The sequence below is a fragment of the Bidens hawaiensis genome, unplaced genomic scaffold (genome assembly GCF_021521415.1).
Source record: "Bidens hawaiensis isolate Kalapana, Puna unplaced genomic scaffold, B.hawaiensis_p1.1 tig00065327_1, whole genome shotgun sequence".
Classification (NCBI taxonomy): domain Eukaryota; kingdom Viridiplantae; phylum Streptophyta; class Magnoliopsida; order Asterales; family Asteraceae; genus Bidens; species Bidens hawaiensis.
This window is the reverse complement of record NW_027506576.1, coordinates 4994-71762: the sequence shown is the minus strand read 5'-3', so window position 1 is coordinate 71762 and position 66769 is coordinate 4994. Positions and strand designations below refer to the sequence as shown.

At 36.0% G+C, this 66769-nt stretch overlaps 2 protein-coding genes, 1 long non-coding RNA gene and 1 pseudogene across 3 annotated transcripts; 3 read left to right on the top strand and 1 right to left on the bottom strand.

Moving 5' to 3' along the window:
* The first annotated feature begins 6161 nt into the window (after positions 1-6161).
* LOC143618208 (uncharacterized) lies at positions 6162-7363 on the top strand. Its single transcript, XR_013150970.1, has 4 exons — positions 6162-6275; positions 6364-6741; positions 6808-7059; positions 7150-7363. It is a non-coding gene; the product is annotated as an uncharacterized LOC143618208 (long non-coding RNA).
* Positions 7364-22796: 15433 nt separating this feature from the next.
* On the top strand, positions 22797-24336 carry LOC143618206 (patellin-4-like). Its single transcript, XM_077090505.1, has 4 exons — positions 22797-23543; positions 23629-23747; positions 23853-23991; positions 24067-24336. The coding sequence occupies exons 1-4, from the start codon at positions 22797-22799 to the stop codon at positions 24334-24336; spliced, it is 1275 nt and encodes a 424-aa protein (XP_076946620.1).
* A 6176-nt stretch (positions 24337-30512) lies between these two features.
* Positions 30513-31501, top strand: LOC143618207 (F-box/kelch-repeat protein SKIP25-like). Its single transcript, XM_077090506.1, has one exon. The coding sequence runs from the start codon at positions 30647-30649 to the stop codon at positions 31406-31408; it is 762 nt and encodes a 253-aa protein (XP_076946621.1). The 5' UTR covers positions 30513-30646; the 3' UTR covers positions 31409-31501.
* A 23949-nt stretch (positions 31502-55450) lies between these two features.
* LOC143618209 (11S globulin seed storage protein 2-like) lies at positions 55451-59887 on the bottom strand (annotated as a pseudogene).
* Positions 59888-66769: the final 6882 nt, after the last annotated feature.

The window sequence follows — 66769 nt, the reverse complement described above, 5'->3', positions numbered from 1 at the left end:
GCTTGGCAACGATTTAATGGCACACTAGTACGTTTATGGTTGATACATGCTTTGTTATGATTTGATTGATTACTATCACATGTGTTGTTTGCGTATTTAATATTTATCATTTATTATTTATTTATTATATAATTATTTGTGGTGTTAAAATTGGTGATCATCTCACTTAACTTTATGTTGACAAACTCCATTTTCTACACATATGCAGGATGCTTTGTATTGAAGGTTGAAGTCGGACACTTATACAAGACCTTAGGATATAAACAAGATAATCATTATTTGAGCTTACATTCACATGTATTTAAATTGTTTGTTATATTTGGATATTGTGTGTATTCGTTCAATAAAATAATTAATTAGATATTGTCACTTATATTCATGATAGTATCTTCGAGTTGTGAGCAATCGAATCACGCCCCGGCATTTCCACCTTAGGTTGGAGTTTGACAAGGTATGGGTGTGTAAACTTGATATTATCTCAATTACACCTCTTGTAAAAGACACTGATCCATCACAACACTATTCCATCAAAACTTATCTCTTTAGAATTTACTACTACTCTTTCAAAAGTTTCATTGTTGCTTAAATGTGGGCATATTCAGATTTCTTACTAAACTAATCCTCACCGAGAGAAACTACAACAACTTATATTATTAACTTGTTTCTCTATTAGAATCTATTAGTCTTTAAATATTGGCCATAAGCATGTAAATTTTCTAAAAGCTTCTAAGGTCATTGGGAGCAATAAAAGTCTTTATAATGATTTGTTGTAAATACAAGAGGCTGGGGGGGAAGAGACTCATTAAATTTTACTCTGAATTTAACTCCGGTTACACTCTTGTACACTATACTGCACCAACTGCTACATATTTAGAATCCTGAAAATTGATAGCAACCTTACCAAGAGCTAATCCATAAAACTGAAACTTCTAATAAACCCAATAATCAACTCAGGAGGTCATCTAGGTTTTAAAACCTACTGACCTTGATGATTTGTAACCTTCCTAACTAAAGTTGAACTGGATGTTAGAAAGTTTGTTGATACTATCTCTTCTAATTAAACCATTAGCACCAATCAATTTGTGTGGGAATAAAGCTATTATTAGCAAATAACTTCAGTCAAAATAACGTTTGAGATTTTGTTGAAACACCTAAGGGTGTTCATAACTAAACTAAATTTTAATACAAGCGTTAAGACACTAAGAAGCATGATTGATTGTTAAAGGTTATGTGCAAAAGGGAATAAATCATCAAAGAATCTTATAACCTATATTACAAAAGTTTTCTTTGAGGATCATCATTGTTCAAGTAACTTATAATAGTTAAAGAGCTACGTTAGATGGATATTAAAACAACTTTTCCTAGCAACTAACTTACATATTTACATGTTCATAAAACATCTGAAGTTCTAAATTGAAGGTCAAAGAACGTTTAGTCTGCAAGGCACTAAAATCCATGTATGGGTTAATGCAAAACATCAAAGTGTGATGAAATCATAATACAATTATTTTCATCAAGAACCAAGTGGATTATTGTACCTACCTCAAGATGAGTGGGAGCAACTAAAACAAACTTGTCCTTATATAGATGGCATTATCTTGACAAGCATATGTTACATAAGTCAAAGCATTGTTCGTACATACTTTGATATGATAGATTACAGATATATCCCTTACGTAATAGATATCCTAACATTCTGAGATACACCCTAAGGGGCGTTAGTCTTGTTCCATAAGTTTTACTTTAAATTGGTCCTTACACATGTAACAAACAATATTGCTCTCTTTTAGAGGATAATAGGATTAATAAGATCATTTCCTTGAGTTTCATTAAGAAGAAATATTATGTAGGTTTAAGTCTATACTCGTTTAGATATTACTCAAATTGAAACACATTAGATATGTCAAGATTAATGTGAAGCATATAAAAGAGTATTAAAATATCTTTAACAGAAACGAAAGACTATAATTTAAAAGAAGTGCGAATTTAAACCTGTTAATTACTCTAAATTTTGTTTATATTCAAAGATAACATAATGTAATTTTTGGGATATATTCTTATATCAGCTGATAAATCTATCTTTTGGAGGAGTTATAATAAACTGATAACAACAACCTAAGTTATAATCGCATAATATGTTGATTAATCACAATACAATTAGCAATAAATGTTGAAAATTTATCAGTAGACTCATAAGTTTATTAACTCCATATAAATTATATATTGAAGACTTACTGTGATAAAGTCAGGTACCATATTTTCTCAAACTGTAACAGTTCGAGAGGGTGCTGCATTAAATTTCGATATGAAATCAATTATTTGTTTATGAATGAAATGAGGAAACTAAATTTTCGTATAGAATACATTCATGATATTCTTAAGGATCCTATAACTAAAGGTCTATTACCCATAAGTATTATGAAAGTGCTTATAATCATGACGGGTTTATTGATGACCATGTACAATGCATATCGTACTATGAATGATTAACTATTAATTTTTCCTCACTGGTTTTGATTTTGTATATCTCTTATATGTTCTGCCTGCATAATGACATATAAACAAATTATTATACAAATCAAACATTCTGAAGGGTTTACTTGAAAATTTTGATCATAACTACTTAGGGTATAAATAAGGACTACTTAAGTTTAAAGCTAAAATGAGCGTTAATTCCTGATCACGCTTATCTAATACTCATAATAAATGATTACTCGACCAAGTGGGAGAGAATGTAAGAATAAACACACACACACACATATACTAGATTTTATCCCCCGTATTACGGGGTTGTTTTACATTATTCGTTTTTAATATTTATATATGTATATTTGGATTTTAATTTTATTTATTGTAAGAAAGTTAATAATTAATATACTTGAGTTTTGATGATGAAATAGTTTCACAAATAAATGATATGTTATAATCCGGTTTAAAAAGTTATCTGGGTTTGGTGATACCCATTACCCATTTATTTTCTTTATTATAATTTTTTTCTTAATTATAAATAATATCTTTTTTTAAAATAAAATAGGATATTAATTTTTAGTATATCCCTATTTTATAGGATTTTCATATCAAATATTTTATGAGATTAATTTTTAATATAATAACATGTATAACCCGTTTAAGAGCTATCTGGGTTTGGTGAGACCTTTACCCGTGAATTCGAGTCAAATGCGTGAGAAACCTTCATATACAAATAAAGCAATCTGATGGCCTGAGAGAATGCTTGTTTTACATTTTTCATTTTTTAACATTTATTTTTTGGATTTTAATTTTCTTTATTGTGAAAAAGCTAATAATATACTTAGGGTTTGATGATGAAAGGGTTTCATAAATAAATGATATGTCATAACCCATTTAAAAGCTATCTGGATTTGGTGATCCATGACCAGCTTATGTTTTTTACTATAAAATTGTTTATTAATTATAAATAATGTCATTTTCTTTTTAAATTGGATATTAAATTTTAGTATATCCCTATTTTATAGGATTTTCATATCAAATAATTTGTAAGATTAATTTTTAATTTTATGGGATATAATAACCCGTTTAAGAGCTATCTGGTTTTGGTAAAAGCCATACACATGAATTTCGGTTAAATTAATGACAGGCCTCCATTTAAAAATTAAACAATCTGGTGGCTTCCATAAAAGGGAGGAGCGACCACATCGCGACACATAAGATTTTAGGGATTTCGTTTATATAGATTATAGATATATATGATCAGGATCATGTGAGAACTTTTTGGGAATTGAGAACTATAAGAACCATTTTGATCAACAAAAAAACCCAATAATAAAAAAAAATCATAAAACAAAAAAAAACACAAAAATAAAAAAAGTAAAAAAACCAAAATTCTTATTTATCATCCCAGTTTCATAAAAAACAAAAAAAATTCTCGATTTAGCTAAATGATATATATATATATATATATATATGTATATATATATATATATATAATGGGTACATACATGTACACATATGTTTTTTTTACATATATGTATAATTAAAGTAACTGGTAATGTGCATATGTGTATATAACGAAATTAGAGATTAAATTAAATTATACACATGTGTATAGGTATAAAACGAACTAATTAATTTTTTTGTGCTTTTTTTTATGAAATCAGAATGAAATATAAGAATTTACACATCCCCTTTTTTTAATTATGTGTATTTTATTGTTCAAGTCCTTATAAGAGCTTTTGTGAAGACATCTGAAATTAGCAATGCAGACGAAGTTACCTAGTTTGGTTCCTACAAGCACAATCGGGTGCATAATATAGTATCTTAGCTCTAAGACCCACTAAACCAACCACAAATCAACTTGAAAGCTACATTAACTATTTAGTCCAAGTCTAAACTAAAATGACAAAGTACCGTCTTGGAGATGTTTTCATAGTTGGATCTACTAACCAGAGAACATGCCGATAACAACACATATGCACCTCTTTAACTTAGTAGCCTTAGTCTATTATAATGCTCATGACCGTGGATTACACGGTTTGAATAGTTAAAAAAAATATAATTCATAAATTCGTCTAACAACAACAACAACAATAATAATAATAATAAAGTAACAGAACTCGAACCAAATAGATCGCTTCTAAACTAACCCGTTATACCGGGCCAAATTTTACCAAAACCCATTATTACTCGAGCAAAATTCATAAAAGAAGAATAAAATAAATAAAATAAAAATAAACTAATTTCTCTAGCATATTAGACCACTTATTATTTATTATGTTGCTAATAACATTATTTGATATTTGGGTTGAAATGGGTATCTTTTGGAACATGTTAGGCTAGTATGTTGGCCCAAGAAACTTTCTAGTGATTGTCAGTTTGTTTAAATTAATATACTTGGCAATTTGGCATCATTTAAAATTAACAGAAAAGTCAACACCATAACCAAATAGGCCACTTTTAGTACGACCTGTTAACTAAAATTATTACTTTGAAACATTTACAATAACTTTTACTCGTTCACATAAAATGGTATTTTTGAATCATTTACTAAAAAGTGATAAGTTTGACCCATTTATGGAAAATGATAAGCTACACTTGTTTATTAAGCAACTTATATTCGGACTTGTTTACCTAAACTGACCACCTTGACCCGCTTATTAAAATTGATAATGTCGACCTTTGACCATTTTACCAAAGATGGTAATCGTGACTAAGTTGACCAGAGTACCACGAACACCATTCGTAAGCGTAAATGCACATCAAATTACAAATCCCTGGTGCACATCTACATCTACTGAACAACAAAATTCAAGAAACTCACAATTTAACAACTTGAAAAAAAAGGTTCCGTTTTGTTGAATACACATCATCATCTCTAACATATTATGTAATAACCAAAATTTTATAAACATAAAGTTGATTAAAGTAAATAACGCATTAGGTGTTATTGATACGGTTTTAAGACCAAATTTTACAGAGGTTTTGACAATTAAAGTTAATGTTCAAATTTCAAGATATAAATGCGACCAAAAGCAAAACGCATGGATAAAATAATAATAATAATAATAATAATAATAATAATAGAAAGTAACTTGCATAAGTGTGCCGTGAAATTAAAAGGGATAATAATAATAATAATAATAATAATAATAATAATAATAAACTGCAAATGAATATGGGAACTCATTATATGAATAAAATTCCTAATAATTGGTCAACAAATTATTATAATGCAGTCTTTTTCTTGTAAGCAAAATGGTGCAGAAACCACCATACCTTCTGCCATCATATCTACTCTTTGTCTTCATCTCCTTGAACCACTTATAAAACGCAGCCATGCTTCAAAGTTCAACCCCACACCTCATCAAACCTTCTCAACACTTCTCTTCCTTTGCGTTCTCAAATTCTCCGGCAGCCTAGTTAGCCATTCTGACCAACCCCGTTTCGTATACAAAACGCAACACCGTAGCTGGCCACCTCCGCATCACCTCTGGACTTTCATAGCGAAACGACACGACACGCGGAAAGCTCGGTTTAAAACGCAAACTTGCTTACGTCTTAGGTACACCGTTAAACCCGTACTACTTATTTGTTACGTCATATGTAGCATCTGTAAATTCATGACTATTTTTTCTTCTTTTCTTCCCCCCCCCCCCCCCCCCCCCCCCCCCCCCCCCCCCCCCACCCAAGAGTGGAAGTCACAACTAGAAGCAGGCGAGAAGGAGATGAAAGAATGGAAACTAAAGATCTCTGCTGCTACAACAAACATAACAAAACATAAAAACAGGATTGATGCTAAGGTTACTTCTTTGTGCAAACTTGTTAATCATGCCGCTTTTGTTTACCTACATACTTAATGAACTATTGTTTTTCCATTCTGGTTTGCAGAAGAATCTAATCACACAATTGAACTCAAAGAAACAAGATATTCTAGAAAAGTGTGAATTAGAACAAATTAACCTTCCAACTGTGGCTGATGCAATGGATGTTGATTCATCATCAGGGCCCGTGTTTGATTTTGATCAACTGAGTAGATCACTTAGGCATAACATGCGACCTGCTGAAAGGGAAAAAATCGAGGCAGAGTTTTAAACAGAAGATCGGAAACTTAATATCAGAAATTGATAGAACTGCCCCTAACTTAAAGGCCCTAGATCAGTATGCTGTTTTGCAGGAGAAAGAGAGAGAAGCAAGCAAAGAGTTTGAAGAGGCCAGAGAAGAAGAGACTCAGATACGTAAACAGTTTGAAACCGTGAGGGCTAAAAGGTAGCATTTGAGATACTGTTTGTTATTTACACTTTGTAGAATATTTATGTTGGAGTTCGTTTACAGGCTAACATGTTTTATGGATGCATTCAATCATATCTCGGGTAATATTGACAAAATCTACAAGGAACTCACGACAAGCACAACGCATCCGCTTGGTGGGACTGCATATTTAAATCTGGAAAACATTGATGAACCATTTTTACATGGAATCAAGTACTCTACTATGCCTCCTACAAAGCGGTTTCGTGACATGGAGCTGTTATCAGGTGGGGAGAAGACTGTTGCAGCGCTCGCTTTACTTTTCTCCATCCATAGGTGCACTTATAAACATCTTGGAATGATATTTTTAGAATTTTCTTGCATTTTTTCAGTATCTTTAATGTTTTTTTATTAAATTTGTTTCAGTTACAAGCCATCGCCGTTTTTTTATACTGGATGAGGTGGACGCAGCGCTGGACAATCTTAATGTTGCTAAGGTAGCTAGGTACATTAGATCAAAATCATGTGGTGGTGCTCAGGATGTTCTAGAACGAAATGGTTTTCAGAGTATTGTGATTTCACTTAAGGATACCTTTTATGACAAGGCTGAAGCTCTGGTTGGGGTTTACAGGGACTCTGAAAAAGGGTAACTTCCTTTCTTTCTCCATCCTCCTAATATTTATATTTTTCTTTCAATTTATAAACTGGTTAAACATGTATAACACGCGACATATCACACTGCAGCTGTTCAAGAACTTTGACGTTTGACCTAAGTCAATATCGGGAGACTTGACTCTGCAGCTTTGAAGGCGGGTTGTGGGTGTATTTGGTCGCTCTTTTACCATATATTTGGAAGTACATAAGCCTGACTTATCTTTCTAGTTAAAGCATGCAACAGTAGTGTAGTCAAAAGGTTTGTGTGTATGATTTACTAGATTTTGTTTGGTTTCTGCTGTTAAGACTTCTTTAAAGTTTAAGATTGATGTGGTTTGACTTTCTATTAATCTATCTGATTTGCGGAATCTGGGTTAAAAGTTGAGAGCACTCAACTTTTTTAACATGTTTAAGTATCATGTTTTAGAATAACTTTTCTCTTTATTACATTGAATGAATAGAGTTAATTTCGTTGTTAGTCAAGTTTGAGTATTTAAGGTTTTCAAGAAACATGTTTAGGTGCCATGCTTTATTTTTTGTAACACATTTAGGTAATACCAATGATAAACGTTAAAACTTAACTGAGAAACCCCTTACATGTCTACATGTGAGCTTTTTTCATCATTTTTAAATAAATTGCTTAAATAGTCATGTTATAAATAAATACCCCTTTTAAAATCCCTGCTCGTATCCATGTCGGCTTGTGTTCGTCACAGCTTCAATTCCTAACCGAATCTGTTTGTCAATTTGTTTTCCATCCGACTAATCATATGTTGAAAGTGATTTAGATTTTTCAATCGTTTACTTGAATTTATAAAGGGAGGTTAATTCCCTTTCTTTATTCAGGCTGTTATAGAAGATATAATTATAATATAAGAAAATTAGTTTTAAATAATCCCAACTATCACCTATTGGCAAATAACAGGCCTAATTTTGCACTTGGCTGGTGGCGGTCCTAACTAAAGGGGTATTTGTTCTTAACGGGCCGCGACTAACGGATGTTAACCCCCGTTAGTGATTTGCTGACGTTGACCTTCTTATCCGGCCGGAAACCTGCCGGAAACCTACAACTCGCCTCCATTCTCCCTAATATCATCACACCGTCTGCCTCCCTTTTCAAAACACATCGGAAATTTGAAAATGAAGTATATTATATCTTCTTCCATGACCAATCCCTAGATACCAAACCCGATCTTATTTTCAAAAATTCGAAATCAATGTTACACGATCAACAAAATAAGCATAGGGTTTTTGTTAAGGGGGTCAGAACGAGTCGAATGAAGTGTCAATTACCTCGAATGACGCATGATTGATGAGGGTGGACTTCGCCGGAGACAACAACGGCGACACGTCGGTTAGGTTTCGTATGAGGGGAAAGATAGAGAGATAGACGGTGTAACGATATTAGGGAGAATGGAGGTGAGTTGCAGGTTTCCGGCAAGTTTCCGGCCGGAGAAGAAGGTCAATGTCAGCAAATCACTAACGGGGTTAACATCCGTTAGTTGCGGCCCGTTAAAAACAAATACTCCTTTAGTTAGGACCGCCACCAGCCAAGTGCAAACTTGGGCCTGTTATTAGTAGGTGATAGTTGGGATTATTTAAAACCAATTTTCCTATAATATATTATGCATTGATGTTAGACGTGTAATTGCAGATGAACTCGATTAGGTCACGTGCCACCGCATGTGAAAGAAATTTTACTAAGTTTTCTTGCATCTATTAACCTGGTTGCAAAATGTTTTATTGATTGTTTTTTTTATAATAGAGTTAACTAGATTATGTCAGTAGGCAATTTACATACATGTATTTTCCCCATAGCTATCGTCTATCATTGAAAATAGATTTATATTGTTGGCACAATTGTTGTTTGACCTAATTGTAAAGCCTATCCTAAAAGTTGTTAGGGTTTTATATATTTTGTAATGTCTTGGCTAGCAAGTTGGGTTAGTCCATATAAGTCGAGTTATGTTAAACATTAGAAAAAAAGAAGTTGATGCAACCAAGTTAGGGCTCATCAAGAGTCAAACCGAGTTAGGGTTTGAAGGTTTGTAATCAGTTTTTTGAGTTATATTTTCTGATTATTATAAACGAGAGTTAGTCGTTTACATCGTGTTTGATTATCGATCTGGGACTTGAATTGGTATCAGAGCCCGTTGCCGTTGTGAGAGTCAGACACAACCGCTACGGGAAGAAGACCGCAGCCGCATACGCCGGATTAGCCGTGACCACCAAGTTCGTAGGGTCGCCGTAGCTGTCTTCGTTGCCGCTAGCATCACCGGGTTCTAGGAGCTAGTTCTGATTCACGATTGAACAAGAATATTGGTTCGATCGTTGCTACTGAAACACAAAAGGAGGAAACGATAACCGTGTAGGAGTTTCGTTTTGTTACCAGTTTGTTTTCTTGGGAGGAAGAACACGAAACAACTTCTTTGGTGTGTACGTGTTTTGGTAATAAATAAATAAAGAAAAGGAATTAAAGTCAAAAGGTATTTTAACTTTTGTGGAAGCCTTGCACAGTGTATTGTTTGCACGGATTACGAAGAAAAGAAAAGTAGTCAATTTTATTTTTGCTACGTAGAGTTCAAGAGAATTAAACAAGTGAGGTTTGACATATTTTTGTTGTACAAGAAGGTTTAACCATTCTTGTTGGGTATTTTATTTGGGTTGAATAAGAATGTTTAATTTAAAGTTTGTTTTTTACATGGGTTGAACAAGTTAGGTTTTAACCAAAGGTTTGATTTATTTGGTGAGCAAGTGGTTCGGTTTTGAAAAGTTGTTCAGAATTTATTGGTTGTACTTGTTCCAACGTAGTGGAGCAAAGGGGTTCGACGTCAGTAGGTGACGAAGAAAGAAGGTAATCCAACCCAAAGCGAGTGGGGGGATATCACTGCAAGTTCCAAAGTTGAATAGAACTAATTACATCACATGGGCGATTGTGGTGGAAGCGATATTAGATGATCAAGACCTATGGGAAGTTGTTCAACCAAAAGACGGTGCGGTTATTGATGAGAAGAAGAATAAAACAGCAAGATCGTTTTTGTTTCAAGTGGTGGATGGTGACATTCTTCTTCAGATTTCTCAATACAAGAATGTCCGAGATATATGGACGGATTTGAAGGCACGGTATGTTGGGGCCGAGCGAGTTCAAAAGGCTCGACTTCAAACGTTGAAAAGTGAAATTGAGAAACTCAAAATGGCGAAAAGCGAGACTGTTGACGAGTTTGCAGGAAAAATAACGTGTATGGTTTCAAAGGCAACGAGTCTAGGTCACGTATTCGAGCAAGACGTCTTGGTGAAGAAGTTACTGGATGCGGTTCCAGATAAGTACTTTCAACTCGAAGCCTCAATCGAGCAAAGCGTTGATCTCGATAGTTTGATGTTTGAAGATGCTATTGGAAGACTTAAGGCATTTGAGGAACGTCTACGAGGGAGAGAGCGCGCTTCAAATTAACAAGGTTAGTTACTTTTCAATTGATCAGAAAGTAGTTATAAAGGCAAGTCGTATGATCAGTCCAATAGCCGAGGTAAGGGTTGGCCGAGTTCACAAGGGTGTGGAAGAGGCCGTGAAACCGGAGGTCAAGACCGAGAGGATGAGGACCAAGATGGTTGCGAAAACTGAGATGGTCAAGATCGTGGGTCAAGACAGACAGGTCAAAGAAGAACGAATGATCGTCAAAGGGGAAGAAAGGATAGATCACAGGTTCAGTGTTACCGTTGTGATGAGTTTGGTCACTTTGCGACTATGTGCCCGGAACGTATGAAGAAAAAGGAAGAATATAATTTGAACAAAGTTGATAATTTTGATCCATCTTTGTTTATGATAAAATGTCACACCCGGCCCTGAGCGGCGGAAACAGCCGGGCGCGCGCGAGTGGGGATTGATAATTAAGCACGGGCCATTGCAAACATTCAAAGTAAAATTTTCATTGCGCATGAAATGTTTAATACAAATACATTACATTGTTTAAAAATTACATAAAAACATCCAAGTATAAAAACTATTGAAGATTTCCACGCCATATCCCCTTGCGCGGCGGGAACAACCACGCGCACCGAAGGGATAGAACTAAAATCTTCCAAAAAGCTAGTTTTAGATGTTCAGCATGAGGTGCTCTAAGTGTGACTCCATGCGCTACCTAGTTATCTCCTGAAAGACACGTAAAAACATTTGAATCAGTATAAACTGAGTGAGTTCACAAGTTTTAGTAACTTGATAAATCGCATTGCATCATAGTCTTGATAAAAATCATATTGAAACACATTTCTGATTTCATGTCTAAACATATACTTGATAATCCGTATGAAAACATAGATCTGACATATATTTCTGATAAAAATCGTTCCGCGGGCTACGCGCGAACATTACTGGGAACCGTGCTCGTCTGTGTAAGTGGCGCTGCCATTACGAGCGAAATAAGTAATACCGTCCCGCGGGTTACGCGCGGACACTTCTGAAAAACCGCGCTCGTCTGTGTAAGTGGCGCTGCCACCACGAGCGAATAATACCGTCCCGCGGGTTATGCGCGGACGTTGTGCCGGAAAACAAGGCGCTCGTCTGCGTAAGAGGAGCGACCTCTACGAGCGGGCTCAATCCCATAGTACTGCCCCGTGACATGCTAGGCACTCGTCTGTGTAAGAGGTGCGACCCCTACGAGTGGGTGGATCAATCCAGCAGTCCCTACCCTTAGAGTTCCAATGGTAAAGTGATCACTTACTCGTATCGCACTCTTAACGAAAACCATAGATAACCGTTTGCATTGCTCGTAAATATACCATAATGAAACATTATTTAAACACATAATTGCTTGCATTGCTTGTAAGATCATCATGATAAGACACACCCTCGCCCCGAAAACAGTTTAAAAATAGTGAAAACAGTGAAAATAGGGGCTGTGAGACTCACCTGTGGTTCTTGTTAAGGGATTAATCGAGATTCGGGTTTTCTTGGTCTTGGCCTCGGAATTGAAGGTCTAGAATACGATTAAATAACAAGAAGTATATATATATATTAAGATCAAGAAATAGGAGAATATAAGGGTTGGAAAGTAGATCTCAAGGTTATATTCTCGGCTTACCTAGTAACAGGAACGGAATTGAAAATCAAACGGATGCTTGGGCGATGATTAGTGCGTGCAACTTTAAGAGAGAAGTTTGAAGTGTGTTTTGGGTGATAATTTAGGTTACATATTTATAGGCAAACTCAAGGGAACACAATCCCTTGCTTTAGGGGATTGAAATCTTTTCATATCTAGGTGCAATGATGGTAAAGTATGGAAATTATTATTATTTATTTAAAAGTGGAGTAGTGGATAAAAGATTTTGATTTGATTTGGACAGGACATGCAGGTCTGTGGTTGGTGGGAGTAGGGTGGCTGACAGTTGACTTTTCATGTTACAGTGTGCTTTTTCAGATACTTTTGTCAGTGTACAGTAAAAAGTGGAAAATCTCTGAAACACGCTACTGTTTCCTTTTGGGCGGGAGTAATCTCCTTACATCTGGAGAATAGACTAAGTTCTGCGCGTATCACTTTGTGCGCATAGCTTTCTGCGTGAAGGACATTTCTTTGCTGCGGGTAGGTGCGTAACCTTCTCGCAGTCAGGGACATTGAGTTTCATTTGTAGATTCTCCAGGTGGTCTTGGTATTTCAACATAGTGATCAGTTATGTTGAAGTCAATTCCATCTTGGAGCTTCAGACAAACTAGCTCTCAATGTTCCCGCCATGCGGGGAGGTTAGTTCCCTTTCCGCACGCGCATAAACGATTTGGGATGCACCCGCCTTAGCATCACGCGGGACGGTCAACCCATCATAAAGTTAAGTTACATGAACACATAAAGCCAAAACACTCGCGCATGGCCCATATAACATATGCCCACGCTGGTTCTTATCATGGCGCGCTCGCGCAGGGTGCACATAACAAATACCCGCGCTGATTCTAACATAGCGCGCTCGCGCAGGGCGCACATAATATGCCCGCGCTGACTAACATAGCGCGCTCGCGCAGGGCGCACATAACGTGCCCGCGCTGACTCTAACATAGCGCGCATAATATTATCAATCACCTAATTATTAGGTTGATTACTTAGTTTATAGGGTTGGGAAATTACCGGGTGTCACATTCTCCCCCTGTTAAGAGAATTTCGTCCCGAAATTTAGAAGACGTCGCTGGCAGAAGCCATGTTCTGAAAGAGGTGTGGGTATTTCTGGCGCATTTGATCTTCTCTTTCCCAAGTAAATTCAGGCCCACGCCTTGAGTTCCATTGAACCTTTACTAACTTGATTCGACTTCTGCGCAACTTTTGTTCTTTCCAATCGGTTACGGCTATAGGCTCTTCTACGAAGTGCAGTTGTTTGTCGATGTGAATCTCGTCCAACGGCAAAATCAACGTTTCGTCAGATAAGCACTTTTTGAGGTTGGATACATGGAACGTATCATGAACTCCACTGAGTTCGGCGGGTAAACGGAGTTTATAAGCAACCGGACCGATCCTTTCCAGGATCTCAAATGGTCCAATGTAGCGCGGATTCAACTTTCCTCGCTTGCCGAAACGGGGGACTCCTTTCCATGGAGAGACTTTCAAAAGTACTCTATCCCCTACTTGAAACTCCAACGGTTTCCTTCGTACATCTGCGTAGCTCTTCTGTCTGTCGCGCGCTGTCTTAAGGCGATCCCGTATCTGAAAAATCTTGTCTGTTGTTTCTTGGATCAATTCTGGACCAGTCATTTGCTTGTCGCCCACCTCAGCCCAGCACAGTGGGGATCTACACTTGCGCCCATACAAAGCTTCAAACGGCGCAGCCTTGAGGCTTGTGTGATAACTGTTGTTGTAAGAAAATTCAACCAATGGGAGATGAGTATCCCAGCTACCTCCGAAATCGATTGCGCACGCGCGCAGCATATCTTCCAATGTCTGGATTGTTCGCTCGCTTTGCCCATCCGTTTGGGGATGATAAGCTGTACTCATGTCAAGACGAGTACCTAAAGCCCCTTGTAACGATCTCCAAAACCTTGAGGTGAACCGACTATCTCTATCAGAAATGATGGATACTGGGACTCCATGCTTTGAAACTACTTCTCGAATATACAATCGGGCTAGCTTTTCCATCTTATCGGTTTCCTTGATCGGCAGGAAGTCGCTGACTTAGTTAGCCGATCTACAATAACCCAGATCGTGTCGTAACCCCCAGGTGTCCTTGGCAGTTTGGTGATGAAGTCCATAGAGATTTGTTCCCACTTCCACATGGGAATTTCTGGCTGCTGAAGTAACCCCGACGGCTTCTGGTATTCAGCCTTCACCTTCGAACACGTCAGGCACTTACTGACATACGTCGCGATGGCGCCTTTAAGATTGGGCCACCAATACAGCGCTTTAACATCTTGGTACATCTTGTCTGCGCCAGGATGTACGGAATACCGCGTCTTGTGAGCCTCGTTTAATACTTGCTCGCGCAATCCTCCCTTGAGAGGGACCCATATGCGGTTAGCGAAATATAGATTGCCGTTTTCTTTAAGTTCCAAACTCTTAATCATACCCCTAAGGGATTCGTTTTTAACAAACTCTGGTTTCAAGGCTTCTTGCTGAGCGTCTCGGATGCGGGTAGAGAGATCTGCGCGAATGGTCAACCTTAGAGCCTTGACTCGTAGCGTTTTTATTCGCTCCTTCCTACTTAGCGCGTCTGCTACCACATTCGCCTTTCTAGGGTGGTACTTAATTTCACAATCATAATCATTCAACAACTCCACCCATCTTCGTTGCCTCATGTTTAAATCCTTTTGATCAAATATGTGTTGAAGGCTCTTGTGATCCGTAAAGATTATACACTTCGTACCATAGAGGTAATGGCGCCAAATCTTTAGCGCGAAGACAACCGCTCCAAGTTCCAGATCATGCGTTGTGTAGTTCTTTTCATTGGTCTTGAGTTGGCGCGAGGCATACGCTATGACTTTGTCTCGCTGCATAAGGACACATCCGAGTCCCTGATGTGAAGCGTCGCAGTAAACGACGATGTCATCCGTTCCTTCGGGCAGAGACAAAATTGGCGCACTACATAACTTCTGTTTCAACATTTGAAACGCCGCTTCCTGATTTTCGCCCCAAACAAACTTCTTGTCTTTCTGAGTTAGCGCGGTCAGAGGTAGAGCTATCTTGGAGAAGTTCTCAATGAAGCGTCGATAGTAGCCAGCTAGTTTTAGGAATTGCCTCACCTCAGTTGGGGTTTTTGGCGCTTCCCAGTTTTCGATGGCCTTGACTTTGGAAGGATCGACGTGTATTCCTTTCTTGTTTACAACGTGACCGAGAAAGTGAACTTCTCTAAGCCAAAACTCACACTTGGAAAACTTCGCATACAACTTTTCTTTCCTCAACAATTCCAAAATCAATCTTAGGTGTTGCTCATGCTCGGCCTTGGTCCGAGAGTAAATCAGAATATCATCTATAAACACAATCACAAACTTGTCCAAGTATGGTTTGCACACGCGGTTCATCAGATCCATGAATACAGCCGGCGCATTAGTTAGCCCGAAAGGCATCACTAAGAACTCATAATGGCCGTATCTAGTTCGGAAGGCTGTTTTCGGCACATCTTCCTCATGGACCCTAAGTTGGTGGTATCCTGACCGTAGATCTATCTTCGAATAATAACTGGATCCCTGCAACTGGTCAAATAAGTCGTCAATCCTCGGTAAGGGGTACCGATTCTTGACTGTCAGCTTATTCAGCTCCCTGTAGTCAATACACATTCTGAACGAACCATCCTTCTTCTTAACAAACAGTACTGGAGCTCCCCAAGGTGAAAAGCTTGGGCGTATGAAACCCTTATCCAATAGTTCCTGTAACTGATTGGATAGCTCTTGCATCTCAGATGGAGCTAGTCGATAAGGCGCTCGAGCTACTGGCGCAGCTCCTGGGACTAAGTCAATACGAAATTCGACTTGTCGCGGCGGTGGTAATCCGGGCAAATCTTCAGGAAAAACTTCTGGAAATTCGCGTACTACTGGTAAGTCTTCAATTCTTCGCTCATCTCCTTTCTTCTCTACTACATGCGCCAGGAAGGCGTAGCACCCTTTCCTTAGGCACTTGCGCGCCTTTAGGCACGAAATCAGTTTCGTCGCAACTCCCCTTCTTTCCCCTTGAATCACCAAGGTTTCTCCGTTCAACAGTGGGATCCGAACCTGCTTCTCATGGCAAATAACCTCCGCGTGGTTCTCGACTAACCAATCCATACCTATCACAATGTCAAAACTTTCCAAGTCTATTGGCAACAAGTTAATATTGAACCCGTGACCTCCCATGACTATTACACATTGTTCAGTTCTTTCGTTCGCGCATAACTGCCTACCATTGGCTAGTTCTATAGTATAAGGTGTGTCTAGCCTACTGGTTGCTAGGCCTAGGGAGTCTTTAAACTCAGCGGATATAAAACTTAGGTCAGCGCCAGTATCAAATAAGACAGATGCAAAATGGCCGTTAAGCAAAAACGTACCGGTTACCACATTCGGCTCTTCTTTAGCTTCGCCCGCGCCGATCACAAAAGCTCTCCCGCGAGCTTGGTTTCCCCTTTGCGGGCAATCCCGACTGAAATACCCTGGCTTTCCGCATGCGTAGCAGTTGTCACTGGCTCCAGCTTCCTTAGCACGGCAATTCACCGTCTTGTGCCCTGGCCTGTTACATTTGGCGCACATTACGCTCGCGCATTCACCCTCGTGGTGAAACTTGCATTTGTTGCACCATGGGTAAGGCCCACTGTATCCTTTCCTTGATGGCTCCACGGCTTGGACCGCGTAAACCCTTGCGCTCTCCTGCTTCTTGAACGGTGGCTGCTTGGAGTCGGACCCTCGGTGGTGAGAGTTCCATTTCCTCTTGGAGTCAGAGGTTCGCTGCTCGTTTCCGCGCGTAGTCAACATACCCGCACGGACCGTATCCCTTGTAAGGGTGATGGCCCGCGCTACCGCCTCATCAAAGGTTGGAGGCGCTGCGGCGTTGAGCGGAATCCTAACAACAGGAGGTAACCCAAAGATATACCTCTCGATCTTCTTTTCCTCCGTGTTTGCCATGTCTGGCACCAACTGGCAAAGCTCGTTGAACCGGTTGTTGTAGGCGTCGATATCCGTTCCTACCATGGTGTGGTTCCAGAATTCCTGTTGTAGACTCTGAATTTCTGCGCGAGAGCAGAACTTTCTCATCAACATTTCCTTCAGCTCCTCCCAGGTCTTGTGAAGAGCAACTTCTCGCCCCAAAGTCTTCACTTGAAGCTTCCACCAAGACGAAGCTGCCTCTTGGAACATGCAGGTCGCGTAAAGGACCTTCTGGTTCTCACTACATCCGCTAATGGAGAGAACTGTCTCCATCTTGTCAATCCAGTTGTAGAGCCCAATGGCCCCTTCGGTACCCTTGAATGGCCAAGGCTTACAGGCCATAAATGTCTTGTAGGAGCATCCTTTGTCCAAAGTTCCTGATTCGGGTTCTGGGGTCTCGTTCTCCTGACGACCCTGACTAGATTCTGCCTTGCTGGCCTCATGTGTTGCGATCGCTTGCGCGATTATTTCCGCGAGTTCCTCGGGTGTCATGGTAATTCCCTTGGCTCTAGTTGGAGGCATTCTCGCTTTAAAAGAGTGAAAACATATCAACTTAGCGCATGTACTCTGAGCACATAATGTTCTTATCTTTATTTACTAGACACTGTGTGACCCGTGTTCCTAAGTGTGTGTATAGTTTCTTTTGAAAATATTTTCTTTGAAAAATATTTCATGCGATTCCCCAACGGTTATAGTCTAGGTTAAAACTACTTTTCCTAGTTCGCTATAACCAGTGCTCTGATACCAATCTGTCACACCCGGCCCTGAGCGGCGGAAACAGCCGGGCGCGCGCGAGTGGGGATTGATAATTAAGCACGGGCCATTGCAAACATTCAACGTAAAATTTTCATTGCGCATGAAATGTTTAATACAAATACATTACATTGTTTAAAAATTACATAAAAACATCCAAGTATTAAAAACTATTGAAGATTTCCACGCCATATCCCCTTGCGCGGCGGGAACAACCACGCGCACCGAAGGGATAGAACTAAAATCTTCCAAAAAGCTAGTTTTAGATGTTCAGCATGAGGTGCTCTAAGTGTGACTCCATGCGCTACCTAGTTATCTCCTGAAAGACACGTAAAAACATTTGAATCAGTATAAACTGAGTGAGTTCACAAGTTTTAGTAACTTGATAAATCGCATTGCATCATAGTCTTGATAAAAATCATATTGAAACACATTTCTGATTTCATGTCTAAACATATACTTGATAATCCGTATGAAAACATAGATCTGACACATATTTCTGATAAAAATCGTTCCGCGGGCTACGCTGCGAACATTACTGGGAACCGTGCTCATCTGTGTAAGTGGCGCTGCCATTACGAGCGAAATAAGTAATACCGTCCCGCGGGTTACGCGCGGACACTTCTGAAAAACCGCGCTCGTCTGTGTAAGTGGCGCTGCCACCACGAGCGAATAATACCGTCCCGCGGGTTACGCGCGGACGTTGTGCCGGAAAACAAGGCGCTCGTCTGCGTAAGAGGAGCGACCTCTACGAGCGGGCTCAATCCCATAGTACTGCCCCGTGACATGCTAGGCACTCGTCTGTGTAAGAGGTGCGACCCCTACGAGTGGGTGGATCAATCCAGCAGTCCCTACCCTTAGAGTTCCAATGGTAAAGTGATCACTTACTCGTATCGCACTCTTAACGAAAACCATAGATAACCGTTTGCATTGCTCGTAAATATACCATAATGAAACATTATTTAAACACATAATTGCTTGCATTGCTTGTAAGATCATCATGATAAGACACAATTTAAGTACGTGTCCCTCGCCCCGAAAACAGTTTAAAAATAGTGAAAACAGTGAAAATAGGGGCTGTGAGACTCACCTGTGGTTCTTGTTAAGGGATTAATCGAGATTCGGGTTTTCTTGGTCTTGGCCTCGGAATTGAAGGTCTAGAATACGATTAAATAACAAGAAGTATATATATATATTAAGATCAAGAAATAGGAGAATATAAGGGTTGGAAAGTAGATCTCAAGGTTATATTCTCGGCTTACCTAGTAACAGGAACGGAATTGAAAATCAAACGGATGCTTGGGCGATGATTAGTGCGTGCAACTTTAAGAGAGAAGTTTGAAGTGTGTTTTGGGTGATAATTTAGGTTACATATTTATAGGCAAACTCAAGGGAACACAATCCCTTGCTTTAGGGGATTGAAATCTTTTCATATCTAGGTGCAATGATGGTAAAGTATGGAAATTATTATTATTTATTTAAAAGTGGAGTAGTGGATAAAAGATTTTGATTTGATTTGGACAGGACATGCAGGTCTGTGGTTGGTGGGAGTAGGGTGGCTGACAGTTGACTTTTCATGTTACAGTGTGCTTTTTCAGATACTTTTGTCAGTGTACAGTAAAAAGTGGAAAATCTCTGAAACACGCTACTGTTTCCTTTTGGGCGGGAGTAATCTCCTTACATCTGGAGAATAGACTAAGTTCTGCGCGTATCACTTTGTGCGCATAGCTTTCTGCGTGAAGGACATTTCTTTGCTGCGGGTAGGTGCGTAACCTTCTCGCAGTCAGGGACATTGAGTTTCATTTGTAGATTCTCCAGGTGGTCTTGGTATTTCAACATAGTGATCAGTTATGTTGAAGTCAATTCCATCTTGGAGCTTCAGACAAACTAGCTCTCAATGTTCCCGCCATGCGGGGAGGTTAGTTCCCTTTCCGCACGCGCATAAACGATTTGGGATGCACCCGCCTTAGCATCACGCGGGACGGTCAACCCATCATAAAGTTAAGTTACATGAACACATAAAGCCAAAACACTCGCGCATGGCGCATATAACATATGCCCACGCTGGTTCTTATCATGGCGCGCTCGCGCAGGGTGCACATAACAAATACCCGCGCTGATTCTAACATAGCGCGCTCGCGCAGGGCGCACATAATATGCCCGCGCTGACTAACATAGCGCGCTCGCGCAGGGCGCACATAACGTGCCCGCGCTGACTCTAACATAGCGCGCATAATATTATCAATCACCTAATTATTAGGTTGATTACTTAGTTTATAGGGTTGGGAAATTACCGGGTGTCACATAAAAGGTGATCAGAAAACGGTTTTTCTAAATGAAGACGGTGTGATTCCAAAGCGTTTCGAAACCGAGCCGATGGAGAAAGATGTTTGGTATCTCGACAATGGAGCATCGAATCATATGACGGGTAATAAAGAGTATTTTTATGAATTGAATGAACAAGAAACGGGAATGGTGAAATTCGGAGATGAATCTTGTATTGATATTCGGGGAAAAGGGTCATTCTTAATTGAAGGGAAAACGGGGGAGCAGCGCCTGTTGACTGATGTTTACTACATCCCTAGCTTACAGTGCAATATCATAAGTCTTGGTCAAGCAACGGAAGGTGGATGCGAGATTCACATGAAACATGATTTGCTAACCATTAAAGATGATACAGGTAAGCTTTTGATGAAGGTGACAAGGACCAAGGACCGATTGTACAAGATTAGTCTCAAGATAACAAGTCCCGGTAAACGAACTATTGTTGGAATGAAGAATTTTGCAGGTCGGGATCTTCAAAGTATTAGACTGAAAGAAAACAAGCCAGGTACGAGTCAGATTCCAATTAAAGATCCAAGTTCTAAAAATTCAAAGTCCAAAGAAGAGTGTTCAAGAAACTAAACATGTTGTTAAGAAAGTGATTCAAGCCCAAAGGAAGGCGTCTAATGATCAAACGAAGCAAGTGTTACTTCAAGCAAAGTGGAGCCCAAAGAACACTGCAAGAGATCAAGAAAAGCCACAGGAGAATCAAGAAAAGGATGACAAGCGTGAAGTTGAAGATCCGCCAATTTTGAGTAGGAAATTAGGGGGTGAGTTGGGTGAGTCGGATACAACAATTGGGGGGGGGGAGGTGATTGTTGGCACAATCGTTGTTTGGCCAAATTGTAAAGCCCAGCCCAAAAGTTGTTAGGGTTTTATATATTTGGTAATGTTTTGGCTAGCAGGTTAGGTTAGTCTTTATAAGCCGAGTTATGGTTAGACATTAGAAAAAAAGAAGGTGCATCCAAGTTAGGGTTCATCAAGAGTCAAACCGAGTTAGGGTTTGAGGGTTTGTAATCAGTTTTTTGAGTTATATTTTCTGATTAGTATAAACGAGAGTTAGTCGTTTACATCGTGTTTGATTATCGATCTGGGACTTGATATATAAAAACAAATTTTATATCATTGGAAAAATTAATGACAAAAAAAGACAAACGGTGGCAGTTATTTTTTAAGATGAGATTATTATCGGCCAACTGCAAAAAAGTGAGATTGTTAAAATCCAATATGTGTAAATTTTTAATATAAACAAGTTTGAAAAAAGATGGCATCCAAATATAAATCGAAATTTATGATATCTTGAATGTAACTAGGCCTGTAAACGAACCAAACGTTCGGTGAACTATTCGTGAACCGTTTGGTGAGAAGTTCGTTTATTTAATAAACGAACTGACATGAACAAAAAATTTGTGTTCGTTTAATTAAGCGAACGAACATGAACACATGCTCAGTTCGTTCATTTATGTTCATGAACGTTCGTTTTTGTTCATTTATGCATTAATAGAAAATAATTAAATATTATCTGGATAAGTCATCTCATTAAATGTTTTATATTTGTTAATTTGTGTTCATTTAAGTGTTTTCATTTAAGTTCATTTATATTTGTGTTCATTTACGTTTGTTCATATATGCTCGCTTATTTTCAAACAAACGAACACAAATGCCCATTTTTAAATAAACGAACATGAACATAAATATTTGTTCGATTAAGTGTCTGTGTTCTTTTAAAGTTAAATGAACAAACACGAACATGCCATTCATTCGATTCGTTAATAGGCTTTCATTATTTACATTGATGAATACATCGGTCGAAATCTCTAGGCTCTGCTAATTATTTGTGTTCATTTGTGTTCGTGAACACATAAATTTCCTTAATGAACGAGCACGAACATAAAATCTCGTTCGGTAAGTGTTTGTGACCGTTCGTGAACACATTATTTTCTTAACAAACGAACACGAACAAGGCCTTGTTCGTATTCCTTCGGTTCGTTTACAGCCCTAAATGTAACCAAAGACATACCAACAAATACGGTATCATAAAATTCTTTATTCAATATCAATATTTTTCAACAAAAAAAAATTAGTGAAGTTAAAACAAACTTTACAAATAACAAATGAGTGAACGACCCTATAATTTGTTAATCTCAAAATAATTGGAAAGCATGCAAACCTAATATTATTACCGGACCACTAATCCGTCTCACACCCACCACCTTCCGTTCGAGTTTCCGGCCACCGGTGCACCACCGGTGCTTGAGCTCCACAAACCATGGCCAACGACCCCGAATCACCAACCGAAACCTTCCACGACACCATAGAAGGCGACGACGATGATATTATTATCACACCCAAAACCCACGACCGCGAATCTGAAAGCATATTCGGAACCGAGCTTAGAAAGAAGAAACGCAATGCCTTAACCGACCTCCGTGCTAAACTCGAATACGCCATGATTAATAAGACATTAGTTAAAGAAAAGTATAAAGTTAACAACAACCTTAAAGACATCGAACTTTGGGGTGTCCCGTTGTTACCTAGCAAAGGCCAAGAGCAGACAGATATGATCCTTAAGAAGTTTTTGAAAGCGAAAGATTACAACGTGCAAAATGCTCTTGAAATGCTCGGAAGCATGATTATGTGGCGGGAGGATTTTAATGTGGACAAGGTGGTGGATGAAGTGTTTGGGTTGGATTTGGATAATATTGGGTACATTGAGGGAATGGATAAGGCGGGACACCCGTTGTGTTACCAGTTATACGAGGCGTTTAAGGATAAAGAGATGTTGAAGAGGCGATTAGGGAGTAAGGAATCGTGTGAGGAGTTTTTGCGGTGGAGGATTCGGTTGATGGAAGGGTGTGTTCGGAAATTGGATTTTCGACATGATGGGGCGGATTCGGTGATTCAGATTATTGATGTGAAGAATATACCTAGACAATTTTTGAATGAGATTTTTCAGGGTAGCAAGAGGTATTTCTCCATTTTGCAGGAGAATTATCCCGGGCTTATTTACAGATTTGTAAGTTTGTGTTTTGTTTTTATGAAAAGATTTCATTTTGGTTGAAGTTTTGTGATTATTGATACTTTTTTTGTGTGTAAATCAGGTGATTGTGAATGTCCCAATGTGGTTTTTCGCGTTTTACACGTTAAACATGCTATTGATGACGAGAAAGTACAAAGTGATGTATGTGAAGCCGTCGGCGGTTACTGAGACACTTTTAAAGTTAGTCTTTTGATTATATGTTTAATGATCTGATAATGCTTGTTTGTAGTTGTACAATGTTTTTAACAATATTAACAGAAGACATAAAATTAATGATGAAGCTAGGTTCATTGAGCCGCAACACCTTCTGGCTCAATATGGCGGGCTAGGAAGAGTAGGTGGCGAATTCACACCCGAAGACAACGTTTTAGAAAAAAAGCTTAAAGGATACGCGACGGATAGCATTCAAATAGTCACAAAAGAGGTTTGTGTTCGTTTTTGTTACAAATTAGGGTCATGAATAAACCTTTTGTAAGTTAGATATTTGGTGAATGATTAGGTGGGGATGACAGTATTTTGGGATATAACAGTAACAGGAAGTGATGTTAGTTACAAGGAAGAATTTGTACCAGAAGATGAAGGGTCATATAATGTGTTGGTCCAAAAAGGGAAACAAATAGGGAGAATGACGTCAAATTCATTTCATGTGAATGAGCCTGGAAAGATTCTAATTTCATTGGCAAATCCAACTTCTAGAAATAGAAAGGTTTTCTATAGATACAAACTTAAACCCTTCCAACCCATGTACTCTTTACCACTTAAAGATTAGATTTTCTTTTTTTTTTATCTTCAAATTAAATATACTTTCTTTTTGTCCCTTACACATACACACAGGAATTTGTATCCTTCTATATACTTCATGTTAGATTTTCTTGATTACTTAATGAATAGAGCAGTTGGATCTATATATATATATGTGTGTAAGATCATATATGGATGTATGGTTAGGGACATTCGAAGTTAATTTTTCGTTAATTAAAATGAAATCATCCTTGACAACAAAAATGGAAGTTAGCTAGTAGTGACACTGGTAAATTATCTTTACGATTTATTATAGGCTGATGGGTCTTTGAATAATTAAAATTTAGTTTGTTATCACTTATCATGTATTATTTTTAGGTATACTTATACGGCTGTGCTATTATTAGTGTAGTTAGACAAGTGTTTACCTCTATAAACATTTGTTAGTTTATGCATCCACGTTATAAACTGTTGTACAAACCTAACACACTTTTTTTTATATGTGATTTTTTTAATTATCAATTTTTTCTACTGCATATCTTCCTTTTTACGTGCCTTCATGTCATGAATCTACTTTTGGCGTACCTTTTGTATCTAGTTTCATATATTTAATTTATTTTTCACATATCTACTTTACGATTATAAATAATAATAAACAACTCAGATTTTTACATATTAACGCACAAACATAAAATCAACACAGATTTGTTTTAAATTTGTCTGATGACAAGGACGTTCCCGTATAACTGTATAAAGCATGCTCATAAAAGCCATTCATGAGACTTTCTTTTGGTATTGACCATAAACTATGCATGTTCATCAATGATATATTAAAACACGTGTTATTATTTACAGATATTTATTCTTTGATTTGTCTGGAGCTCTCTTTCGAAAGTAACATATTATTTTTGAAAACAATAAACTGTTGTTCACAGATGGAGAGAAATCATAAAATAAAAAAGATGTTTATTTAATGTGGTGACCTTTTCAGTCTTGATTGTGAAAAGGTCTGCATCTGCAATAATACACTCAAAGTTGTCGTTCTACATTTAATATGTCCACATGAATATGATGTGGCCTGCATTGGGACCGTTTTCAGATTTAATACTTTAATCATAAAAACAATTCCACATGGTTTGTTTTGGACTAAATAAATTATTATTTTCATGTTAATGCAAACTGTCTTGGATACCAAAGGTAATGTTTTTAAAATTTAAATATTGTCACCACAAATTGTCACAAACCTTTTTATGAGATGGTTTGATAAATAGCACCTTTCAAAGTACCTAGGTTAGATTTTCACAAATTTTGGATTACTACCGTTTTTTTTTTTTTTTTTTTTTTTTGCAAAAGAATTGCATTAATTGGTTGTTAGGTGTTTTAGTTAGACACAAATTTTTTTTAACAACAAACTATTACATAATTTGAAAGTGACTCCACCTTAGCAATCACCTAGATACCATTGGGCTACAACCTACACGCCTTTTGATAGTAGCCTAATGGTAGTTAGATTCGTAGATGACGGTGTCAAAACTTAAACAAGTCAAAACCAAGTCCATGTCTATGTTTCTTACCGAAAGATGATCTAAATATTCAAATGATCCTAGCAGCAGCCTAAAACCTTCTACAACTGACTGTACTTCACACTGAATCCCTCTTGATTAAAGCTTCACCCACTTGATTGCATATGCACAATTGCTTGGATTTGATGAGGAACTACATGAAGAACACTTGAATTCTTCAACAAATTGATGTTAAGGTGTTTGGAGGTGCGCGAATGAGTGTGGAACTAATTTGGAATAACTTTTGGGCGTGCAAGAGGTGTTGAGGACGATGGACTTAGGTTTGACACGCACTACCTCTTGTTCGGTTTACCAGAATGCATGATCCACCCATCCGTTAAGTTTTCGTCTACTTGCATCACTTTGGTCATCTTCATCTATATTTTGGTCTTGTTCGACTCCCATTTTTTCAAGATTTTCATCATGATTTTGATTTTGTTCATGAGTTTCGGGCACAAAATCTTGGCCATCATCATCACGATCCTCATAAATCGGGAGGGGACGTTTCTCATTGCTTTGGTGTGAATGAAAAGTCGGGCTTCTACGGGTCAAATGGTTCGAAGGCCATTTGATTATAAAAAGATATTGATGTTGGCTCGATGCAACTGGAGTATGATCTCTTGTCATTATCGTATAGCCATATGGTTGGATATGACACGTTTGTGGTCTCGTGTAAACATTGTTGCTGTTAATTTAGATTTGTAGTCAATTTGGAACCACCTCTTTTTGAGCCGGCTCCTCGAGATTTCTTGCTTGCATCGACACGTAATTTTTGTATGTAGAATATTTGTAGAACTTTTTAGTATTTTAATGAACTAAAACAATAAAACAAAAACAAAAATAAAAAGAAAGAAAGAAAAGTGGGGTATTTAATCTAACGACTATGTCGTCGTTGTCCAACTACCACATTCATCAATTTACCATGGATTGTAATACCCAAATCACAACGTTTAGGGGGGTCTCATAATGTTGTCATCGGTGAACCCGCTCAACTTCTTATACCCTGGATGTAACATCTTGGATTTTTTGTATTTGTATTCGTTTATGTTTAAACCGATTCGGGATGTAATTTGGATCTTTCGAACTATTTAAAACTTGTATTTACTGAAATTTAATTTGGTTTAACTTATTTTATAATTTCATAACTTTCAATCATGCCAAATAGTCCATAGAAACCCCTTAAAATCGCTTAAAACGGCTAAAAATCGCATTTATAGAAGTAAATGAACTATTTTTGACCCAAATCCCAAAACTTATGCCCCAAGATAAGTTATATAATATTATAACATACCGATTTTCTTACCTTAAATATTAAAAACGAATTTTATTGTTAGTTGGTTCGATGTTGTCATTAATTGATTATTCGGTTTCCTAAACGAGTTATTTCTTAATAAGCAAGCCTTAACTTTTAATATTTAAATAAGGCGTATCATCAAACCCTAAGTTATTACTTAAACACTGGCCACCATCTCTGTAATCTAGAAATTCCCTTCCCCAATTGTCAATTTCTTCAAGTTCTTCAAGCCTTCGTTGACTTTCAAGCTTCAAGACCCTTTGACCTCAATCATCTCTTGTTCCATTCATTGTTTGGGTAAGTTGTCTTTTGTGTTTTTGTGTATTTTCATCCACTTAACAAAAGCCCTTAATCAATTTCAGTGATTGAGGGAGTTTAGGTGGTCAATTGCTTTCCGACCCGTTTAAGGGCATATTGGTTAACAACTTTGATCAATCGATTTCTAATACTTCTGGTTGGAACTGACTTTCGATCCAGAATACTTTTATTTTTGTTTCGAGATTTTAAGGCTACTGACCAAAACTCGATTTCCAACTCGCTGTTCGGATTCTGGTCAGTACCAGCTCGCTTAAACGTTTAATATCTCATAACCGGAGTTCTAGACATCCGTTTGGATAGATTCCAGCGGATTTGTTCTCGGTTTTAATCATAACGAATTTTATATCGCCAAGGAAAAACACCCTTATCTCATATCAGAAAAATTCCCAATTCTCCCTTTGGTGCTTCGACTCTCGCATAAAGTTCTTGCTTCGACAATTCAAAAGTCGGAGAAGGCGGCTCTACGAACTAACAAGGGGTCGGTCGAGAGAGATAGAAGGGGTGGTCCGGCGGGTAGGCTGGAGGGGGCTCGTCAGGGGGAGCAAATCGAGAAGTCCTTCGAAAGATAGGGCTTCCCGGAGAATTTGGTGTCTTTCTATTTGCTGTCTTCTTTTTGGCAGTGGGATAGGGAAACTGTGAGGACTGAACTTTCACTTTCTTACTTGAACTCATAGCTCTTTCTCTTTTTCTCTTTTGAGAGCTGTATATATTATCTCTGAGTTTCAGGTCTGATTGGTTTATCTCAGTTAGCACATTAAAGGATGGTTTGTTCGTTTAATTGTGTTTTTAGTCTATTTCTCGCACACTTGCCTAAGCAATATGGTGAGATATCATTCCCCCTTTTATTTTACTGTTTTTAAACATTTTGGGAACATATGCGTACTAATATTTCTTTTTATATTACATATATACACAAAACTAGCAAACGAATGATCGTCTGTATTCAATCAAATGTTATTTGTTATTTGCTTATGTGCTTACATTCTATCATATTCGGAAATGTCCATCATAATCACATTATAGTAGGATCATACGCCGTTCTAGTAGCCACAGCCCGTGTTCGTGAAGCATGGTCAACCGACAATCACATTTGTATCCTAGTCATAGTAGCCATAGCCCGTGTTCGTAAGGCATGGTCAACTGACACCCTATTTGCTCACGGTTTGATTGGTTATTGCTCACATTATTTTGTTTGCGCCGTTATTATTTATCATTTATCACATATTATTATTAGGGTCAAAACTGATGATCATCTCACTCAACATGTGTTGTTGACAAATCTCTGTTTAATTTCCTACGCATATGCAGGTTATCAGTCGATTTGAAGCTAAGTGAAGAATATATAGAAAGACCTTAGAAAATAAAATAAAGAATATTTAAATGTTATTTGTTTGGAATTGTTATTGACATATTTTGAAACTTGTGCACATTATTTGAATTTTGAATAAATAAATTAATTAGATATTGTCATATTTTATATTGTATGATAGTACCTTGTGAGTTGTGAACAACAGTTCGCACCCCAACATTTTCGCCTTAGGTTGGGGTGTGACACCGGACCCTATACTCGTGAACGCCCATCACGTAATTTAAGAAAGATATATTGGATTTTAATAATCTAAACTTGGATCCAGTAGCCGAGGCTAAGCCTAACATAACAAACGTAATAGGACCGTCCCAACATTTAACTTATTTTTCTCCATTGAGCTATTTTCTAATAGAGTCTAAGCCCGTTAGCTTTTGATGGTGTGACTGCTTGCGTAGACGATTATGTTAAAAATATCAGTAACGTGGACCGCTTATGTGATACATGATAAATATAACAATAAGTAAATAATTTCTCTTTAGGAAAAAGAGGAAAGGATGCCATACTTGTGGGGATATATATTTATTGTTTGGAAATTGTGAAAAGGGATGATATAGATAGGTTTGAATATACACCACTCAATATGTAACTTGCTTGCAATGCCAACTTTTTGCATTTAATATTTGTCTTTATCCTTCCATATGCTCCAACTAAACACCTTTTCATCAAGATATTCTAATTTTTATTCAACCTACATGACCACATCAACTGCCAACTAATATTTATTACTCTACTTGTTTTTATTTTAATAAATGGATTATTTTATTTTAATGAATGGATTGGTTAAATAATAACAAAAATCATACGATATTGTTTAGGTTTATTTATACCTCACTATAATTTTATTTTTAATTTTATTAAATATGTCATCATTCTTACTAATTTCTAAATTACTGTAATACTTTAAAAAAATTGCTGTAATGATAAAGGTGTATGACTCTTCGGGAAAAAAGTTTTGGGTCTAGTACCATTTGAGACATGGTGAAAATATTAGTTCAATTTTATTTTATTTTTTTTACCTATTTCTACTTAAGAAATCACTTACTACAAAAAATAATTAAAAAAGTTAAAAATTGGGCTAAAAGTTTATTGATTTGTAAAAATAAAGTCTATACGTATAACAAGCCTATAAAACTAAAGCTTATAGTTATATAATATGACTATATAAATTGTATATTTTTATGATTTTTTAAAGATAATATAATTACATATTATTTTGATAAATATAATGATAATAAAATAAAAGATTATTGCTGAATAAAAATCAGAAAGGTGGACAAAAAGTTGTTTTCCAGAAAAGGAAAGAGATAATAAATTAATTAATTAATATACACATTACGTCGCATCTATATAAGTATCAGAGTTTCGTTTCAGTTTGAGCTTCTATCCACCACCATATACTATTATTATGGCCCCTTCACATGATCCATCTTTCATCTCACGCGCCACCAAGCGCCGGAAACTTGACCACCACCACAACCACCACCACCACCAGCCTCTGCTACCAGGTCTACCTGATCATATCGCTCAACTTTGTCTCAATCTAGTCCCACCTTCCACCCTCTACTTCGTTTGCCGTTCATGGCGGCGCGTGATCTACACCGCCTCTTTCCCACCTTACCTCTCGCTATATACCCTCTCTTTTCCGACCACCGGCGATAATAATATTATTAATCCGGCAATCAAAATATCTTCTTTTGATCCAGTTTCTTCCGAATGGAGTTGTGTCACCCCCCCAGAGCCTTATCTCCGCCACGTGTGCCTCCGTCATCCGTCGTTTATTGCACGTAACCTACCCATGCAGTCACTTTCAGTCGCCGGAAAACTTGTATTTCTTGCCGGAACATCCGGCGACCTAGTTCCAGCTCTCTCACACCCTCTAATCTTCAACCCAGTAACCAAGACTTGGTCATCTGGACCCCCACTTCAAAACCCACGACGGTGGTGCGTCGCCGGAGTCTCACGCGCCGCCGTGTTTGTCGCGAGTGGGATAGGCTCACACTTCACACAGACCATTGCAAGGTCCGTGGAGAAATGGGTATTCTGTGAATCGGATCTTTTTGATGAAAAGAGTGAAATATCAAATGGGGTTTGGAAAAAGATGAGTTCTTTGATAGATGTGAAGTTTAGCCGGGAAGCCATTGACGCCGTGGGTTGCAAAGAGAAGCTTTATATTGTTAATGGGGGTAAAGAAGGAGTTGTTTACGATGTAAATTCCGATGAGTGGCTGCCTATGCCGGAGGGGATGGTGGGTGGGTGGAGAGGTCCGGCGGCGGCGATGGATGAGGAGGTAATATATATGGTGGATGAGTTAAAAGGTGTGTTGAGGAAGTATGATGATGTGGTGGATGTGTGGGTGGATGTTATGGAGGATGAGATGTTTAGAGGGGCTGAGTATATTGCTGCCGGTGGTAGTAGGGTGTGTGTTGTGCGTGGTGGTGGCATTTTGGTGGTGGATGTGGTGGCGTCGCCGCCGCGGTTGTGGGTTTTGGATACTCCGGTTGGGCAGCATGTGTTGAGTTTGCATATTTTGCCTAGGATGTGTCCGCCGGAGGTGTGATGGGAGTCCATGAAATATATTCATTTGTTTCAATTTTGAATCATTTTGTGTCAAGTTTTTGTAGATGTAAGAATATTCATTTGTATCTTGGTTTTCGTTTTGAGTTTAAAGGGTTAGATAGATTCATATGTTGTAGTCTTGTAGATGTATACTAAACGTTATTCATAGGTTCAAAGAATGTATCTACAAAATGATATAGTAGAATTATACCATGGTGAGAGACTAATGTGTTTTATTTTGGTGTTTACTACATTATAGAATAATTAGGGTGTTTGGGGTCCATGCCGAAGTACCTAATATACCTTAAAGCCACCAAATCATTCACTTTTGGTTTAAAAACTACCCGGATGCATATGGGACGCTAGGACGGTGTTAGGTATACAAAACAATCATTCATCTCGCATTCAGTTTATACTTGGTTTATACTTGCTGAAATTGAATATTGAATCCACAAACCGAGCTCATTGTGTCGATGTTACTGAACAAGATGATGAAACCAATTGAGTACCCAAGTGGTGGCTCGAACACCCTTTTAGTGTAAACACAATGTGCATTACTATGTTACAAAGAGCATGTTTGGGTTTGAGTTTGAAAATTGAATAGACTTGTTGGTTTTTTCAATTTTGAAAAGATATGATTTGTCGCTTTTTGAAAACAGTTTTTTAACCTTTTTAAAAGGCTAAATAAATTTAATGTTATAATACAGAACTTTACAATACTTGTGAGATGAAAGGTGTTATATACAAAGAGTATATCAAACTCTTCAAAACACCCCAACCCAATGTGAGAGCGTGACACATCCGTAGAGGGCACTCGTTTGATGTGAAAGTGATAAGGGAATCTGTTGCTAGAATGCCAACATGAAGAGGTCCCTAAGCCATACATTAAGGATATTCTTAGTATGACTTTAAAAAAAATGGAAAATAGGATTTTGATTGTCTATTTATGATGTAATTAACTCATATTAGTAACCGGTTGTAAAAATATAAACGCACGCGGCTGACGTAATTATTTAAGAAAAATACAATTGCAAAATAAGTGAATTAGTACTCAGTTCTGGCTTGATTCTTGGTTGGGAGAAAGCTCTTTTGCTTTCGAATTCCGCACAAGTTTTTTAGCTTGGAGAAAGACAAAATGTGGCGGGAGGATTATAATGTGGAGCATGATTTGTGCAAAATGCGGGTAACCCGAAAAAAATGTGGAGCATGATCTTTCGCTTTGTCTTTCTCCACCCAAACAGTTTTTTTTAGAAAGTCTAAAACCCCTCTCCTGATGATGCAATTTGTTCTTTCTCCGCCCATTTTTTTAGAAAGTCTATTTTTTTTCCCTTCGGATTCGACGGAATTTTTGGACCTTTAAAATCACACCACATGTCAACGTATTATTGGATCAGGTGGATTTTCTTAGAATATTCCGACGGAATTTTAGTGGGTCCTACAGAATTCTTCATCTTCTACCTCTCAAACCCTTAACCTCCATCTCCATCTTTCTTATTTTTCCAAATAATCAAGCAAATCAATAATACAAATCGCTTAGTTTTTTCAACGAGAACACAACCATAGTGTTCAATTTCACTCTAGAACCCAAAATCAAAAACCCCCCGAATTGAGAAATCTAGGGTTCTTCGGACGAATTAAATAGTCGGATCCGACGGAAGCATGAATTGAACCGTCAGATCCGACTGTCTATTAATATGTCGATTTGTTTCATCAATCCGTCGGACAAAACGGAAAACCGTCGATCCGACGAGATAGTATGCTTCATCGCGCGTTCTGATAGGCTCATTATTCCGTTGGATTAGAAACGGTTTTCGTCGGATTATTTTGGCTATTTTTGGAATTTGTTTTGGTTTTGGGCTAAAACTAGAAAATGTGGGTCAAAAATGGCTAGTTTGGGAATTTTTCCTTAATAATTTGTCTGGTCCCAACTTGGGGCTAGTACAAAATTGGACACCAATCCATAAACTAAAAAAAGAATATTTTTTTTTGAAATCCCAATGTAAATATATTGGTGCCAGCAAAACTATAAATTAATAATTACTAAAATATTCCAAAATTTTAGGATTATCTAGTAAAAATGATCTATAGTCACTTTTTTTTTTAACTTCAAATCTATATTGAGTTTATCTTTAAATTTCCCCATTGCACTTAAGAGATGAGACGCTGTATTCTCGTATTACAACAAAAAGTTGTGAAGAGATGTTGCCGCTTGCAATGCTTCTTTCCGAGTGACCAGTTTCAAAGGTACTAAATCATAATCACCTTCATCATCAACCGAATTTTGAGCGGTACCCGCAATAATTTCTTCAATGCTTTGAACCTCGTAATATTCGTTATTTTCATATGGATAATCCAACAACTCATTCAAATCCATTTTGTACCGATAATGCATTCCTATAATCAAGTACTCAAGCTACGAATGTCTTCTCCAGAATTTACATCATTTTATTCATTTGAGAGTTGCTCACAAATATAAGCCAACTCTTTAAATTAATAATTTATTAATTTATTGATATAATAATATCTCGTTAAATTAATAAAATATCCTAGTTCCAACATTATTAATTAATAGAGGTTTTAATGTTTTAATGTAGTTTTCTCTTTTTAAAATTTGAGGGCCCTAGAGAGATGGACGATCAATGCCTTGCTTTATTTCACTCTTCCTCCATTTTTGCATAGGATTTGTTATTATTGCTGTTTTCTTAAAACAAAACTAGAGTTATAAATAATCTTGCAATAATAATCAGATTTGAGTGTTAAAATCTAATTAATTAAGTAGGGTGGTTGTGTTTGAGTTGAGCTATGTAACCAATTAAATTAAGCATGTCGACTCGTAAAATCCATATATTACAACAATACAACCCTCTTAACATGTTCAACATCGAATGCATTTGTAGTTTAGATAAATGAGTTGAAGGGCGTGTTTGGGGTCTTTAAGTGTGTATACATTCTAGCTGATATATATCTTTAAAAAAAATAAATATATTGGTCGTGGTAGGGTGCAACAATTAAAATCGCAACCCAAAACACGTCAACCCGTCATAACTAACACTTGTAACATCCGTGTTTTTAAGAATATTATAATAAGAGAGGTTCTTATTTATTATTGTGTGTTGTGATTTATTTCGGATAAATAATCATGGGACGGAGTGTTAAGTTTAGATTCGTTATATGGACTTGAAAATGGTTACGGGCCTAAGGTTCATGAGCTTGGGAGTATTTAAGCTCCTACTCTCCCTAAAGACTCCAAGCATCCTCATTCATCCATCTTCAACATCCAGACACATACTCTCTCTGTGTACACACAAGCACACCCTCCCTTTCCTTCCATATTTCATCCAAGGTCTAAGGTGTAACAAGTTAATCCTTACCTAAGCAACAAGAAAACCCGTCTAGATTTGCAAGTCAAGATCCAAAACCAAGCCAAATCTTAAAGGTATGTTGTAGATTAAAAATTAGGTTTTTGTGTTAGATTGTATAAGATTCAAAGATTTAGATGGATCGGGTCTTGCTAAACAAGAAAAGTGTGAACTTTAAAGTAAGAAAGTTACTTTGGTTTAGTCAGTTTGAACAAGTGTTGTTCGGGTCGTAATGAGCAAGGAAATGGAGTTGTTATAACCTGAAACTTGTCTTAACGATAAACCGGGCATAACATGACGCAAGAAGTTGAAAAATAGGACCCAATTCAAGCCGAATGGAACATTCGACTCGAATGGAAATTCAGCTCGAATGGGAGACTCGACTCGAATGGTTTGAGTCGGGCGTTTTCAAGCCAGAAACCCCCCCATGTTCGTTAACCGACTCGTTAAGATACCGTTAATCCATAAAAGATCGGTTTCTTAACTTATGCGTTCAGTTCGTTAACCGATAAAGTTCGGCTTCGTTAAAGTTATAAGTTTGGATCGTCAACTAAAGAATAATATGAGATATTTAGAATAAAGAATTAATACGTGTAATTATTAAACAGGTAGCCATGCTCAATTGAAAAAGGGTATTACTATTAGTTCCGAGCGGAACCGACTACATGTGAGTTTCTAGCCCCACTTCTCTGTTATTTTTTTTTGGCCGTGTGCATACTTTTATGTGTTTAGTTAATACACTTACCTTAAGTGGTAAGTGTATGCCATATGAATGTTATAATTGGTGGTTGTTTGGTATAGAAAGAGTTAAGAGTACGTACGAAGATGTATACGAGTATATATATATATATATATATATATATATATATATATATATAAAATTAAATATATGTATGGCATGTATGGCAAGAATGTATTGTTTGTATGGTTGTATGGTTGAATGGTTAATGAGGGTTACAGACCCTAATAATATTTGCGAAGAGTAAAGGGTCACAGACCCTAATAATATCTCCGAAGAGTAAAGGGTTGCAGACCCTAATAATATCTGCGAAGGTTATAGGGCGAAAGGCTCTTTAAAACATAGAACGATCATGTATGTACTAATTAATGAAAGTAAGATAAAGTATGAAAGTAAGAATGTACGTAAGTATGTTTAAAAGAAAGGTAAACAGGTTAAGTATGTATTACGTATCTTCGGATACGTATATGTAAGAATGTGAGTGTAATGTATGTTACCTGATTAACTAGAACTCACTCAGCGTAGCTGACTTTTAGTATACACGCAGGTAAATAGGTTAAAAGAGCTGGCTTGAGGATGGCACATGGTAGGGACTGGAGACTGACATTTGAGAAGAAAGATTATGAAATTTATGTTATGTTCGAGACAAGTTAATTTTGTTAAGACAAGATTTGTTGTTTTGTAATATATTGGTTGATGTTTTATGATTCCACGAAAGGTTTTAATTCACTATGATACTTTGAACTGTGTTTATGAGTAAATCCAACGCCAAAATAGGGATCTCGGGATCGGGGCCTTACAACACTTTTAACAAATAATAATACATGATACTTTATTAGGTGTTCAATTATTTTATATGGTATTACAACCTTACATTTTTTTTCTCTTTTGTTTGTCTCCCCTTATGTCCTTCTCTATCGCTACTACCATCGGATCTTGGTTGCTAGATCTCCACTCAGATCATCCCTCTCATCTTGCATTAACAACAATGTATAAACATCGATTATTTTTTATTTATATTTCTATTTATGTCGATGTTATGCCAAAATAATCATAGCTCGCAATCATAGTTTATAGTCACCATATGACTGACATCGTGTCTCTTGTCAGCGCTCTTATTGTAACACCCCGGCTAAAGCGGAAACGCCTGAGTATGACGTACAGATTTCTCAAACACACGTGACACTATTAGGTGACCATAATAACATTATTTCATTTAAATCTTCATGTAACACAAGTTTATCAAATAATACAAGTTATAACAAATAAATAACAAGTAATAAGTTGTTCTTTGAATATCCTATAGGCATGCTATGTGTCTTCTAACTTTCATCCTCGTATATTTACACCTGTAACATATGTATAAAATAAAGTCAGCTATGAACATAGCTGGTGAGATTCCCACAGTTTAAGTATGTACGTAAAAACCATACAATTCATGGACAGGTGATAAATGAGCAAGTAAGTCCTTTCCAATTGGTAACAACCAACGTACTCGGGTAATTACGCAAGTAAGGTCCTTTCCGGTTGATAGCAATCAACGTACTCGGATAATGAGGCCCTTTTCCACTCGATACAAATGGACCGGAGTGCAAAGGGGGGCGTATGATCATACTTAATGAGGCTTCCAACGTGCAAGTAATATTCATGCAAGTAATACAAGTAACACACAAGTCCATATACGAATTGTAGTTTTATAATAGAAGTAAAAATACTTGAATTTTAATACGGATACATATTCTACCCCAAAACAATAAAACATTAAAAAGGGGTGGTGAAAAACTCACCTCGAAATCGAAAATAAACTTGAAATATATACCTAAAGCATGATAACGAAATCGAAGCGGTCAAAGTCACGAACTATAAATGAAAATGCAAAGGAAATCAAGACTAGCTACTGAGATTTAATAAGGTTGTAAATCTTGGTTAACCGGTATTACATTTATTTTAATATATTTTATGGGATTTTAAGACAGTTGGACATAATATTGTTTTGAAAAGATTATTAAGTTAACGAAAGGTAATTAACGAAATGCGTTTTATAGTATTATTTTAAGCTTAACGGAAATCTAATGATTTGAATTATTATTTTAATATTATTCTAAGTTAACGAATTAAAAGGTAACGAATTTTAAGTTAACAAAATAAAGTTTAACGAATTATAAGCTAATCTTAACGGTTTAAATTATTTTAATACTATTTGGTTACTGGATTTATCATACGAATGGGAATTTTAACCTTTACGAAGTACCGGTTTTAACGATTTTAATATTATTTTCAATCGGTTTATGTTAGCGTATTATACATATTAACGATAACGAAAAGAAATTTGAAAGTGAACGAATTGAAAATAATAATATCGGGTTTAACGAATTTGAGAACTTAGTTTCTAGGTGAAAAAGAAATATGGTTTATAATTGATTTTACTTAACTTAAAACAATTTTATTTATCTCATAATAATATTTTTTAGTATTTATATAAGTAAAGAAAAAAATGATTTAAAAAAAAAATATAAGAGCCTAACCCGGGTCCTTACATCCATACATCCCTAAACTAACCAATTGATCTATCATTACGTTCTATATCAAAGTTGGAAAAAAAATATACAAGTATTATCCTCCCAGTTCATCATCTTCCCCTGAGAAAACCCTAGGAACCAAATCATCCAATCCGTTCCATGTTCATTTAAATGACGTTAGGGGTTTCGTTCTACGGCCTATGGCGATTTAAAAGCATATAAATAATACCTGGTATTGATCTTGTTTGACGACGAACGGCGACTGGTCGGAAACTAACTTTACCGGATTAATTAAGGATTTCGGAGAGTGTTTTGGGTGTAATTGATGTTTAGGATGATTATAGATTAAGGTTTACGGCCTATTTATACTAATAATTGGAACGATGATCGATTAAATGTTGTTAATTGTGTTTAATGTTAATGGCCGAAAATCCGGCGTTTATGCTTAGATTACGGACACATTAGATGGAAATATACGTTAGTTACAATGTTTACGGCCTTATTATTAAGCTTTCGTGCCGTTACAACGAATTGATTAAATTTTTGAATGATATTTGGGGTGTTTTGGTGACCCGCCGGTGCCGTTTCCGGCAGCCGGAAAATGAGAACGGAAAAGCGGGCACAAAATGTTGCAGGTGGCTTTTTTTATATTTATTAATATAATTTAAATAATTTACATCTTAGTCCCTCATCTTTTAGGTATTTTAAAATAGAATTAAAATAAAATTACAAATTGAATCTTGAACTTTAAATTAAGATAAAACTTGAAATATAATTTATAAAGCTTGGATAAGTTTCGAATTATATCCGATTAGATCACGAATTGTTTAAGAATGAATTACTAAATCTCGGAGGTTTGATTATTGAGCAAAATGAAAGAAAGAAACTAACGAACATAATTACTCGTGAATATTATATTAATAATAGACGATGAATAGAATATGTTGAAACGAAAATTGAGAATATAAAAATATAAACAAAAACCAAAAATTTAAATTGGGTCAGATTTTCGGGTTTAAAAAGTAACGAATGTTACACTTATAGTCTTAGATTCGTCCGAGACGTTTTTCCCTTTTGGTGAGATCATATGCCTTTCATATGCACACATTTATATTTTTTTTATCTGAGCGCTAAATTTTTCATAGCTCTTAAAAAACAAGAAATATTAATGTATATATTATTTATCATGTAGAAAAAGTTTATTGTAATTACATAGAATAGAGCTATCATTTTATCTTTTTAATTATTTTATTGTATTTTTATTTATGGATATATATATAGAGAGAGAGGATGGATCATGCGAGAAGTGATATTATACCGAGAAGTGCGAGAAGTCGATCTCAACCATATATATATATATATATATATATTATTTAAGAACTTAAAGGAACCTTTAATAACTGACGCTTTTTATAAAAAAAAATTTGTATGCTAATGTTATTTGAGTGTAATTTTATTATTTTTTTATAGAGTAAAGTGCTAAAACTATCTCTATAGTCTGATCAATTATGCGATTTTCGTCTAAATAGTTTGTTTTGTGCATCTGGACCATTGAGGTTTACAACTTCTTGCCAATTTCGTCCAATACTAACGGCGTTAAGTTTAAGTGTTAACTCAGGGGCATTTCAGTCTTTGAACCAATTTATTTATATTATTATATTCTTTTAACTCAACTATGCTCCTGCAAGTGCAGACCACCACCGCCATAGCCGGCCACAACCACCACCTCTCCGACCACCACCGCCATAGCCACCGGCAACCACTACTCACCTGCAACCTAGATCGGCAACACCACCACAGCTTCTCCAGCTTCTCCTCCCCCTCTATTCAACTTCCCATCAAAACCCACACCACCAACGTCGGTTTCTACACATTGCGAGGCCATTTAAACAAATAAATTAGAAAGTAAATGGAGCAAGATGAGTGGGACGAGAATTAATTTCGAGAAGATTCTGAAAATGGTGAAAGATGGTTCAAAGAACCCCATCTCCGACGACCTGAAGTGTTACGTTTAACATTTCCGACACGCGGTCCCAACAACACCACAGTTTTCTCTGGGATTGGAATCATGAGATATTTAGAGGTGGGAGGTGACCTAAAAGGATCGACAGAAAGCACCACCGGCACCATCGTCTTCTCCGGCGAGCAACCTGTTGGCATCACCGTCTTCTCCGGCCGTCCCGTATTTCAGATCTGAACAACCTCATAACGGCTTCGTTTTTCAGATCTGAAACAATGTCTTCGATTTTAAGTTAGATATAGATCGATAGCAGATCGGACCTTGTAACACCCCGGCTTAAGCGGAAACGCCCGAGTGTGACGTACAGATTGCTCAAACACACGTGGCACTATTAAGTGACCATAATAACATTAATTCATTTAATAAGCCAAGTAACACAAGTTCGAAAGTAACAATACAAGTTCAAACCAAAACATAACCATAACAATAGTTCTTTTATTGAAATACCCTAAGTAATCTAAGTGTCTTCAATACTTCAACATCTAATCACGGTACCTGTAACATATGTATAAAATATGGTCAGCTATAAATATAGCTAGTGAGTTTCCACAATTTAAATACGTACATAAAAACCATACAATTCATAGACATGTGATAAACGAGCAAGTAAGTCCTTTCCAGTTGGTACAACCAACGTACTTGGATAATCGCGCAAGTAAGGTCCTTTCCAATTGGTAACAACCAACGTACTTGGATAATGAGGCCCTTTTCCACTCGATACAAATGGACCAGAGTGCAAAGGGGGGCGTATGATCATACTTAATAAGGCTTCCCAATCGTGCAAGTAATACAAGTAACACACAAGTCCATATACGAATTGTAGTTTTGGTAATAGAAGAAATAATACTTGAATTTTTATAAGGATACATATGCTACCCCAAAACATTAAAACATTAAAAAGGGGTGGTGAAAAACTCACCTTAGTAATTGAAGTGAAAAAGGAATAAAAATAATTTGAAGGCGTCAAAGGAACCGAAGCAATCAATCCGTACGAACTATAAATAAGAATAAACATGACTTTCTGTCACACCCCGACTAGCACAATGCGGAAGCGTAAAACGGGAATGTAACAGACACCTCTGATATCAACACATTGTTTATAAAGAAACATTACAAACTAATTTACAATATATTACATTTCTTTGTTCTATCATCGTTTAACAGTCTAGGCGATACAAACAAAACTAGTTCGTTAACTATACATTCTTACTACTATCGCCCTTGCTTCTATTCACGTAGCATCAACCACAAACCTCAGGCAAGTAACAGGTCACCAAATCATTCCAATTTAGGTACACCTGAAAAGCAGTTTAAAACGGGTCAACTACTAGAGTTGGCGAGTTTCACGAGTTTCAAGAAACCAGTAATGAGTATTCACAAGTCAATACTTGTAATTATGAAACAAGTATGTATGTATGTAAATGATGTATGTGATGTAATTATGCTAAGCTACAGTGAAGCCTGGACTGTTCGTGCTGCGTGCCACCATTTCCCACGCTCAATCAATCATTGTGGCCCCTTTCCGCCCACAACATGCCCGGTAGCTATGTCTAACACTACATAGCTGGTTCGTAAAAATTATGGTCATGTGCAAACGGTTTTGGTGTCTCGGCAAACCATGCCGGCTCCGTTTGGGTTTGTCAAACCAATAGTACTATTCACAAGCCACCGGCTCGAAGTTAATCACTGTGATCGTGGGGACTTTCGTGTGTTAGCACTTAGATAATTCATATCAGTACATGTTTCAGGTATGTATATGTAATCAACATGCTTTTCACCCAAAAAGTTCGTAAAACAGTTTAAAATTGGGGTCATGAAACTCACGGTTTAGTAGATAATCAGAACTGTATCGACTCGTGGTTTGTTCGTTCCGCTATCAGTAATCTCTGTAATCAATATTATAATAATATTAATTTTTAAATATTATTATAATCTCAATACTAATCTGGGCTGTATAACTAATCTGGGTGTAGTTGGAACGCCCAGAAAGTGGCAATAGGCTTAGGTTGTGATGTTGTTCAATGTCTAATACTCAAAACCGAACTTGGCTCAGATTCCCGTTTTCCCACCTGGGCCAAGTTGCTCGTTTACGCGTTCAGAAAAAAGTTATGGGGAAATAAGCTTGGGTAAATGTATTGATTAACAAAATGATTAAGTTATAAAGAAAGATCTCGTATTGGGGTCCCGGATTAGCCACGGGGCCCGTTTCCGTTTATACAGTTTGATTTGAGCAGAAACGCGCACAATCCACCCGGATTGTCCAGGTTTCTCATAGAAAAGTTCATTTTTTACTTAATTAGCCCAAAAATATGATTTTTGATCACTCTTGGTGTTTTGATATTCCCGCAGATTCACTAGTCGCGAACTTGCCGGTTTTTATAAAAACTAAATTTGTTTAATATTCAGATTAGCATAATTAATTAACGTTAATCATTAAATTATGAAAATTTAACCACTTATCAATTAAAATATGTAGATTTTAATAAAAATATTTCTGGAATTTATTTACTGATTTATTAATTTATAAAAATTCATTTTATCAGCTAGATTTCGCCTGAAAATCGTCCGTTTACCCCAAACAATTTCCAAAAATTCCACAAAAATTCCTGAATACTCAAATCATGTCCCAAAACAATCTGTATCAATTCCAGAATGTAAAAAGCTCGTGCAATATTCTTTTCGGCCCAAATTCGGCTGTAAAAATTCACACGAACGCAAGTAAACAAAATACCTTTAAACTTCTCCAAATGATTCCAAAATTCATATGTGATCAAAATACATTAAATCTAAGTTCCCAGAAAAATTTCATAATTTTTGAAGTATTTTAGCTATTTTTCCCAAATAAACGTCCTAATTCGGTAATAAACTCGCCAAATATTCTCGGATGGTCGAAAAATTGCCAAATTTGAACAGGAACTCATTGAAATGGTCCCTGATGTCACTGAAAAATTTCAAGTCCTAACAATATGTACATCACAACCTTAACCTAAATAGCCCGTAAGCGAGTTTTTGGGCATTACCTTAGCGGGTTTGGCTCGTTTCCGACCTTTTAATCAAGTTTTCAGGTTCTTGTGCTTCTAAGAAAGCTAGGTACAAGTCCTATATCACAAACCAAGCAATATTTCATCAACATAACAGCCCTTAAGTTAGGGTTTCGGCTAGTGTACAAAAACGAACTTTTGAACCGTAAAAACGTCGTTTCAACCCTTTAATCCGTGTTTATGGCCAAAAAACTATCAAAACAGGTTCCTTACCATGTGTATGATCAAAACATGTTTATGGAACATTTTTAGGATTTTTACACGGTTAGGAATGATTTTTAGTAACCAAGACATGTTTTTATGGTATTAAACAAGTTTAAACAAGTTCAAAAGCTACTTATTTAAGCTCTTACCTTAGGTTTTCTTGAGTTTTTTGGCTGGAGAAGAAGTTTATGTCCAGAATTTTCAAGAAAATGAGGTTAAAATATCTTGTATCTAGTTTAAATATGAAAGAACTAAAAGGGGGGGGGGGTTTGCTGTTGCGATCGGGATATATATGGGCCCACCTTGGGCCCATTTTGGCCCAAGTTTCTGATTTCTCAAGCCCAAACACGAAAAGCCCGGTCCAAATTTAGTTCAGGTTCGGTTTTTGGCGCGAAAAACTTATCGGGTGCGTTAAACAACGCGAAAACAAGTGTTTTTCGGCTAGTTTTGTGTAAAATTATAAAAACATACTATATGTTTGTAAAAATCAAAAATATTTTCACGGATCGCTTAAAACATTTCAAATAAGTGTTTGGTAAGTCTTTTTCGGCTTAACGGATGATACAATGCTTGGTTTGTAACTATCTTTCGCGTTTAAATCTATAGCGGGTGGTTAAAAGAGCATGTTTTCGTTTAACTTGTTTGCTATCAAACTAAGACCATATTTCTAATATTTTAGCTTGTATAGATCGTATATCACTTATAAATGGCCCCCCGAGATATCTGGGTCATAACCCGACCCGTTCGGTTAATCGTTCGTTTGTTACGCAAAAGACGTTTATTTGCTTAATCGGTAAATACGTACTGAGGTGTACCTTGTTTTGGCTCAAATGTCACACTTTTAACGGCTATTCCATCGGGATTTTAAGGTTGTTTAATTGTATGATAGTTTTAGAAGATAGTTATTATTTTATTACGAATCTTATGGCTCTTATATTATTATATTATTATTTATGTTTTAACGACAACTTGGTTATTAGTACAATTTAAGCACTTTAATGGCGAGAAAACAAAGTTTATGTGTACGAAAAGCTTGAACTATTGTTTACAAGTCGAAAATATAATTTTTGCTTTAACAAAACGATTTTTAGAGAATTAAAGTTTACTTTGCGATTATTACACGATTTTTAATAACGAGTTATGAAAACGAGAAACTTGATTTTTATATGTAAAATGGTGAGATATATTTTATTGTTAATTTACATAATTTTTATTTAATTTTTTAAAAAGGTTTTTATAAATTTATTATGATTATTAATTGATTAAAATGATTTATTAATTAATAATAAACTAGAAAAATGTTTAATAATAAAAAATATGAGATTGACCCGGGTTTCGAACCCGGGTCTTGGTGGTATAAGTTCTAGGTATTATCCAACTGCTCGGGTGACAATATTCGTTTATAGTATGGTTTTTAATACTTAAATATACTATTAGCTTTGGAATGGTTTTTAATAATAATAATAATAATAAAAATACAGTTTATTAAACCAAAAAAATGAGCATGACCCGGGTCTCATGGTTGCGAGGAATTGAGTTTAACCAGTTGAACTAGAAGGATATTAGTTTAAGAGTTAAGAATCATTATATATATATATAATACTTCAGGTTCATCTTCTTCACATGAAGAACATAAACCCTAATAATTCAATCTCTGTTTCTGTTTCTGTTTCATGTGTGTTTAAATTAGTATAGGGTTTTTGTTTATTTGATCAAAACTAATCAAAAACATGTTATAATTACCTCAAAAGGTGTTGATTTGGTGAAGAACAAGACTCGTAAATCACCCCGTAATCACGTTTATTTGCTTAATCGGTAAATACGTACTGAGGTGTACCTTGTTTTGGCTCAAATGTCACACTTTTAACGGCTATTCCATCGGGATTTTAAGGTTGTTTAATTGTATGATAGTTTTAGAAGATAGTTATTATTTTATTACGAATCTTATGGCTCTTATATTATTATATTATTATTTATGTTTTAACGACAACTTGGTTATTAGTACAATTTAAGCACTTTAATGGCGAGAAAACAAAGTTTATGTGTACGAAAAGCTTGAACTATTGTTTACAAGTCGAAAATATAATTTTTGCTTTAACAAAACGATTTTTAGAGAATTAAAGTTTACTTTGCGATTATTACACGATTTTTAATAACGAGTTATGAAAACGAGAAACTTGATTTTTATATGTAAAATGGTGAGATATATTTTATTGTTAATTTACATAATTTTTATTTAATTTTTTAAAAAGGTTTTTATAAATTTATTATGATTATTAATTGATTAAAATGATTTATTAATTAATAATAAACTAGAAAAATGTTTAATAATAAAAAATATGAGATTGACCCGGGTTTCGAACCCGGGTCTTGGTGGTATAAGTTCTGGGTATTATCCAACTGCTCGGGTGACAATATTCGTTTATAGTATGGTTTTTAATACTTAAATATACTATTAGCTTTGGAATGGTTTTTAATAATAATAATAATAATAAAAATACAGTTTATTAAACCAAAAAAATGAGCATGACCCGGGTCTCATGGTTGCGAGGAATTGAGTTTAACCAGTTGAACTAGAAGGATATTAGTTTAAGAGTTAAGAATCATTATATATATATATAATACTTCAGGTTCATCTTCTTCACATGAAGAACATAAACCCTAATAATTCAATCTCTGTTTCTGTTTCTGTTTCATGTGTGTTTAAATCAGTATAGGGTTTTTGTTTATTTGATCAAAACTAATCAAAAACATGTTATAATTACCTCAAAAGGTGTTGATTTGGTGAAGAACAAGACTCGCCGGAGCCGAAGTTTTGCCGGATTGACTATTGTAGAGAGAATTAGAGGGAAAGAAGGTTATGAGCGAGTTGTAACAAGGCTTAGGTCCCTATTTATACAACTAATCAGAGCGTCTAAGCGTTAAATGCCTTGATTTGATTACCCGGATTTTCCGGCAACGATTACGGGGTGATTTATGGATGTTAAACGCAATTAAATAGTTAGTTATTGTTTAGTGTTGTCGGCAAATCGTTTTTATATATTTAATTTGAAAAAAAATGTGTTTTAAGGGGGTGGCGGCCACCTCCGGCGCCGGATTCCGGTGGCCGGAGGCCCCGCCGGAAAAACGAACAAGGAAGGGGGGGGGCTAGGGTTAGGTATATTAATAATATAATTTGAATTATTTTCATTTCTGTTCCCTCAAGTTTCAATAACCATTTAAAAGATAATTTAAGTTCTTTTAAGTTTTAAATAAGTATTTGAAGTTTACATTTTTAACCCAAACTTTATAATTAAATTATAAAGTTTTCGGTTTTGGATTATTTACGCGTTTTACTCGCGCGGCTCGATTAACGCTAAGGTTCAGAAATTTATAAACAACGAACAACGAATAATGAACATTAAATGTCGGGAATCACTTTATTAAAATATATTTAATACATCGAAACGACCCAACGGGTCGGGTTTACAGTATGAACACGAATCGAAAATTGACGAATGTCACAGACATCGATGGTCGGACTAGGCTTCTGCTGGAAAGTAATTGACTGATTACTTGAGATCGGCGGCTTTCGGTTTCAACAGAAAGGTCGATGAAGATGACGACTATAGCTGTACTCAGTTGGAGAGAGGAACCGGAGTTGGATCTGGGCGAGGCTTCAAACTTTCAGTTAAAGGAGGAGATGAAGTAATGGGGCCAGTTTCTATTTTTTGGGTTTAAAAAAATAAAGAAATTAAAAAGCTCGTTTTGTCCTTTATAAAATGTTAAAAAACTAACGAAGTTATCAGTTTGGACGAAGTTGGCAAGAAGTTGTAAACCTCAACGGTCAGGATGCACAAAACAAACTATTTGGACGAAAATCGCATAATTGATCAAACCATAGGGACGGTTTTGGCACTTTACTCTTTTTTATATCTACATTTATTATTACAATTACGAAAATTAGTTTTTACACATATCTAAATTTTTTTTACATATATGTAAATTTGTTATTATATAAATTTTACACATATATAAACTTGTGATTTATATATGTAATAAATTTTTTTTATATAAACAGTAGTAAAACTAGTCTCAAACAATGTTAATATATGAAAAAAATAAAAAAAATGTTTGTTTGTTAAAAGTTCCTAGAAGTTCTTGATTTTTTTGAAGTTCTGAATGATACTAACCCTATATTATTTATATATATATATATATATATATAGGATTAGGTTCATTTAAGAAGTGTTTTTTATTGCGAGAAGTGCGAGAAGAGATCCTAACCAATCACATGATTTCTTTTTTATTTTCTGATTATTTATATACAAGGGTATATTAGTGAAATATAAAGTGTTTTGTTTTGTAACTCATGCTCATTAATGGTTTAATATAATGATAAATTACTAGCAAATGGTAAGTTACAAATTATTATTATTATTATTTATTTTATCTAAAATTTGAACAATTAGAATCTATTTAATCTAAGATCATTTTATTTTAAAACATGGCTAATGAACTCAAATGAGATTTTTCCCCCTTTGATTTTAATCAATTAATGTAGTGTAAGCTTATCTATATAATGCAGATATAGCTGCGTAATGTGGTGTAAGCGCACTTTAAAACGTCGTGTAGTTATAATTTATGTAGTGTAGACATATCTAATTTAGTGTAGGCACATTTTTCAAACATTGTGTAGTCCTAACTAATGTAGTGTAGTGTCGACAGACTTTCAAATGTTGTGTACCCATAACTAATATAGTGTAGGTACGAATCGTTTGACTGTTTGTATCTAGACAACAACGCATGTTAGTACATGGGTATGTATGTACATACGTATTTGGGTGTACGTTGGTATGATAGTATGTATGTACGTAAGTGTTTAGGTATGTACGCCTGTAGTTAGAGGGATGTATGTGCGTAGTTGTAAAGTTTCATATATGTAGGGTTTTATATAGGTATGACTATATGTAAGTACATATGTGTCCCGGTATGTACCTGGGTTATTCGGTAGGTATGTAAGTACAAACGTAGGTACGCATGTATGTACATTTTTAATATCCAAATTAACAGCGAATGTATGAAAAGAAAAAAATTAAATTCCGGTGTAAGTATCCAAATAAATAACTTTGTTAAATATTAAGTTGTCATAATTTTAGTATAAAATTTATTAAAAACAAATTGTATCTAAAAATAAAAATTTTATATTATGTACCTGCAAAAAATAAAACGCATTCAATGTTTAATTACCGTTTCTTTTTGTTAGCTACACACTAATGACTTCTTTGCCCTTGTAAGTAATTAAAATCTAGTGAGTAGTTCTTGATATTTATTAAATTACCATTGTGTAACATAAACCATTGATTTATGTAATTAATGGTTGAGATTTACTTCTCGCTATAATATCACTTCTCGTAATATCCATCCTATATATCTATATATATATATATATAATGCTTAAATTTTCTACAATATATATTTTGTGAAGTAGGTCGAACCATGTAGTTTTTCTTATATTTATATACGCACTAGTATGCGTTGATACAGGTCATACAGTCATGCTATATGTAGATCATATCATCGTCAACGATTTAAAATAAATGCATCCAAACACATATTTATTGGTGGCAAGTTAGGGGTGCAAACGAGCCGAGCTGCTCGCGAGCTATTCGAGATCGGCTCGTTAAAAAGCTCGATCGAGCCGAGCTTAATCGAGCCCGAGCCCGAGCTCAAGTCTAAAAGTAAGCTCGTTTAATAAACGAGCCCAAGCCTGAGCTTCCTTATCGAGCTCGAGCCGGCTCGCGAGCCTAAACGAGCTTGCCATTTATATAATTTTTTAAAATATATATTTAATAATTATTAATTAATATATATAATGTTATGAAAAAATAATTAAAAATAACTAAATAATATATATTATTTTATATATAAATTTATAATAAAAAAATAATATATAAAAATTATTATAATTATATAAAAAAATAATTGATATATAGTAAACGAGTCGAGCCCGAGCCGAGCTCGAGCTTGAAAATCTACTCACGAGCCGAGCTCGAGCTTTGAAAATAGAGCTCGAAACGAGCCGAGCTCGAGCTCGAGCCCTGTACAAGTTAAACGAGCCAAGCTCGAGCCTAGTCGAGCTCGTTTGCACCCCTATGGCAAATAACTATAACTTGGTAAACCATGTAATTTGAACACTAGTATTGTAACCCATTTATTTTAACAATTTAGGGGAGAGGTAATAAAGTTGTAAACTGGCTATAAACATGTTAAACAAGTTGTTTAATCATGGTAAAATCATAAGAGCATTCTCATCCAACCTCTTATTTTATGTGAGGGGTGTTTTTATAATTTAGAGAGTGATTCAGATGTTGTGAGTGAATAGTTTTTATATTTTAGAAAAAAAATTACAAATTTTGTCCTTTTGAATATTCGAAGTTATGAAATGGGTCCTTTACGAAAATTAGTTTCAGTTACTATCCTTTATTTGAAATTTCGCCTCGGTTTTAGTCCTTTACACTAACGAATGTTAATTTTTTCAGTTAAGTCACCCCATGTGCAATGCACATGAGGGTATTTTCGTCATGTTACTCCTTAAGGAATATATGTGTAATTAACTTAAAGATTTGGTCTTTAAATAAAATAAATATATAAACACTTTTAACCCCTAATCTTCATCTCCTCCAAACTTTCTCAACCCACCATCCTATTCTTGCCTGCTGCACTCCCCACCTCAGCCGCAAACCACCATGGCACCATCACCGCCACTATTCCCATATTGCCACACAATCAATCGACGGACCATCTACAACAACACCTTCGCTGCCTCCATCTAACACATCGACACATCTATCTATCTCTCTTTACCTCCACAACCGTTGCCGCCATCTAACCCATTATCACTCCCTTCGGTCAAATCGATCTATGGTTGTGTTAAGAGAGAAATGGTTGCAAATTGCTTTGTGTTGATGTTTTCATCAGATATCTAGGGTTTCAGCCATAGAATGCACAGTGGTAAGAGAGGGGGAAGGTTACAAAGGTTTAGTTAAGTGTTTGTCACAAAAATTAAACACCTACCAAAATACGAGTTAAGCACATCAAAAATCTCATACCATTTGCTGGAAAAACAAGTCGGCAGGCGATTAAGTTCCAAGTGCCTGGGTGTTAGGTGTTTTATTTTTTAATTACACATTAGTTTGTATAAATTGTATACACAATATACCTATTTATGTTTATGACAACAAAATATGGTTTAAATATAACGCTAATTTTGTTATTTATCCTTCAATTTCAAGTTTTGAAGTAACTGAGATAGCTGCAACTTTATAATTAGCTCCATTTTCAAAGTAATTTTTGACTTTTTTTTATGGCAATTCAAGCAAAAACAGGACACGGTGGTGTGGGTGGGGTTAGAGGATGATGATGAAGAAGATGGAGAATGAGATGGTGGGCATATGTGTATTTTGATTTTGTATATTAATTAAATTTAGAAATATAAATTTTTCGTATTATTATATGTATTTAGATTTATACTAAATCTTTAAGTTAATTACACATATAGTCCTTAAGTAGTAACATGACGAAAATACCCTCATGTGCATCGTACATGGGTGACTTAACTGAAAATTTTAACATCCGTTAGTGTAAAGGACTAAAACCGATGCGAAATTTCAAATAAAGGATGGTAACTGAAACTCATTTTCGTAAAGGACCCATTTCATAATTTCGAATGTTCAAAAGGACAAAATTTGTAATTTTTTCTTTAGAAAAAGTAGTGATTTTTCTGTATATTTAAAAAGCTACTGTTCATCTCATTTAATTTTTTAATATATTTTGAAAGTGATTGTGAGTGAATGAAAGATAAATGGTAATGATAAAAGGTATAAAAGTATTATTTAATTAGAATGGAGAGAAAAAATATAGTGAGTTTTAGTGTAATTTTTTGTTTAGAGGTAGAGAATGGGATGAGAATGCTCAGAACAAGATGACAACCCAAAGTTGATTATGGCTATAAACAAGTTGTTTAATTAAGTTGTTTAATTATTTTCGTATGCCGGCACCTACTATCTTATTTCAAAGATGAGACCAGTCTTTGGTTATTATACTATCGCATTTCTAAGATGAGATCAGTGTTTGATAGGGCCGTCTAAACCGCTCATCGCTCGAACTTACTTGCCATTCGCTCGGAAACTGCTCGGAAAATACTCGCTTGTTCTTTTGCTCGATTGTAAACGAGCCGCTTTGCTCGGTTCGGTTTATAAACGAGCCAAGTTACGAGTAAAGGTCTGCTCGATTCAGTTCGACTCGAATATTTATAAATTTATTTTATATATAATTTTATATGAACAAATATATAAATATATAGACAACACACATAAAATATAGGTCTACAATTTTTTAAACCGTTTTATATTTTTCCTATTCCGTCAATTTTATAGTTTTATTAGTTCAATTTAAGTTTTCAGAATATTAAAAGTTTGTTTACATGTTCATTATATCTTAATTCAAGTTTTCAGAATACTAAAAGTTTGTTTACATGTTCATTATATCTTAATTCAAACTTCTTTCTCAATATTATATTTATTAGTTCGATTCAAGTTTTTAAAATACTAAAGGTTTGTTTACATATTCATTATATATTACTTTAAACTTCTTTCTTTTAAAAATTACAATATATTATACGTTGTCTAAAAACTACTAAAATTTTCACACAACCATAGTTTACCATGACCCTAATCTATCACTGTCGTGACCAGCCCATTTTGCACAACATTATTACCAAAAAGATTAAAAAATAAAAATCGCTAGAAGAAGAAGGGCTTGAACCTCCGACCTTATGGTTAACAGCCACACGCTCTAACTAGAGGTGTTCAAAAAAACCGGTTACGGAACCGGTTTGGGCGGTTAACCGGAAAACCGGTTTTTTAAAAACCGGTTTTTTTAAAAACCGGTTTGACCGGTTTACGTAACCGGTTTACGTATCGGTTATACTTTTTGGAGCCAAAACCGGTTTTATAACCGGTTATAAAAAAAACCGGTTTTTTTTAATAACCGGTTATTAAAAAACCGGTTAACCGGTTTTTGAAATAACCGGTTTATAGCCGTTATAAAAAAACCGGTTAACCGGTTTTTTAATAACCGGTTAACCGGTTAAACCGGTTTTCGAACGTTACCAAACGGCTTTATAGCCGTTTTTTTTTTTTTTGCCCGTTTTTTTAGCCGTTTTTTTGGTTTTTTTACCCCCACAAACATCTATATATAGTTTAGGTTGGGTATTGGTTAGATCACACTTGATTATACAACTCCAAAAGCTCTAAACGTTTATTTCATACGCGATTATAACTCCAAACGCTCTTCTTTCGTAGTCGTTTATTTCATACTCGAGTATACCACTCTTAATTCGTAGTCGATTATCATGGCCTCCCAAAGTGCTGCTTCATCGGTCAACATGGGTGCCTCGAACACGGGAGAAACCGTCGTTCGGGTCATCCCCACGAAACGAAACCAAGATATTTGGCAACATTTCGACCTATGCGAAATGTCTAACGGAACCCAAAAAGCTAGATGCAAACATTGTTTGAAGTTTTATAACAAAGAAGCAAACTCCAGTTTAAGAGCTCATGTAGAAAGGCCCTCTTGCAAGGTCTTGAAGGACGAATCCGGAAGTAGTTCGCAGCCGGAGATGACGAATCAAGGAACGGTGTTTACGTACGACCTTGAAGCGGTACGTCAACAGTTTGGCAACTTTGTGATTCAACAATCACTTCCTTTCAACCACTTCGACAACCCTCAATTCACGGAGATGATGCAAAAGTATGTTCAACCACGCTACCAACACGTAAGTCGTTCGACCCTTAGAAGAGATATGCTTAAAGCATGGAAAAACGCTAAATCCGAACTAATTTCATACTTTTCAAACTTACAAACTGGTGTGAACTTAACAACGGATGTGTGGTCGGTACCTAATGGTTCGCCCGACTCATACATTTGTGTGACGGCTCATTGGGTTGACCCCCGGTCGTGGCAAATGATGAAACGAACCGTTGCGTTTCAATTGTTTGATTACCCGCACACGGGTAGAAATATTTTTAAACTCTTGGATAAAGTCATTCGACAATACAAGATTGAAGATAAAATCTTTTCAATATCGTTTGATAACGCGTCCAACAATACGGCCGCGGTTGGCCATTTAAAATTAAAGTATAAACCTATTTGTGATGGAGCGTTTTTTCATAGCCGATGCATTGCACATATTATCAACTTGGCCGTGCAAGATGGGTTAAACGTGATCGAAACGCAAAGAAACAATTTTAAAAGAATGTTACGAGATGTTTTTAGCAACAATAAAACATTTTCAAGATACAAAAAATTTTGTGATGAAGCTAATTGTCAATGGTTGGGGCCCAATTGGGATTGTCCAACAAGATGGAACTCGACTTGTGATATGTTTGAGAAAGCCATCCAACAAAAAGAATCACTAGTTGCGTTTCATCAAATAATGTCAAGTAGGGGTAAATGTGCACCGTACGATCCTAGAAACTGGTTATTGATTGAGATCGTTACGGAGGTTCTTCAAATTTTTAAATCTTGCACAACTAGTTTATCCGGGGTTTACTATCCAACAAGCCCCATTGCTTTACCAAAAATTGCTGTCATGTGCACAAAGTTGACTGAAATTCATTGTAGGGGTGCACCTTATTTTGATATGGGTGCAAAAATGAAAGAAAAATTTATAAAATATTTTCAACAACTACCCGCTGTTTTGACCTGTGCGGCTGCGTTAAACCCTTGCATCAATGTTGGTGGTGTTGAAGCTTTAATAGAAAAAATTTGTGATGAGCTAGGGTTAAACGACGATCAAAACCCCTATTATAGCCAAACTTTAAAGAATGATTTCAACACCACATTGGCAAACATGTATGATGTTTACCTTACAAAACACGGGTCGTCTTCCCAAATTCATGACTCGTTAAGAGCTGTTGCCCAATCCCAATCCCAAACCGACCTTGAAATGGGGATGTACTACATGATTTGGGAAGACGCCGGTAAACGTCAAAGGGTAAACACCCCAAGCAGTGAACTTGGAAGGTATGGTGGTACCAACTTTGTGAAACACATGACTCCGGATGAATTTAGAAGTCTTGATTTGCTGGCTTGGTGGAGAGGTAAGGAGGATGAGTTTCCGATCCTCGCCGCCATGGCCAAAGATTTACTAACGGTCCAAGCTTCCACGGTAGCTTCGGAGTCTGCTTTTTCTGTTTCTGGCAGGGTTATATCGATTAGGAGGACTCGACTCACTCCAGCAGCTGTAGAGATGTCGATTTGCTACAAGGATTACTTGGACTCTTTAGACAGGGCACAACATCAACGCTCACTCGAGGGGGAAATGGACTATGAGGCGGCCTTGTATGAAGACGAGGTCAATCAAGGACACATTCAACCAATGACCGATGAAGAAGCCGCGTACGACGATTACCTAAGGAATAGCTCGGGATCGGGTAGCGAAGAAAATGAGTAACAAACATCAACTTGTTAATGTAATCGTGTCTAAGCATTCTTTAATGTTTGTATTTTTGAGTTACGAATATGCGATAACGATTTAATGTTTGTATTTTTAATGTAAAAGCTATAAATGAAAGTTATGTGTTTTTAATCTTCCAAGCAAAGAATGCTAACAACGAAACCCTAAACCCTAAACCCTAAAGAAAAGAAAAAAAAAAAAAAAAAAAAAAAAAAAAAAAAAAAAAAAAAACCGGTTAACCGGTTAGACCGGTTATTAAAAACCGGTTATAAAAAACCGGTTTAATAACCGGTTCTAACCGGTTTTTAAACCGGTCCAAACCGGTTTGGCCGGTTTGAGTTTTCAGCAATAAAAACCGGTTAATAACCGGTCCGGTTATTAACCGAACCGGTTTTTTTCTGGACAAAAAAAACCGGTCCGGTTAATAACCGAACCGGTTTTTTCAAAAAAACCGATTTGTGCACCTCTAGCTCTAACCAACTGGGCTATTCGCGCTTTTTATTTTTAATAGTTGAGCTAATAATTTTATTGCTTAAGAAACAAAATAAAATTAATTACAAAGCATAACATCTGAACTTATTCAAGTTTTATTCTCGTACACACATAAAAGAACAACGAAAGGACACCTTAATCTCGTTAATTGATCATACACTTAACTCCTCTAAGACCTCTGGCTAATTGGAGAAAACAGTAGGCTCTCCGTCTGCCTGTTGATCTTCAAGCCCTGGGCCTGGCTCGGAGACACACCGTACGAGTTGGTGATCACTTCGAGTGGCATGGCTCGGAACACTGATGTGTACCCTGCTATCGGGCTCTTAAGTGGAGACTTGCTGGTCTTGAACGCCACCCACTCGAACCCATTTTGCCCAGCTCGAGCGGTTGTTGCGAAGAACTGCGGCACAACGAAGATGTCACCCTTGTTCACTTGCTCGTTCAACACGGCTTCACCGTTGTTCGACACCACTTGCACCTCTGCCTCACCGTCTAGCACGTATACGAGGGTGTGGCTCTTCACGGTCCAGCGTGGCGAGAATAACACATTCTGCATGTGACAAAATTAAGGAATTAATTATATAGTAGATTTGAATGGGTCTTCGCAACACCTACACAACCTTCATCTGATTTCAGATGATCAGATGATGAGTCCACAAAACACAAAACACAAAACACTCAATGCGACCAAAAAGACTTTGAAAATTAATTTTCAAAACGGTTACACCACCTTCGTCTGATTTCAGATGATGATCAAAACGACTGCCTAACCACTATCTAGACAAACGTTTGAAACGATGTGTCGATGTAGGATTAGATGTCAAACAGTTTGTTTTCCTGACGAAATTACCGGTTGCAGGTATCCTTTCTCGGCACTGAGATCCAAGTGAGATAGGATTGGTAGTTTGTTCTCGTTAACTAGGTTGAGTTTTCCGGCTTGTTGGGAGAAGATATCGGCCTCACGCTGGCTGTTCAAGTTGAAAACGAGTTTAGAGCTGCAAAATCTTCCTTCTTCCAGACCATTAGCTGCAGGTCCTCTGCTGAATTGTTGTTCATCGGGGGTGACAAATCGCATGGGTTGCTGGACTTTAACAACGAGCCCACGGTTGCTGGGCTCCTGCAATGCACTCACGACTTCAGGTGATTCGTTAAATGATTCGGCCAGTAGTTCCCTATCAAATCCAGCGTAGATACTCTTCAAGATAAAGCGTTCCTGATCCGGGTGTCTGAAGTGCTCGGAGAAGCCCGGTTGGCTTTTTTGTCCTTTGAAGTGTTGGCTTGAAACTGCTCCGGCCAAGTAAGATACCTACAGAAAAGATAAACAATTTAATTATGTCAAACGACAATCCCCAAAACATAAAACACTCAAATGGTACTTTTAATAAAAAAAGTCAAAACCATGAAAACTATGGTTAGACCATAAGGCTCGTCTTTTGAAAATTATTGGTTAAAATGGTCGTTATTATCTAGACCAGTTGTTTTAATAAAAAGAAGTTCGTTTTAATAAGAAGTCAAAACTTTGAAAATTATGGTTTAACCGTAAGGGTGTCTTTTAAAAGTTGTAAGGGTGTCTTTTAAAAGTTACTAGTTAGAACGGTTGTCTAGATAATATCCCGATGGTAGTTTTAATAAAAAAAGAAGTCAAAACTTTGAAAATTATGGTTTACCCTAAGGGTCATCCTTTAAAAGTTATTGATTAGAACGATCGACAATATCCCTTCATAGACGGTCAAAGTTTGAAAATTTTGAGTCAAAACAGCCATCCGACCTCTATCCAAATGAGAGTTTGAAATGATGTGAGATTAAAGTTAAGCATTAGTCAAAACATCCTACCTCTATCCAAATGAGAATTTGAAATGATGTGAGATTAAAGTTAAGTGTTGCTGATTGCTGATTAATATTACGTTAAAAGTTTTTCAAAAGATTGAGTTTTGCAATTCAAAAAAGGGTAGCGGCTTGTCGTTTTAATAAAAAAGAAGTCAAAACTTTGAAAATTATGGTTAACCGTAAGGGTCATCCTTTAAAAGTTATTGATTAGAACAGCCAACAATATCCCGATGACTCTTTACTAGCCTACCCTTTGATCATAGACGGTCAAACTTTGAAAGTTTTCAGTCAAAACAGCCATCCAACATCTATCCAAATGAGAGTTTGAAATGATGTGAGATTAAAGTTAAGCATTGCTGATTAAAATTACGTTAAAAGTTTTAAGATTGAGTTTTGCAATTCAAAAAGAGATAGCGGCGCACAGATGTAATCACTACTTTTCGTTAAAAGTTAAAGTAAAAAAACATTGCTGATTAAAATTACATTATTACGTACCCTTCGTTTGAAGTCGAGTTGATTTGCGAGGTTGTTGATGTCGTCAACTAAGATAGCCACCACATCTTGGCTCCCATCGTTGTAAATCCAGTGGACGTGCCGGCGGGAATGGCTATGAAGTCTCCCAGTTGGAACCTAAATACTTTTTGGTGCAGTGTCTTTTGAAACGTCACCATATTGTTGTTCTTGCGGTTGTTCGGCCATCTTTCGTGGCTGCTGCTGCTGCTGTATTACTCCGGTGTCGAATGTCTCTGCGCATCCCGGAAGTTGTACTCCCATGATCCCTTCACCTGAAATTAAGCCCCATGATTCATATTAATTCTATACATCCTTTTGTTTCTATGAAATGGGTCATGCACATATGATTCACATCATAAAACAGCCGTCCACAAAACATTACGAAAACACTGAAACGGCTGTTTTAACCCAAAAAAAAACAAAATCAATCTTCGAAAAGGGCCGTTTGGACAATCTTTAGACGGGTGTTTTGAGAAAAAAAAGTAATAAAGTCAAACTTTGAAAAGTAATTGGGAATGGCCGTTTGGGCAATCTCAAGACGGGCGTTTTGTAAAGTCAAACTTTGAAAAATATTGGGCATGGCAGCCGTTTGAATAATATTCGAATTACCATTTTTAAATAAAAATGAATAATATTCGAATTACCGGTTTTAATTAAAAAATTAAACTTTAAAAATTATTAATTTGAAAATTATTGGTGAGAACGACCGTTTAGCTGTATCTAAACTAGCCCATATATAGAAACTAGGCGGGTGCCCGCGCGATGCTGCGGGAAACGCGTACATTAGTAATCACGTAACAAATTTAAGGGTGTTCATTGTTTCGCTTGAAACTGTGAAACCGTTCACTGGTTCAATTTCACAGTTGAACTGAAGCGAACAGTAAATATTGATTGCATTTTGAAATTTTAATTGTTTACTTATGCATTTTGTAACTTTATTTAAGCTGGTTCGGTTTCACGGTTGAATTAAGAAAATTTTATTTAATACGAGTAAGCTTGTTTATTATAAGCTTAGTTTAGCCTAAATTCTGGTATGATTTTTCCCGGTTTTGTTCTTGTTATGATTTGTCTTCTATTTATTCCAATAAGGTTTATCATTTACGTAACCAAAATTATCTTTGTTTATATTATGATTTTCGTAAATGGCTTATTAGTTGGTGCTTAATTTGAAATGAATGTATAGATAGATTAATAATTCTTATTTTAAACTCAATTTATTATCGAAGTACAAACCAAATCGGAACCTAACTATTGGTAATGGTTTGTCTTGGTTGGCTTTCAATTTTCAATGGTTCAATTTCGATTTTTGATGAGAAAAAACGTTACTAACGGTTTGGCTCATAGTTTAATTTAAAACCATCAAAATCGGACAGCAACACACCCCAATGCAATTTTTGTTAACTTAAAAAACTATAGCAATATGGTAATCAAATTAAAGAGAATAAAATTCTCGTTTTTATAGTACAATTTTTTTAAAAAAATATTAACGTGTGAAAAAGTTATGACCGTTTAATAATCATGGAGGAAGTTGGGTTAAAAATGAAATTATAAGAATATATAGGTAAAAGATAGATGACCAATGTTGTAAGTATTATTTAAATTTATAAAATTTAAAGAATTAAAATTGTAACTATTTTGAATAAATAAAAAATAAAATTTGAAAAATTAAAATTGTAACTATTTTAAAGAAACAAAAAATGCACGTGAAATTTAGGATTAAAATGACTCCTATAACCTTAATAAAGATGGTACCAAATGCTTTGATAGTTGTAAAGTACTTAAAATGACCGTCTTAATTTACCCTTTAGTTATATATTATATATGGTATAAATATAAATATATTAACTGACTTAAAAGTTTGAAAGTTTTTGACCAAAGGTGTCGTCCAACCTCTTATATACGGCCACTTTTGAGAATAGATATCAGGCACCGTGTGCATAGTTGCGCAGACTTCAATATTAATCGGAGGTACCTTCTTGAATGAAGAGTAGACGAGGGAACGGAAGGAAGTTAGGAAGCGAAAGAGACTCGGTTTGTATCGTCACCCTTTCCGGATGAAGTCCGAAACACTAAACTCCTCATCGTTTTCATTCCAATATTTCTCAACCCAACCACCTTCGTATTGTAGGAACTGAAAAGGTTGTTTTGTGGTGAGTTGCTGGAGGTTGCAGAACTCCGGGCTGCTGAGGCGGGAGGAGCGGGTGGTGGCAATGACAGTGGTGCCGAGTAGGCAAAGGAAAACACCTATGAGTTTTATAGCAACCATGGTTAGTGTGTGTTTGAAATGTGCAGGAATGTGAGGGTGGTTTTATAGGGGTGGTGGAAGAGTTCTGTTATGAACGCCACCTTGCACCTGAAGTTGATGAAGGTGTTGTGTAACGGTGGCTTCAACATGGTGTTGGGTATATACACTTGGCATTAATGGTGTCAATGTTTGGACAACTGTGCAAGCATATAGCCAAGTAGCCAACAGATAAAGCTTTTGAGATTTATGGTTTGCATATTACGGTTAATTTTACACAATTTGATTGTAGGGTAACTTTGTTAAATGAGTTACTGGAAGTCAAATGGTATACTTTTCTATAGGGCCAGCCCTGAAAATTCACGTATCCCGGCCAACCGGAAAAACATGCAATCAGCAAAATCATAATGTAAACTATATTTTTTAAACGACGATTAAAGTTATAGTAATAAACATAACAATCATCAAAATCATGATATTAGAATTAGTTTATGACATATCAAATATACTACAAAGTGTTTGGGTATTATAAAATAGTGGACTTATAAAAGCTCGGGTATTCTAAATATATACATAATATCGAATTTTTTTTAAATTTTCATGCCCCGGCCGGGCGCCCACATTGCCTACCCTCAAGGGCTCCCCTGTTGTTCTATAATAATTCAGAAATTGGATGAGTAAAGATTTAGGAGTATATTAAAATTATATATATATATATATATATATATATATATATATAGCGTCAATAGCGTAGGTTGGACATATACCGGGGGTCGAACTCAAAATTAACTAAAAATGAAAAACTTTTAAAAATCTTGTGTTGGAATTGTTGTTAAGAGGTGTTGATGGAGTTAATAATTTTGGTGGTTGTACGGGTCGAAAATAGAGTCATGTAAAAGGTTGACGAATCCCAAAGTTTGGTTAAGTGGAGTAGCCATTGGGTGAATGTCCTGATACTGCGACGACATTCATTTGACCATGAAAATTTCCAAATATCGGAGGTTGAGGCGGTTGAACGGCATGCGAACTACCAGCTCTCGATTTCTTCGTACCCGGAAGATTTTTAACGATTCTTAGGGACGATCTTGACAGTCACTCCTCTTAACCTCATCCTATAATTTGTAAAACCCTCTCACATTTTTTAACGGATAGGTTTAGAATGCTCTAATAAAAATAGTAACTATAATAATATTAATAAATTATTAATGGTAATAATAATGAGAAACAAGAGATAATTATGATTAGAGGTGACAATAGGAATAAATTTAATTGGGTGTTGGGTCAGAATGGATATGGATTTGGATTATTTAAAATAAATGTTAGGAAGAGTTGCCAAGGTGGATTAGGTGTTGGGTCATAATGAGTACCCCCACCCACCCACTGGTGGTTACCAACAAAGTATAAAAACGTGTATTGGCGTTTTATTACAGTTTTGCGTGTTCCAGCATTTGATTGCTCGTTTTGTGTGTTCTGACGCCCGATTATACATTTCATTTTGGTTGGTTTTTCAGTTTCGTTTGGTTCAGTTTCGTTTCTTTTTTTTCGGTCAGTTTTTCGGTTTCGATGTTTTTGTTACGTTTTGATCATTTTTTCAGTTTCAGATTTTTTGGTTGTCTTAGTCTTTTTTTTTTTTTTTAAATATAATATAGATAATTTGAGTATATTGAATTAGATCATTTTAGATAAATTATGATTGGTGGATAATTTGAGTATTTTGTTTTGGCTGATTCTAACACAAACAAAAGTTCCTTATATTTTTCTAACATGAGGTGACCTCCTTAAAGAAATCTTTTGATCTATACTTGCCTATTTTATTTTTAAAATTTACCTATGTTCGACACGAAACAATCCATATAGGTGTGTTTGCTGGTGACGACTAGACATTTTAATGAGAAACTGAATTGTTTTATTCTAGCATTAGTTCATATTAAATTAATAGAGTTAGCATAGTAAGCTTTTAACATGTTAATTTGACATTTTAACAAACAAAAATCATTACCGCATGCAGTGAACGGTAAAAAGTTGGGTGGGGTGAAGCATCACAACTAGGGATGGCAATGTGTTATGTATCGAGTTTGGGTATTCTCATATCTGATTATGAAAGCCTGTCCCAACCTGTTGGGATTTAATCGGGTAATTACTTGTCAAAGTTTTGGATTTTCCTATCAGGTTTCGAGTTTCCAATCGAGTTTTGTCAAAATACCTGTTGGGTATACCTGGCCAAACCCGTCGGGTTTCTATCGGGTTTTAACAAAATATAATTAATCGATTATAAATAATGATTACTATAAAAAGAACGTCTTAAATAATTGTCATAAATATGAGTGTTTAGTGATCGGTTTAAAACCGCCAAAACCCCCCAAGCCGGTTATCGGTTTGGCTTCGCGGTCGGTTTTTTTTACGTTCGGTCGGTCGGATTCAAAAGTTCAAACCGTAATGAACGGATTGGCTTATGGTTTTTATTGAAAACCGGCCTTAAAAAACCGGACCGGACCGTATGATTTATTTATATATAAATTTTATTTTTTTATATTAGGCTTATATAACTATTTATAATATATCATATGTTTTAAAAATTGGGCTTCTTGTCTTAGCCCACTATAAGATGCTAGTGTGTAATTTAGCCCAACTTTACTAAAAGTCTATTATCCCGTAATGTTCTAGGCTTAAATTCTAGACAATATGATTAATTATGGGAAACTTGTATTTTGGTTATTTTATTTTTAGACAGCTTGAAATCTGAACTTGTGAATTAGAATTTAAGTTTTTGACAACAGCATATTAAAGCCTAAACCGTGGAACCGGCCGAAGCCAAACCAGAAAACAATTAGTGCCTTAACTTTTTTTTTTTAAAGATAAATGTAATTGAATTAGAAACTATTGGAACTTTTTTATTTTGAACTATGGCCAGCTGTCTTCCTCCCCACCTAAGAATAAGATTCGAAAGAAAAAAGAAGGTTAAGCAAGAATGGGATTCGACACCTAGCGAAGCAGAATACGAAAATGGAATGTAACCACTACGTCAACAAAGAACATGTTCGTAAATAGAATCAGCGAAATAATTATATGTATGATAAGTCTTTTTTTTATATATATTGAGGCCCAAAACTTTTAGAGGCCCAAAGCTAGGCCTGTAAATGAACCGAACGTTCGGTGATCTTTTGTGAACTGTTTGACGGGAAGTTCGCTTATGTTCGTTTCTTTAATAAACGAATGAACATAAACAAAAATTTTGTGTTCGTTTGAACACATGTTCTGTTCGTTCATGTATATTCATGAACGTTCGTTTATGTTCGTTTATGTCTATTTATTTATGTTTGTTTATGTATTAAAAGAAAATAATTATATATTATCTGAATATGTCATCGACTTAAAGGTTTTATATTTGTTAATTTATGTTCATTTAAGTGTTTTAATTTAAGTTCGTTTATATTTGTGTTCATTTACATTTGTTCATACATGTTCGTTTATCTTTGTTCCGTTATGTTCGTTTAGATTTTAAATAAACGAACACAAGTGTCCATCTTTAAATAAACGAACATGAACATAAATATTTATTCGATTAAGTGTCTGTGTTCTTCTAAAGTTAAATGAATGAACTTGTTCGTGTTCATTTGATTCGTTTATAGGCTTTCATTATTCACATTGATGAATACATCGGTCTCAATCTCTAGGCTCTGCCGATTTTATTTGTGTTCATTTCTGTTTATGAACCGTTCGTGAACACATTAATTTCCTTAATGAACGAACACGAACATAAAATATCGTTCGTGAAATGTTCGTGAACCGTTCGTGAACACGTTATTTTCTTAACGAACGAACATGAACAAGACATTGTTCATGTTCGTTCGGTTCGTTTACAGCCCTACCCAAAGCCCTAGCTTTGGTTTATAACACATACGGGTTAGCCCTGCGTATATGATCTACGACGTGTTAACTTACACACTGTATAACACATGGCGTGTATGTTTGATGTATATATATAGTTTGTTTTGTTTCTTGTATGTAATTTTGTTTCTGAGATAATATAATTTCCCTTCCCTTCTTTTTTTTCTTTTTGTCTTTATGTGTCATCGTTCTTCATCCATTACATGATATCAGAGCAAGGTTCTTAATCCTGTTATTCGTTTCTCCGGGTTTCTCATCTTTTTCTGATCATTCTTGTGATTTGTTCATAAATTGATTGTTCTTTGATCTGTAACATTCGTTAATTTTCAAACTCGAAAACCTGACCCATTTAAAATTTTTGGTTTTTGTTATATATATATATATATATATATATATATATATTATAATGTTATTTATTAATCTTAGGTTTCATTTCATGTATTTTATGTGACGTTGGTCACATTTTTTTTATTTGAACTTGTATTTGTATTTGTTAAACCGACCCGTTATGTCGTTTTAATGTATTTTTATTCATCGTTCATCGTAATATAATATTCTTGATGATTTAAGTTTATAGTTCATTTGTATTCTATTTTATTTTGTTCAATTAACGAAACTCCGGGATTTAAAGTTTTTATTAAGATTGATCAATTTCCAACTATACGAGTATATTATGAAAATATCCAAGATTTATAACATTTATCCAAGTTTTATCACCTTTTAAAGTTCAAGGTCTAAATTGTAATGATAGTTTAATTCTCTTCTTAAAATAGCTTGAAAGTTGAGGGACTAAACCTGTAAAATGTATTTAAAATATATTAATTTAATAAAACCCCAATGTAAGGCCCCGATCCCCGTAACCCTACCTTTGCTCGGATTGGATTTACTCATTCACATAATTCGAAAATCAGAGTTAATTAAAAACCTTTCGCTGAACATAAACGTGAACCATTCATACAAGATCAAATACTGGTTTAAAACGAAATAACATAAGCCTTAACATTAAACATAAATAACACGTGAATCTTCTTTCTTAATCGATGCCAGTCTTTATCTTATTGCCACGTGTCTCCATCAAGCGACCTGCCTCATCCTATTCACTTGTGTGCATACTAAAAGTCAGCTACGCTGAGTGAGTTCTAGTTAATCAATTAATCATACATTACATTCACTTACTTGTTAATACGCGTCCGAAGATATATATTAAATACTTACCTACTCTTCTATTACCCATACATACATACATACATACATACATACATACGTTCATACATTCTTTTTATTCATATACTTACATTTACTTCATAGTACTTATTCATTTTTAAAGAGCATTTCGCCCTACATACCTCGGATTTTATAAGGGTCTGACACCCCACATACCTCAGATATTATAAGGGCCCGGTACCCTCCATACCTCGGATATTATTAGGGTCCGGTGCCCTCCTTACATCGGATATTATTAAGGTCCGGTGCCCTTCATACCTCGGATATTATTAGGGTCCGGTGCCCTTCCTCATACCGTTCAACCATTATACTATGGGCATACTAAATTAATCATTCAATAACTTTAACATAAGTGATACATTCACAAATATATCTACTATACACTTACCATTTAAGGTAAGTGTATTAATCTAACACGTCGTAGTATGCACACAGCCCCGAATAACGTAACACATAAGAAGGGCTATAACTCACCTGTAGACGGTTCCTTTCTGAGTTAATCGTATGGCCTTTCTTCAACTGAGCTCGACTAATTGTTTAATAACGTACACGTATTAATTCCCTATTTTTAAGTCTCTTTATTACGTTAACGGAGTTATCCTTAACCAAACCGAACATAAAACCTTATCAAACCGATTATATTAGTTTAATGAAATACAGCTTCATTTATTATTTTATTAAACCTTAACTTTATTACTATGATTCTTAACAAACTTTAACGGTTTCCTAACGAACGTTCGGGTTTTGATTCCTAAACGAGACGGTTTTCGGGTTCGGGTCTCATTTAATTTTGAATTATGTTTGGGTTCGATTAAGTCCTTGTATTTATTATTCTTATTATTATTCTTATTATTATTATTATTATTATTATTATTATTATTGCTTAATTACTCTAATACCCCTCCACCCTTACTATTTATAAACAAACCCCAAGACTCCTCCTTCCTTACCAGTACCACAGCCACCGCGCCGGCCTTCCCGTCTCCGGCAACCACGGCGACGGGAACAGAGGGAAAAGGAAGTAGGTGCCGGAGGGAGAAACTTATACTCGGGTCTTGCTTCAACAAAGTTCTAATCGTCATCTCTCTCTGCCTTCCATCACCACCATCATGGCAGGACGCCAATATCTCAATCCGCCCCTTTTTCTTCTTCGTGAATTAACCACCAGTTTCTACTACACCAATATCGGAACCCTAAAGTGAAGTCTCATAAACCTAAATTTCTTATACTCACTACTAGTTTCAACGACACCATTACCGGAAGTTACCAATTTCACAACACCAAGATCGGAAAACCCAAACCAAGATCCAGATCGAGTTGTTTTGGGGCAAATCGGAAAACCACAATTCCGGCGACCATCGATCGGTAACAAACGCGACCAGACACAAACGAGACGGCGACGGAGATGAAGGGTTGTCCTGGAGCCTATGGCGGTTGCGACGGTGGTAACGTCGATGGTGCGGTGGGGCCGGCGAGTTTTAGCGTTGGTAGTGGTTGCGGGCACTGACAGTGGTGGTGCGAGGAATTAGTAGCAATGGTAAACATTTTTTTTCCATTTTATTCTTGAATCTCAGATGTTGTTCTCTACCGGACAAACACTAAACCCAGCTGCCTCCGCCTCTCCATGACTGTTCGCCTCCCTCCGTCACCAATAGCTGCCATCGTCCGCCAGATTCTTTTTTATTCATGGGCGATTACTCAGGGGTCAACCTTAGGTAATTAAACTATTCCAAGCGATCCAATCAGCGACCCACCCCCTAATTCAAGTTTTAACATGATGCCTACTGTTTATAT

What these genes read in the sequence shown, in the direction of transcription:
- LOC143618206 (XM_077090505.1), top strand. Translation starts at nt 22,797, where the DNA reads ATGGCCAACGACCCCGAATCACCAACCGAAACCTTCCACGACACCATA. An exon ending in CCGGGCTTATTTACAGATTT is followed by an intron (nt 23,544 to 23,628) that starts GTAAGTTTGTGT and finishes TGTGTAAATCAG; the next exon opens with GTGATTGTGAATGTCCCAAT. An exon ending in TTCAAATAGTCACAAAAGAG is followed by an intron (nt 23,992 to 24,066) that starts GTTTGTGTTCGT and finishes GTGAATGATTAG; the next exon opens with GTGGGGATGACAGTATTTTG.
- LOC143618207 (XM_077090506.1), top strand. Translation starts at nt 30,647, where the DNA reads ATGCAGTCACTTTCAGTCGCCGGAAAACTTGTATTTCTTGCCGGAACA.